This window comes from Brachyistius frenatus, unplaced genomic scaffold, assembly GCF_029030835.1.
Source record: "Brachyistius frenatus isolate BFR_SWC_R1_liver_20210118 unplaced genomic scaffold, ASM2903083v1 Contig_17, whole genome shotgun sequence".
Classification (NCBI taxonomy): domain Eukaryota; kingdom Metazoa; phylum Chordata; class Actinopteri; family Embiotocidae; genus Brachyistius; species Brachyistius frenatus.
Window position 1 is genome coordinate 587,335 of NW_027210616.1, and position 65,771 is coordinate 653,105.

At 37.9% G+C, this 65,771-nt stretch overlaps 1 protein-coding gene across 1 annotated transcript; it reads left to right on the plus strand.

Annotated features, from left to right (window-relative positions):
• The first annotated feature begins 274 nt into the window (after nt 1–274).
• gfra4b (GDNF family receptor alpha 4b) lies at nt 275–43,674 on the plus strand. Its single transcript, XM_069694202.1, has 8 exons — nt 275–629; nt 31,687–31,962; nt 32,248–32,328; nt 34,445–34,790; nt 35,579–35,688; nt 36,490–36,624; nt 38,659–38,819; nt 40,398–43,674. Exons 1-8 carry the CDS (start codon nt 587–589, stop codon nt 40,539–40,541), a joined length of 1,296 nt encoding a protein of 431 aa, XP_069550303.1. The 5' UTR covers nt 275–586; the 3' UTR covers nt 40,542–43,674.
• The last annotated feature ends 22,097 nt before the right edge of the window (nt 43,675–65,771 follow it).

The window sequence follows — 65,771 nt, forward strand, 5'->3', positions numbered from 1 at the left end:
ATAATAAAAAAATACTCCAGAGCAGTTTAAGATTACCATAAACAATCATACACACACAGTAAGTCCCTATTGTATTAGCATGATAATGTTTCTGTTGCAGGATTAGTATTGTGTAAGTCTATATTACCGCTAAACCCTGACCATCAAAGCAGGCTGTTTAATGTCCGTTCCTGCAGTTCTCCCTCTCCCTCCCTCTTGGCAGTGGTTCTTCCCGGTACTCAGCATCTCTCGAGCAGCAGACTCAAGGACTTGTGCTGACCACCTCGACGCGCAACAGAAGGCTCCCCCTCACAGCACAGGACCGTACAGCGCACAGGACAACTTTCACTCACAATATTACGCATGGCTCTGCCTTTGCGCAAAAGCGCGACTGTCTCTGCATCTTGGAAGAAACTGGTGGGATTCTAAGATCTAAAAGACAGCAACAACCAGATAAAAAGACGCTTTAAGGATTTTTCAAAAGAGAATTCTTTTTGCGCAAATAATGATCTCCAAATGCATAACAGGATATCCCGTTCTTACCGTGTAACTATCCCGCTGTAGGTGTAGCTCCGACGCATAACCTGAAATTCTGATTTGACACAGAATGGATCTGTGGGGAGTTTATCTGTTTCATCTCATAACTTTGGGTAAGTAAAAACTTGTCTTTTTTAAAAATCAAATTCACCAAATCGTATGTGTCTTTAGGAGGAAAAGAAAGTAATACAACCTGCTCATCTCGGTGTTTAAAAAAAAATAAAATCGGATCAAAGTACTCAATCAGAATGAGTTTACCGGTAGTTAGATTCTTCAGCGTCTTGAATACTCAGCGATTACTGCTGTTTTGAAATCTCACTGTAAGCATTTTTTTTTTTTAATTTGTGGAAAATGACTCAAGAACGCGCATGTGCCTAAGTGTGTGTGTGTGTGTGTGTGTGTGTGTGTGTGTGTGTGTGTGTGTGTGTGTGTGTGTGTGTGTGTGTGTGTGTGTGTTTGTGTGTGCACCTGAGCGCGAGTGCATGCACGCTTTGTGCATGTGGGCAGACGTGTTTTTTCGACAACACAAATCGGTGTAAAGATGATATTTTTGGGCTTCCTGGTTCTAAATGTTTATTAACAGCAGTGTATTGCATGTCCACATGCATTAAATACGTTTGACCGTTATATTCGCCCCGCAATGAATAATATCAGTCATAATTACTGTCTCTATGTGCATTCAAAGTTGGATTGCTTTTTTGTTTATTCTGGTGAATGCTTTCAAAGGTGGCCATATAGGCAGCAGTACATCAGTCATTGCAGAGAGTGTCACTGTATACCTGCTCGCTATGTAATTGAATGAAGCTGAGATATTGATTTTTGTGGCAGCAGTCCAGCCTTGAGAGAGGGAAGCTGCTATGTTGCTGGCTCTCAGTGTCTCTTTGTCACTACACACAAATGTGTCAATCTCAATCCTGCTGCCCCTGCCTTAACAGATATGATTAAATCCTCTGATGGACACAACACAATGAAAAGATAATTATCGTTTTAACTGGCACAGCTTTCATGCTCAGCAAAGACAGGAATATGCATTATATCTGACTGCTTTATTCATCATTTATATCTTCTTTGAAGATCTTCATTAGGTAAATAAATGGAGCTGCCAGTAAGCACTGCTGAATGGAAAACAATACAGTTTGCATTTTGAATCAGCGTTTCTCTGTGTATTGACCTTTGATGAGTGCTTGTTTTCTGGCATGATTTGGCTTGCAATGGATGACTAGAAATAGACACAAGCAGAGATGTTTATGCCTGAAAACTACTCCACCGTTTGTACTTCTTTCTGTTAACCTGGAGATCCATATTGAAAACGCATAGCTCTAATAAAGATACATCATTGATATGTGGCAATATATTTAAGTTGCGATTTTTTTTTGTTTTCAAGTTAAGATATCTGCTCAAATCATTTAGCCAAGATAAACTGCAAAAGGTCAGTAAATACAGCCTGTTTGGATGACTCAACCCATTCATGCAGCATTCTGGGCAATTTCTGTGACATCCATGGCTTATGTGGATGGAAAAATAGAATTACACATTATCCAGCTCTCTGAACTACTTCAGATACCTGGAAACGAACACAAAGGGATCTCAAAGTAACCACAATTTTCCAGAAGGAGCTTTTAAAGCAAACATCAGGAGCCGTATTTCTTAGCTGTGAACAGTGGCCGTTAGATGTGGGCACTGTTATATTATTTTGTTGCCTTTCTTTGTGAGGTTAAATATTTCTGTGTGCTTATTTATACTCATAAATGCCTTCACAGAAAAATAGAATCACACCATGTTGAAGTTTTATTTTTGTAAATGTCAGAAATAGTGAGACATTTTGAGGCCTTGTAATCCATGCAGACACCAAACACTACCATATAGTACAGTTTATGGGCACCATTTTCAATTCAAAATATTTACCTGTATGGTTTAACAACATAAAAATCAAAGTCATGAATTCTTAAGGGCTGAAACGATTAGTCAATTAATTAATTAGTTGATTAACAAGATAATTACCAATTTTTTTTTCCCCATGAAGAATCTAAATATTTACTGTTTCTACTTCTCTCAATGTGGGGATTTGTTGCCCGAAGTTCTTTGTTTTGTTCTCTGGCGCCTCTTGCAGATGCAGATGCAGCTGTGTTTTGAGACTTCACTTCCCAGAAATCCAAACAGCATCATCTGTGTGACATCACTCAGTTGACATCGACATTAAAGTTGTTCTGTATACTACAAGTGTTGACCTTAGTAGATTCTTTTATTTCTTGGTGCACCGTGTAGAGTCACAAACCCCTACCTGGCATCTGAATAGCGAGCCTGTTGTGTTATCGCCCCCTAGCCTCGAACTGTTCACCGCGAACTAGCGACCGGTAACGTCGCCAACTAACGTGTTCACTTCGTAATACTGCCAATGCAGGGCGCTTCATCAGTGGGCTACGGACTGAGTCACAATTATGTATCCTCACTCAGCAGTAGGTAGTGACCTAACAGATATTTATTTGTATTACTTTAAATAAATATCTTTGGATTTTAGTCAGTCGATCCAATAAACCTGACCCAACACTTGGAGATGTCAACTTGGTCTTGTGATTAAATCATGATGAGGAATCTTCACATTTTTTTTTTTTTATATATATTAATAGAACAAAAGGGTTTCACAGGTAATTGTAGTAAATGCAGCTGTCGCTTTAGAAAACGTATTGGTTAAACACAACATAACAGCTGAGGTTGTTGAAATGACCTGGAATTGTATAAACCTTGGTGGTTATAGCTTGCTGATTATTTAGCTACATCCCTGGCACGATCTGTTCGGTTGGTTGGTGCTGGTGATGTTCAGCGCAAACCTGCAGCTCTTGAGGAAGACATTGATCTAGAAAAGGGTCAGTTTATTAATTCAGAGGAGATGTGAAGTTAAAACTGAACCTCTGTTCCTTCCACTGTTAGAGAAAAATAAAAATGAATCCAAGGCAAGTCCTTGAATGTCCAAGCTTTGATCTTATCTGCATGATAAATGTGCACTGGGGCTCACTTTGACAGATCCACGCAGAAGCTCAAAATTATATAGAATTAAGCACAATTTTGCAGTGCAAGTCTTTTTTTTAAGATTAGATAAGCATTTTTCTGCAGTAATAACTTGAAATGGCAAAAGGTGCACCACAGTCACATCGCAAGCATTTCATATCAGGATACAAGTCCCAATTGTTGCACAAGATGATTACATTTCATATTAATAGGTCAAACTGAAAGCGTAAGGAGTGATCTCTGGCACTCAAACTAGTTGCGGTTGCATTGAAAAACACTAGCAGCCGACAAGGACATGCAAATTCATCATTACTCCCATAACAATTTACATTTTTCTGATTAAGGCCGATCAGTTTGTCATCAGATTAATTCAACTATTTTCAACCTCCTTCCTCATTCAAAACTGCATTAAAAAAATAAAAAATAAAACAGCAGCAGCACCCAGATACAGCCTAGCATCATGCTATATTCTGTGATTTAATGGTTTTGACATTGCGGGATATGACCTGTGTCTTTAATGGAGACAGATAAGTACTGCCAAGCATGCTATTACTGTACCTAGCATATTGGCTGGCCTCTTGTAGGGGGATTTGTCATGAATCTCATTTGAAGCAGGTACCCATGGCGAGCAGACAACTCATCACATGCTCATGCTTTCTTCATGTGGAATAGATAGGTCAGTTCTTGAATCCCAGTAAAATGGTGGGAGGAGATAGTGTCACCTTGGTCATGGGAGTGTCACTGTGACATTAATACCACTTTAACACAGAAAATCCATGCATGACACAAGATGAATTTGAACCTTTACACTCATCGTTGGTCAGGGTTAAATGCGTGGTCAGCCAAGTAAAGCTCCATTCCCATCAATGCTAAAACAATATTGCATAGCACCTTATATAATTGTATGTGCTTTATAGGGATGGTGTTTCACTGTAACCTCTACTCTGGAGATTCAACATACAGTAGTTGCCATTGTGTGCAAATGTAATGCAATTTTGTGGTATTTAAAAAAAATGTTTTGTCACCCTATAAAAAAATGTGTTAATTCTCAACTCACGCTCTACAGGCCTTTTTAAGTACTTCTGTGATTGAAAGGAACAAAACTTGTGTCGTAAAGGGATAAAAATCATTGTTTCATGGCAGTTTTGTTTTATTGGCCTCGTGGTATCCAAAATGGTTCCAAGCTTGAATAAGCTAATACATTTTCTTTATTTCTCGGAACACGTAATTTGATTTGAAGGAAAATGCAGCCTGGTTCCAGACCTCATCACCACCCAGATCTCTGATTGTTCAATGATTCACTTGACTTACAGTGAGACAAAATGGCAAGGCCAGGAAAAAAAAAAATCAAGTATGCTGTTGGTACTTCATTTTACATATCAGTCTGTTTCACTTAGTGGCTAGTTCAACTAGACACAAACAATACAAAACAAAGTATACAGTCGAAGTGACTGTATTTAAAGGTACATGTAGCGAAATCAACAAATAATAAACTTTCTGCCATTTCCATCTTATATCAGTGAAGATAAACTAAATACCAGAAACACCTCAACAGCTCAACAACGCCACAAACTACAGCCTAATTTTTTAGGTTGAATAAACATCAGGGCTGTTTAGAGGCAGACTGATGTTTATGTGTATTTATCATTTACACACTTCACCAGCTCATCCAGACCTTCATCATATCTCTGGGAATATATTCATCCTGTTTAAAACAAGCACAGTGTTTTTCCTTACAAATGCAGCAGTGAAGCCCCGTCTCATCACCTGCCCAAAACGCACCCAGGGACAAAAGCGCTAGCTCAATTTCTTTTCCTTGTTAGGGAAAGTGTGTGCTCAGTTTTCTAACAGGCTGTACGTTGCACAAACACAGTAGTTTACTGTGATGAAAAATCATGAAATGCAAGGTAAAACTAGCAAATAAAAGAGCAACTCACAAAAATTATACCTGTTCAGACTCACCTCAACCTCTGCACAGTGTGCTACAGAAGAGACGACTCCTGAATATGATGTATTGTGAATTTAAAAAAAAAAAGTGTTTTTAAGAGCACTACTGAAAATGTTACCTTTTTTCTGTCTGCCTTTATGTCTCAACTATAAAACTATAAAATTGTACATTTACTTTTCAAATGATCATTTCCAAGAGACATAAATTTAGTTAAAAATGTAAAACTGTAAATTGCTCTTAAATGCATCTGTCCTAAGGACAACTTTGCTGACCTTTTAACTCAACTGATTATGAGACCTCAAAAGTCAGTGTTGTATCTCTTGAACCTCATAGTTTACAGAATATGAAACTGTTAAGAATATGAGTTTTCCATCTAAACCCTATCAATTCAGAACAATTGAGTAACAGTCACTTGCTGGCAGAGCTGGGGGTTAAAAGCTTCAGAGACAGAATGGCTGTTACACTTTTTCTGTGGGCTGTCTGTTCTCCAGCCATTCTCAGAACCCACTGAATGCCTTTGTATTTAATTATTGAGGTTTTAAAAATCTACTGTTGAGTTAGCACATTGCCATTCATCTAATGTCAGTCAGTCTGATGGCTCTGAACTTTAATGGTGACATTATTCAATTTCTCACATAATCGTCAGCCTAAAATATAAAACTATGATAACTTGAAACAGTACATAAAGTTTGAGAGTGAATGTGCGGCTCCTAGTTGTTTAAAAGTCTGAGACAAGCTGTGACACTGTTGGAGGCTGCTGGAGGAGGGTTATAGCCAAAGGCATATCATTGATTAGGAGTGATGTATGTGGGTGAAAAAGAAATGAGTCTGAGTTTAAAGCCCTAATCCATTATTGTAGTCGAGTGCTTCCAGTTATATCGCTCTTAACTCATTACTGAATGTGTTTACATTTTGAGATTTATGTGATTGAAGACATTCTGTTAGGAGAAAATGACCAACCACAGGTGATATGGAGGAACAGTATAAGACTTCTGTCTAAATTCCACAGAAGCCCTTTTATTCTCATATTTCGACACTGCAGTTATCCATCATTTATTTCTATTTTTCCCAGTATATTAAAATTTGATTGGGTGGCTAAAGCTGCTGCAATCAATATTTTTATATTAACACTAGATCAAAAACAAATTACTTGTGTGTGTGAATTGTTTTGCTCATAGAAATGAACACAAAGATAATAGACAGACACAGTTTCTCAACTCTTTTTCTTTTCCATCCTGCAAACAAATGGCAGGTAGACAAAGTTAGCAACATAAAGGAGTGCAGCTGGAGAGCCAAATATTTCCCTCAGGAGATAGTGGAGACCAAAACAGTGCTAAAAGGAGATTTAACAGTGAAATTACATCCAGCAGATAGCCAGAAACATGTCTACGTTTAAGGGTAATGTTGTTCCATACCGGCTGGATGTATAGTATGTACGTTTTTCAATTTTTAGGTTCTACTATGTCAGTGTTGCATTTAAAGTTTGTTGTAGAGCTTTAAAATTAAAGCACATGGCTTGAAGGGGCAATTTTGAAGACTCCATAATCCTTTTCGTCATCCTATGGAAATCCTTCAGAAACTTATGGGTAACATCAGTGAATATACATATTTTTCAGCATTTTATGGAATAACCCTTCCACTGAACCTGTATATTATAATTTACTGTTTGAGAATAGCACTAACATTATTATTAAGCTGTGTTACTCAGAATGGTCACATTTTTTAAAAATTTATTATCAAAACAGATACAACAGAACCAGAAATATATATATATATATTTTTTATTTCACATCTTTGTCAAAACTTTATTTCTACATTACCCACAATGCAATGTGACCACCAAAAGACATGTTCTGCTACAGCTAGGTATCACGCCAACTTGTGTAATACACCCACGAGTCCACCAGAAGATACAGTGTCAGTGTAACATTTTGTCTCGCCCAGACATGAAAAGTACACGCATGTACCTGGGTTGAAGAAGGAGGTCATGTGACATAGGTCATGTGATGAACACAGGGCTTTCACTCGGGATACTGCAGGACAAGTGCATTTCAAAACAAAAGTTGTCATGGAGGTAACACAAGTAAAATACGCACATGATGTATTTAACTCACATAACGTATGAGATGTTATTTGCGTAAATATAGTGTTTTTAACTCGAACAGTGATCTTTTCCAAATGCTAACCATGTAGTTTTGGTGCTTAAAGTTAAATAAATTGTGATTGTGTCACTTTTAACCCAAACCATTATGTTTTCCTCAACTTAATATTGTGTTTTTTGTTACCTAAACCAAAGGCAGCTTCCTTTTCAAGCCTAGGCAAGACAAACGTGACACTGACACGACATCCTGTAGTGGACTCACAGGTGTACTACACACTTTGGCATTAAACTGGGAAGTTTGCAAGTAACCGTTAAGTTGTTGCCTCGAGATGAGGTGTGCCCTGTCCATTTCCAACGCCACATGCCCAGATTTCTTTCATTTTCAAACTTGTAGTTTTCAGTTCCAAATGATTAGATTACACATCCCTCTGTGGAGCACTAAATGTTTTATGTAACTTTCTTCCCACATGTAGTAGTAAACACTTGGCAAGACTTAAAAACAGACTTTGGTGCGTAAAATTATTAATTGCAATTACCAACTGCAGTCCCTACTAGTGCATTCATGCTCATAACCTGCATATCATGATAATACACACTACAGAGAATATATAACATGCATTATTACGGTTTACAGAAAGCTGCTTTCAAAACTCTGCACATGGTTTAATTAAGAACATATTTTACATACATCAACACCCCACAGTGGTCCAAAGTACAAAAATACCCCCCATTTCCTTTACAATTGGCTTTTCCTCTACACATAATTGAAACCTGAAATGCAGCAGCTGCTTTTAAAACAAAGACTTTACTTTGCTGGATCAGGATAAGGTCATGGAACATCAACCACTGACAACGGTTTTGGCATGAAAACCCAGTGCGGTTAAACTTGGAGGAACAGTGTAGCTCATGATTAAATGCCTTGTTTTTGGAGGAACAACAAACTCAATGCCAGGTGGTTGCAAATCAATCTTCTCAAAGGAACATTTTGTTTTATTTGATTTAAATATTTCTGTTTGATGTTGAGGAGACAGTTAGTCTTATTCTATGAAGTTGTATTACTGGATGAAATGTTGAGGGTTTAGTGAAAGAAAGCACATTGTAAGTAGTATCTGCTTTACCCAACTATCTTCCCCTTTTTTCCTTAGGCTGTCACAACATTGCTGTCAATTATCATCTTTTGGGTTGTGGACTGAAATTTCAAGTCTGACTAAAGAGATGCCCTCCATCACACTGGTAGTTAATGTCCAAAAGAGAGAGTGAGACAGTGAAGTTCTAAAAACAGACTGTTTATTCATTTAAGTGACAGAAAAAAAGCATCAGGGGTCATCTTTCAACTCAAGTGACAGCGTTACATTTACAAAATGAGTTTACTTCAACCTGGCTGGTAGACTTACTGAAAACTGCTGACAATAATAAAGTTCAGAGAAAGAAGGTGTAAATGATACAGTACTTAAATAAGTAAAACTAATCAGACTAAAAGCTGTCTCTCCTTCTCCATTAGACCTGTTAGAAAATTCAGAAAATGTTGCTGAGGTTATAGACATACAGTGGCCTCCAAGGGCCAAACAGAGGCTCATTAACTTTCTGTCAGTGGTTATCCAGACAAAAAGACTGTTCCAGACAAGCAGGCACAGTCCCATTGTGACACAGTTTCAAATGGAGAGCTAAAGCTGAACTTCCTGCCTTCTTCTTGTATTTCTAGGGCACTGTGAAATCTATTTGGGGTGAGTGAAGTTTCATGAAGACAGATGGAAGAAAATCTTGGAAGAATTCATGGGACAAAGGTCCAATGATTGACTTTGCCAGTTACTCAAATTTGAATTTTTCTTTAAGGATAATTCCTGTGTCACCACAAGTACATTCTGGTAAAAAATTTCAGAGACATGTACTCCTCTTAAAAATGATAAGATTATCAAACGTGGACTTCTTAACAACGGTGCTCTCTCATATTTCAATAAAATAACCTTTAGTGAATTTTGATTAATATAGTGAGTTTTCTCAGTTTCTTCTTTGACTTTCTGGCATTAATAACACAAAGAGTGCTGGCAGCAAAGTGACTTTTTGATGAACCACAATCATCTATCCTGTGTTTTTTCAGCCAAATAAAAAATACAGCTGCTGATATTCATTCCCTTATTTCCTCTTTTTAGTTTCCCTGCAGTAAAAAGCTACTATATCATACAGTGGTCATATTTGTGGTTGTGAAACAGTATATCCTACATTAGTAATACTAATTAATACCTAAATCAAAGTATTACAAGCCAAAGAAACTATTTTTGTCTTGGGTTTTTTGTATAGTTTCCCCTTTCCCTTTGCTTGACAATTTTTCCATAAACATTGGCTGACTATTTTATCCTATAAGTTTTCAAATGTGTGACAAAATCTGAAAGAAGTAAGAGAAAAGTTTAAGAAAAAAACAGAAAAGGGGCCTAGGCAACATTGCTTGCAAGTGATGGATGCAGCTGTCTTGTATCATTGTGGTCCCAAAACAGGTTTTATGGCAGGCAAGATGAATGAGCTCACTAACTGAAATATTTGATATCTGTAGCTGTGCATACTGTATTTACTATAAGCTATATGACTGCTATTATTCAATTAAAATAAGAGCAGCAGGATACTTTATAATATTTAATTACTGTTTCATTGTTTGTTTACATGCCCAGGCAAGTGAATTACACTGCAGTTCAGCCAGTAAATGGAATCGTGTCTTATCAGCGTTCCCAGATTAGACCATATACCAGCGGAGCTATGGCACCAAACAGTTTTTCACTGAAATTAATTCAGCATCTTTTATGCCTAAGAGGATCTCCTCAGTTAATCAAATCAGTGAATTCAGTTTGTGGCCTTATTGTAACCACAATAAAATGGAATGCCTGGAAATGTTCGTTCGCACAATATAAATTTAATTAATGTCTCGGCCGAGAGATATGAAATACAAGAAATGACAGAATAACAGTAACACTGTAATTTAGCAGCAATCCATGGACCGTCTCAGGTCAGGAGCCCCAACTCTGAACCATGTAACTCAAACTACATCCTTAGTAGTACCGTCGTTACTACTGTACAGCCCTCAAGGAGAAAAAACATCTGATCACATCTCAGAGGAAATTATACTGTCAAACTTCGATGTATCGGTACATCGTATATGAACCACAGACTTATTACGTGGCCAGTGTAACAGGAAAATTAGTCCAAAAAATATCTCCCACAACACAAGACTCAAATGTGTCATATTTTTGTAAACATGTCCATAACTTCAATGTAGCTACATTTCAGACTTGTTTTCTGAGGATAAAGAAAAACATCGGTATGCCAAGAAATGCCACAAGTATAAAAAAGGATAAGAGCAGTTGAAAAAAACTAAAATAGGAGGAAATTTACCAAATGATCTAACAATGTAAATATATATGTGCATATTTACATGTACATGTTAAGGCTTCCTAAGATGATAGGCACCTAAAAATATACCAACATATTACATTTGTATATCTTATGTAGGGCTGGGCACAATATTGATATTGTGATATGATTTTATCTTAGATTTTGGGTAGTGTAATATAGTGTAAGTGTTGTCTTTTCCTAGTTTTAATGGCTACATCACAGTAAAGTGATCTAATTTTCTGCACTTATCACACTGTTCTAGCTGTTCAAGTATTTGAGTTTAACCACTCAGTCATTATATCCACTGATGATTCTATTTGTCATATCTTATTATCCTTCAAATTACTCATTGTCCAAATATGTAGTGCAATAACTCACCTGTTAGCACTGCCAGGGTTCCCACTCTAAGTCAAATGTCAAATTCCCTGTTATTGCCTGACCCATCGGAACCCTTCACTGCCCTCTCACTGCAAGACGGTCCTGGTTTGTAATCTTTGTCCTGCTGCATTTGTTGTGAGGTTTGTATGTTCTTCACTTTTTTCTGTTTCTTCCCACAACCCAAAAACCTACAGAACAAGTGAACTGAAAACTAAATTTCCCTCGGGTGTGTATGCAAATATGTTTGCTCCACACCACCGTGACCTGACAAATAAGTAAGTGAGGAGACGACAGATGCTATGCTATGGATGGATGAACATCATCCATCCATAACATCCCCATTCTAAATAAAATTGTAGGTGTAGATGTAGGCTGACATGAAAAGGAGAGTGAGTCCAGGCTCAAATGTCGAAAATATAGTAGATCTTTTAAGTGAAGTTGCACGTAAACGAACAAACACCTTAAATCCAAAGTGTTCTCTTTGAACTATCTATCCATGTAATACTCACGTGGGAGTAAACAGTGAGTGTCCTTCACACGTGTCTTTGGATTTACTGGAATGTCCATTATTGCATGCAGTGGATTCATCTGATCAGTTAAAGGAACTCTACTGAGCATTTCAAGATCTGGACTGAGCTTTGGTCGGTATCTGTGTCACATATCTGTGTTCTAGACATTTTATTCCACACAGCACCCTCCATAGGTGATTTGTGAACCTCTGCTCTGGTGTATAGCCTTGTAATGTGGAGATGATCGAGGTGGACTGAGTGCTGCTCGATTCCTCCAGTGTTCCAGGAAAGGAAACGCGCCATTACCAAAGCAGCAGACAGGAACCAGCTTGAGGGCACCTGTCTGTGTGAGCTGCAGTGGATTTACAACATCTGCTCCATACAGGAGAGGACGCCACCTCCGTTCACCATTACTTGATTAATTATTTCAGGCGCAGGGAAGTAGACAGCCAACAAATTGAAAATTGAATGCCCAGAAGATCCCCATCTCACTTTGAGCTCAATACTTGGATCTCGCAGACATAAGTTATTTAATCTTTAGTTTTTCAGGTTTAGTTTTCTCCACATTTGTTTGAAATTAAAAATTGAATCTGAACAAAAATAATTTTGTTTTATGAGTGGTTGGTTTTTCTGCATGTTTGTAGGACATTATGTAGGTAGAAACCTAAATGAGGATGTTATTCATAACTTTCTTGAAAACAGAAGTTCTCCACATGTCTCATTAATGGCCAGCGAGTGTTGGCCTAATTTGTGGAGGCCTTTGACTCAGTCACCACCCTGTAGATCCAAATCCCTCCCTTCTCCATGCCTTATTAAGCCCTAATTAATTGGATCAAGAGAATGCCACTAAGCGTTTGACAGCTCTCTGTGAGTGATAAGTGTGAAACCCGAGCTTCGTTCCCATGTATATGCCCCTGGAGAAGAATCACTCCATATTAGGTCCATTGACTCTCTGCCACAGTCTTCCTAAAGGATTCGATCCTGCTGCTGTGATAAGGACCTGCTTTGAAAGCTGCAGTGGGTTTTTAAGTTATTTTCATGTGGTACCATGTCATGACAATTATATCTTCATAACAGCTAGCGGAAAAGATAAACTTTTAAACATTTACAACATGTGGTGAAAATATAAAAATAAAAGATGCGATAAAATGGTTGTTAAATGTCAATTTATACACATGATTTAAAATATTTATAAGTAATAAATCTTAATTTACATTTGATCGATCACCTTGTATTACCGATCGTTTCATTTAATTCCAAATCGTGAAGCATTTTGCTAAGACTTTGTAAATATGAGAGCTATACATTCATCTCCAAGAATCCTTTTGGCACATGGGAATCATGACTGAAATATCACCATGATGATAGTTTACAAAATGTAATAAATTAGTGGTAATGGGTTTATTAATAGCCACAGCTGTGTGTAATATTCATGAATAATGACAACTGTTCTGGTGCCGTTTGAAAACTCCCTGTTGCGTCAAAAGTGACCATATTTTTTCTTTGTTTTTCCTGTCATTGACATGTCTATTGAGTGGTGGAGTGGTCAAAAAGATGTTTAAGAGCATTTCTACATCTACTTATGGCCAACTGTTGAAGTGGAAATGAGGCTTGGGCACGTTCGTCCTTTTTCACAATAATTGAGTTCTATAGAACAGTGCAGCATAAATCTTATATCTTTAATCTTTTATTGATATATTAATTTACTGTGCATTAAGTGCATGGTCCCCGTCCGGTGACACCCAGTCCTGGCCCGTTACTTGGAACTTTAGCTTCTGGACGGCATCCTGTTGGCAGGAAAAGGAGGTTCAATGTCAATAACTGTTTCTAAAACAAGCCTATCTTGAGCAAAAAAACATGATGAGCCATATTGTAGAAGGGTAGGAATATGGGAGGCTCATTGATTGGGAAAGATTTGATATTATTAAGTTAGTAAGGGGCTGAGGTTGTGATCTCATGCGTGGAAGTTTCTTTGACCAAATGATCTGCTCATTAATGGTGCGAACCATGAAGCGGAGAATAAAGAAGCAGAGAGGTCTCAGCTCAAACATTTTCTGCAGCATTGTTACTGCTTTTTGGATGTTGATCCGTTGCACCACAGCACACACGATCTGCATCATTATGAGACGCAGCTTGATGTCTACTACAGAATCACAGAATCGTCTGGCCTATAGAACAGGAAGGGAGCTTTACAGTCGGGTTGGAGGGCTAAGGAGGAGGAGGAGGAGGAGGAAGGTGTCTGTATGGGTTTGCTGTATGGGTGCTTTTGTACATGCCCCCTGAACCTGGGAAGAACACCTGTTTGGAGTGACAGAAACAACATATGGCGATGTTGTGAAAAACAAAAGGTCATGTAAAAGCTGATGTTGCTCTCTTGAAGTTATTACAAGCCCACCAACCTGGCTTGAGAAAAGGGAGTTTCAGGATCAATATCCCATTCAAAGTATCACTTGAACTGTTCTAAGGTCATGCAAAGGGGCAAGACAAACAATCTCATTCTGAACTTGTTGAATAATTGCTATCAGATGCAATGCCAAAGTATATGTGCAAGTCTGTTATAAAAAATATTTAGGCATACAAAGCTACTTTATGGCATTTCATATCATTGAACTATAGCAGAGAAAACTTTACAGAAATGACACCTCTAAAGTCAGCTTGACATTTTCAGATATGGGTATTGCAAATTTAGAAAAACCCAATAACACTTCTTTTGTCATGTATTTTATTTGTGAATATTTTCTGGCCATATTGCCTCTAGTTTCAGTTCTGTCTTTACTAAACTTTCAGCTCTCTTCTAGCCTTCTTTGAATCTGACCTATCAAGATAATATAAGATAAGATTGCCTTTTTAATCCCATAATGGGGAAATTCGGTCGTCACAGCAGCAAGAAAAAAACAAAAAGTGCACACAATATGAAAAAAAATTACAAATACGTGTACGATATAAGAAATAAGATAGATAAAAAAAAAGTTATTTTAGAATAAATACACACACACACACACACACACACACACACACACACACACACACACACACACACACACACACACACACACACACACACACACACACACACACACACACACACACACACACAAAACAACAACAAATAAAACAAAATAAAAAAATAAATATATCCAGTTTGGGATGAATGGAAAAAAATGTCCGGTGCTATAAAATGAAATGAGATGAACAGTGCAACGATATTATTATAGGGTGGAGTTGTACAGTCTGACCGTCGGAACAAATGACCTGCGGCAGCGCTCTTTCCTGCACTGTGGGTGCAGCAGTCTGCTGCTGAAGGAGCTGCTTAAAGCTCCTGCAGTCTCATGGAGGGGGTGAGAGGTCTGGGTTTTTATCAAGTAGGCTAATCACTTTAATGTGACCCTATGTACAGCACATTCCATATGTACGTTAATTTATGAACACATTAATTCAGTGGGAGACTTTGTCAGAAATATTTTTCCTCACTCTGAATTCCCATTTCAAACTTTCCTGTCTTCAATGCTACTCAACATTAAAACATTGGAGTCTCAAGACAAATCTAATCTGCCTTTTGGAATACATCATGGCCACCTGCTTTTTTTGTTGTTGCTTTGCTTCTGAGAAAATATTTGTTTTGCTTCAGTTTGGCGCAGAAAATGCTAGAAATTTGACAATACCTATTAACCTGGACTGCTGTTGTAATATTAAGTGAGAGACAGTTAGAAGTGGGAGTCATAAGGTATTAGGAAAATGCCTATTTACTGCAGTTGGAAAATAAAACATGGCACCAAGGTTGCCGAATGAGTTGAAAATTTAGCCAGAATTTTAACCTGAATTGATTTTTGTTGCAGATTTTGTTAGCAGTGAGCATGACAGAATGTTAAACTCCCTGATTGTACGTTTCTTATCAAAACAACATTAGAACTAATTGAGAGCATCACACAGGCTTGTACCTTTGCTTTTTTTGTGCAAGAAACTGATATTTTCTGACGCAGTTGATGATCAAAAGATGAGAACTAATCATCCAAACAAGTGAGACTAAAATCCATCCAAGCCCTGCAGCATTTAAACTGTAAATTAGCTAACATTGTCTGTGGAAAAAAGGAATGTGACTTTTTCTTCTGAGACCAGAGGCATCGGAAATTTGCACTGCAACTCTATCCAGCTGGCCCACTGAGGCCTGTTTCAGTCTGAGTGGGGCATAAGACAGCAGGAGTACAACTCTGAAACAGGATCCCAGCTACAAAATATTTCAGTCAATAATGATGTGGTGGTTATGAGGAGATATTTGTTATGAAATTGCTCTTTGTAACCACCACTTAGAGGAGAAATCTGTTCAATGTCTGCCTTATTCTGAAAGTCCTTGCCATCCAAATTTTGAAACTTACTTTACATCGGTTGTTAAAAACTTCCAACCTGCCAGGAGCCATTTCCTCCAACTGACACATTAGTAACTACTGTTGGTGTCTCTTACTGTATCTTTTTTGAATCATTTTTTGTTGAGATGTAGGAGGCTGTGTTCAACCTGTCTGTATGTATTTTACAGCATTTATTGCAGACTGCAAGTGCATACAATCTCCAAAGTGAAGTGAAGATGGAATTTCGATTGCAGTCAACCTTTATAATGACAAAATGTGGAACAAGAACATGAAAAGCAATGAAAGCAATTGGAAAGATGCTGTAGTCAAATCACCAGTCATGTACTTGTCATATTTTGGGTTTTCTGCACTATTCTTGCCATTTAATAAATACACAGCTTATTAGTCTGTTTCTGAACATTTTTAGACTCTTTATCATTTCCTATCCAGAAACACAGCAAACATGGTTAATGAAGCCACTTATTCAATTATACTGTAGCTTCTGTTATGTTTGACCCTGCAAGCTATAATCCACACACACTGTTTGACTAACTATGAATTTCAGGACTGAAATTAATTAGGATATTGTTATGGTTTATTGCCAGTGGAAGTTAAATTGAAGTGACTAAAAAGGGAAATTGTAATAATCTCAAACAACGTGCTTTTGTTCTACAAACTGACAGAAATACCTAATGGGTTTTTGTTAAAATAATGGATAGCTGTTTCAGTCACTGTATGTGTCTAATACTAATTAGAACAATAATAATTATTTTGTTCCATGAGAAGAAAAACAGAACAATGTTCACAATATTTGAAACAAACTGTTAATATATCATTTTATATTATATAGAATGACAGAACAAATCAAAACTTTTGATAATACTGAAAAATAAACCCCAGAACATATTGTGCAATTAACACATGCAGTCATGATTAAATATACCTGGTTGATTAACAGTCTGTCAGAACTTCTTTACAAACATTCAAGGCTACATGGCACGTTAGGAATCACTCCTGTAACATGCTAATGAGCAGAGGAAAAGTGTTGAGGCTTTGCTGTCATCCTATCCTGTATTCCTAGTATTTTTAAAGACTTCAGCATCTGACTGTAAATTTCATTTATCACTAACAGTGGTGTTAACATGACTGACAGCTCTGAAGATGACAAATAGCTGCCCAGGTTTTAGATCCTTGAGGAATGACTTTCACATATCCTTTGCAATCATACTCCAGCTATAACAAACAGCCTTGTTACAACACTCACTGAAGCAGTGGTCTGCAGTGTCTTTATACTTAAACCTGTGTTGGCTGAGGGCTTATGCGCCTTTTGATCTTCAGCCTATACCTTTTGGTGTCTCACATCCCTCTGTGACCTTTCATTTAAAGCTTTAAACCGTGAATCACAAAGGCACATAAAGAAGTCATGTAACTAAGCTACTGAAGATCACTGTTGTCCTCCCATGGGTCGTGTATGATTGACAGAGTCCTCTGCCCCAGCATCTACCATAATAGGTTAACATCTGGTCATGTTGACCCACATTTCACTTTTTGTCATCATAATGTTGGCTCCAGGTGAATGATAATTTCCTGCTCTGAGTTTCTGTCACAGAGCTGTTTGAGTATAGTATGTGTGAAGACACCAATTACAGAGACACAAAATCAACCAATTGTTTCTGCTTGAAATCAAAGAAAATTGCCTCTTCCAAGTTATTGTGTCTCTTTTTTAATTTGTCATAAAACCAAAATGTGCTCACAGTGGTGCTGTGATGTTTGGCTTTGCAACTAAATCCATGATTTCACGGTCAACAGATGCTCATCAAAATGCTATCGGTCGAATATTAGAAGTGCCATGAGTCAAATGGTTGTGATAATTCTCCACTTAAACGCCATTAAACCATAATAAGAAGGGGGCACAACGAGATGATGTCGTTAAAAGAGCTCCAGTCAAAACTCAAATGGAAAACATATGGAAATGTCACGTTTCTGTTTGTTTCATCCTGCTGTTTTTTGACAAATGAATGGAAAAAAGTATGCAAAATTAATGCAGTCAGCTCAAATAATTACTACAGGGCAGTTATGTAATAATTATGAGAGGCCTAAATGCAGCGCTGCTTTGTAAGACAGATTGAAATAATTTATAAGTTCAACAGAATGTCTTTAGACCAAGCGGCAACCAATTATGACATCACCCATCGGTTTGTGAATGGCTATTTGAAAGCCTGAAGTTTGGCATTTTGGCCATCCCCATATTGTTTGTTTTGGAGCCAGAAGTGAACATATTTGTACAAGCTGGGGAGGAGCGAGTGGTGGAACTGGCTCAATCAGACTGAGAACCTGAGGACACTATGCCCACCCTCCTATTACATAAACCTGAATGCACCTCAGGCATGTCAATCAAACCAAACATGCCACCACATATATCCCTTTTTGAGGCCTAATATCTAATTAATCAAGGTATTCTCTTCAGAAGGGCTACCAGAAAACTAAACAGAAGGAACCAATTTAGCTAATGACATTATAATGACTAGTGGATAACAAATATTGACTTTGTATTTCAAGAAAAAAGTTGGATGGGAGTCAACGGAGGAAGAGCATTTATGGAGCCAGCCCCCAGTGGTTCTCAGTGGTATTGCACTTTATGGCATTTTTGCATTCGCTTCACTTTTCAGACTGGGAAGTTATGTCCATTTTGAAATATGGTCCAGTGTCTAGATCCATGTCATTGAAATACACAGTAAAAGTGTTTTGACTACCTAAAACACAACACATTATGAAAATTGCCATGTTGCAACTGATCTTTATCTTAGAAAAACAAGCAGAGGCAATCAGCTGAAAAGCCCTATCTCAAGATTCATGCGCGTCTCCTGCTGCATTATTACACCACATCCGTCAGGTCTCAAGGACTGGAGGCATGCTGGGAGTCTGAGCTACGCAGAGGACAGAGGGCTATTTAGCAGTCTCATCAGTAAAAGTGTCCATCAATCATTGTACCGGAATGCGTGGCCCCTCCTCCATCCTGTAATGACTCTTGAGTGACAGCCACAGCTGGCAGGTATTATTGCTATGCCACAACATCAGACCTGGCAGAAGGTTAACACTTCATCATTGTGTTAGGCAGCACTGATTGTTATGTAAATATTTTCCTCTGACTTACAGAAAAACATCTTTTTACTTCTCAAATCAGCATTTGATACATGGCGAAGAAGAAATGTTATTTAAAAAAAATTGTTAGCCAATTGACTGTTCTCAAAAGGTGATGGTGTAGTCATAGCTTAGCAACAGTAACTAGGCATGGCAGGCCTGTTGAGCTTTGGATTTCCACATGCCAAAGAGGTGTGCATAGAGCTGAAGGGAGCGTGATATTCCATGGGTCCACAATAGAGGACTTTACTAGTGTGGAAGTGGTTTGGTTAAAATAAAGCAAATGTACAAAAAAAAAGTTGGTTAACTGTATGTATATAATTGTAAGTTTCAAATCATCTCATCACGAACCTTTGGTCTAAAATAGTCCAAGACGCTTTTGGGTGTGGCAGTTGTCTATCAAGGCTCAAAAACACTGTTAAAACATTTGCATGATGTGTGTGTGTGTGTTCAAGCTAATACAGGGTGTTAATTGCGGTTTAAAATGCACTGTTTCTAAGTGATAAGTATTCAACTGTCATCTTGTCAAATTGTGGTCAGAGAATGTTTATAGATCAAGTGTTCTATCTGGAAAACAACGCAATAAGAATCAAATGACACAGTGGTAAGATAATGATCAGTAATGCTAACCAGGCTGGTGTCTGTTCATAAGGCATTCTGGTCTCATTATATAACCAAGATATGATTGGCAGCCATCTTGTATTGTGACAGACACATTTCTTTTAATGACTCAGATCAGTATTAGTATTGTGTTCTGCTCCCCATATTTGAGAAGACCCATCATTTGTATGCCTTGGTTGGCTGGCACAAGTCCTGCTGAGTGCTGCAGACAGCCAACACTTTCACACTGGGAGAAAAACATGATGCGTCACGCTCTGCCCCTCTGGGAGCAAAGGACAATATGCTGATCAATTAATTGCAACCATTACATACCAACAGTCAATCCACTCATTAAATCACCATTTCCAAGTGAAGATAAAACGGTCTTTGTTGTGTGACATTGAGACCGAACTCGACAAGGCTTCACATAAAAATTAGCACACACACATGAACATACACACACACGTTCACTTCTTCAGTTTAGCCCCTAAAGAATCACATCCTGTATTTTACTCACATCTGGGAAAATAAATTAAATTCAACTTTTCTAAGTCAGCCTGGTGGATACTGTTCTGCATATAAAAACAAAGCCTTTCAATTATTTCTCATTAACAGTAACGAGTTACATATCCTCCTTCCATGTAAATGTTGGAAGCTGCCTGTTTGGTTATGAATATAGTCTGTGCAGCATATAAAGGTATGAAGAAGTACTGTCTCTGTGTGACTTTCAGTGTAAATGCAATTTTGTGTTTATCTCCAATAGTAAAATATATTAGATATTACTATTATAAAACACAATTCAAATGTATTTCTTTCTAATATCAGCTTGCTGTTTTTGTTTTTCTCCAACCAATACAGAAAATTGTTATGTCGATAAGCCACAGGATGTCACCTCAGACCACCATTAAACTCATTAATCCATTTGTATTTTGGCCTTCCATTCACTCAAGACTGCATTTTCACACTTGAAATGTGAGCTTTCTGAAAAACCCAAGTGGACATTTTAGTGTGGACAACAGAAATGTGAAGCTTTTTGAAATTAAATAAACCAGCTGGAAGTATGATGACTGTGGTAGTACAGATGGATTCCAACTTTCTGTTCTCTAACCCTCTCTGGAGTGCTACTCAAGTCTTCTGTGACACACGTTTTTGCTGTTTTTCAGTCATTTTATAGTGTTAACAATTAATTAACAAAATAATCAGCAGTGTTAGTTGCAACACTATCCCTCTGTAAAAGCTTTAGAATAAGTGGCTCATTGCAAGAATAAAAGTAAGAGTTTGACTGCATTTAAGCACAGTATAACAGACATTCGTATATCGGCTTAAGAATAAAATGGAGAGGATATCTTGCTCTTTTCTGATTGTTTTGGTGTGGACAGAAACTATGAATTGCTCTCAGTCTTCCAGAGGTGGTCATAACTATTGTCATTTGGCATCCGTGTCTCTGTCCTTCTGTGTCTGCATGCTTTCTAGTCTTTTCCTCAGTTGGGGGAGAGAACTTAGATCTGAAACAAAAAACATGTTCATTGTTCCAAGTAGCACATTGTCTGCTACTATTTAAGTATCACAAGGGGTGTGAGGCTATTCCAACAGAGTCTTTGTCCGGTAGTCTTTCCTATGACTCAATAGGAACACAACAGGCTGTGGTTCTGTTGTTGTGTTTCTGTGTTATGATCCGCGGGTGGGTGTTGTTGCATTGGTTTGAAATTTGGCACGTAGCCCAGGGTGGTTCATAAAGCCTTTAGAAACTACCTGAGGAGGAGCAGTCAAGGCTTTTGCAGAACACACACACGACGTCGGTGGAGTGTGTCGCTCCTGTTTCACTTCAATAAAGAAAACAAAAGAGAAGCAAAACATTCCACTGCCAAGATTTTCAAGAAACTTCTGGTTAGGTGAAATTTCAGTGTTTGCACCAGTGCAACATCAGTTTTTCAGGCTTATCAATGAAACCTGATGATTTTGCCTGATCGCCTGACATCTGCATGTTCCTGCAGTTTTTAGAGCATCAGATAAAAAAAAAGAAAGAATCACAGTTTCTTTTCACAGTGGCACATGGCATACTAAGCATTAATTTATCATGCATGCACCTGTGAACCATCAGACAGTGATCATCATCAAAAATCAAAAAGGTAATGATGAGGATTTGACGATAATGATTTACTTTATGTCACTCATGTCGAAAGAAATACTTCACAAACAGGACAATAAAATGGCAATAAATTTAAGCACACAGGCAATTTATATATTTTTTCAAACTGTGAGAGTCTCTATGGAAACAACATTTTACATGTTAGAATATTTTTTTATATTCTCGTTTTATTTTTCATTTCCACCTTTCCTTATTATCATTATCCAGAACTAAAGAAAGTGTAGGTGCACATGCACTATGTACAGGAAAGAGCTCGGTATTTCTGGTCTTTGCCTGAGATTTGCTCATTGTCACAGTATCTTTTTTAGCCATGCTAGCAGTGTGTGGGTCTATCGATGGCAGATTGTTTGGTTGGTCCACCACTTTGTTCCAGCCTTCAATATTTTAGCACCATTGGATGGATTTTAGCCATTGGTCCCTTCCCTTGTTTTTACAGGTGCCTGATAGTAATGGGTTACTAGCACCACAAGGTGGCGGCAATGCACCTAAAAGCTGTTTGCCAACCGTCAGCAAACAACAAAAGAATGAGAAGTAGAACATGTTACTACCAGGCTTCGGTAAAACGCGTGTGGTGCATTGAGATGAGATGCCATGGTACAAACAGCAGAAACGTGCAAAGACTATCACAGCTGTAAAAAAAAAGTGCAGTGTGGAACTCCTTCAATAAATAAATAAAAATCAGGTGCAGGTAAGGCCAGCATATCATAAGTGTACTATAGATATGCACAATCATTTGAGGGAGAAGCAAAGAGCAGACAGTCCATCCACAACAATCAGTGGCTAGCTTTGTCACTATTAGAAGTTTGATATTTGGTGTGCAGAGAAAACAATGACACTCTTCTCAGAGATGATAGCCAGACATGCTTTGTGAAAGGTGACAGTTTTCCAACTTTGATGTTGTTTAGTGAGCCAGAGTTTACAGCATACACCAGCAGGTCAAAGATTTCCTTTATCCAGAAAAAAATATCTCAACATGATACTTGATGGATTGAAACTAATGAAATTACATTCATAGCTTTAACATGATGCATTATATTAACTTCAGTGATCCTACTGACTTTATCAAGTGCCACCGTGAGGTTCACATTTGAGGTCATGAGTAAAATGTGTCACCAACCATATTTGGTATAAATATTCACTCAGCAGTATTGATATACTTTTATAATCAAATATCTGCAAATAACTAATTTCATTGCCAACAGCCTAAAATTGATTTCATGTTAAGCGCTAATTGGCAAATATTAGCACGCTAACAAGTTCAAATAACATGCACCTGTCTCTTGTTGAACCCAATAGCCTGAACTGTTTCTCCTAGTCAGTCATAACTGGATGCAGGACTGAAGGCTCCAGTCCAGTCATTTAAGCAATAGACAGTGTACAGCGAGGACAAAATCACTGTTAAACAGATTGTGTCAAAATAAATTATCCTCACTAAATGTCGCCTGCATCAGTCTTCATTCTTACCCTGTGGCAATGAGCACACTTCATTGTGCCATTGATATGATCTCATGTGACTTTAACTGAATGCCACATAGCCTGAGTCGTGTCAAAGCTGCTGCTGATAGGGCTATAACATTAATTACTTAGTGTGCCTTTATTTCTGAACTCCTTGACCCCCCACCTTGCTGAAATCTTGTTCTTATTCAAAAACTAAAACTCGTACTTGTTCTCAAAAGGAAATTACATGAGGAACACACACATTCATGCCCACGTACAGAGTCAAGCTGTTACCAGTCAGGTCTCAGTCTGAAAAGCCAAACAAACTTTAATTCGAGGAGACCTTTGATACGGTGCCAGTCAGGTTTTACAGCATCTACCCCGCGGATCAAACTGACATGGATGCTCACTTGAAGCAGCGATTCGAATCATGAATAACAACCTCCATCTTTGGCGTGTTCAGATATAATCTTTTGTTTACGATTCGCTCCCTTTCACAGCAGCCCTTGCATTATGGGATCATTTTGTATGTTTGTTTTTTCAAACTCCACATTGGGAATGAGAAATTCTAAACGATAAATGTAATCTGAGAAAATCACGTTTGGAAAGAAAACATGCCTGTAACTACATGGGAAGAACATGGCAACATTATGCTACTACCACCATTGATTATGATGAATTAATAATAAGCGGGTTTGTCAATACAAGTGCCTTGGGCCAGAGTAATAAGATCATGTTGCATAATAAAGAAGAGGAGGCTGTTGTGTTTTATTTTATTTATTATAGTAGAGTAGGAAACACGGAAGATTAAGTGTTTTGAGAAGTTAAGGGCCTTGTGGTATTGCTCTGCACTGGCTGGGATTATGCATATCTCTATTTCATGCATATGTTTTTATGCAGTGTTTGTGTACATGTTTAAAGAAGTGAAAAGCAGAGCCAGTTCAGCTTGACTTCCTGTAGACAGACGGATCATCTCGTTTCTGGCGGAAACTCCTCTGAGGGAAAGCATCGATTAAAGACAGGGTTAATGGCGTTGGTGGAGGACATGAGATGGTTATCAGAGAACTAAATGGTTCCTATCCGGGACCTGATGCTATCTTCGAGACGATACTTCACTTCGAGGAATACAGGTTTTCAGTGCTTGAACAGACTTCTGTCACTCAGTCAAATTAGATACATATATCTATGTGTGAATATGTTTCTGAGGTGTTCTCTGAATGCAAGTTTACCATTGAATTCAAAGAGTAATCCTTAAGATTTCTGCCCTTGTTGATCTGGCATCATACTTTGACGGAAATACAGCCATATTACATTAACAGTTAATCATGAATAACTGGAACTGTGATCTGATTTAATTGTGCACATTGTGTGAAAAGTTTCACTGCACTTTGTTGTTCCATTACTCTCTGAAATATTTAAAATTGATACTTTTTTTTAAGGCCATAAAAGATGACAATTTTATTACTGCACTGGCTTTTTTTTGATGAATTGCAGTCAGTGTGAACTTTAGCGACTTTACAATGTGCATCCTGTGACTGTCACAATAAAAGCCAACTCATGCTTCACCTGTTGATGAATGTGTTTTTTGCAATAAACTGCTGCTGGAAATGTTCGGTTTAAATTATCACTACTTTAACAGAACGCTGTGGAAGAGTGAGAAGTAAACCATCAAGCTGACATCACTGAGACACAATTAAAAACTGAAATGCTGATTACATGCATGCCTTGAATCCCCTGAGCTTATGAAGATGATCTGAATCTAGCAAGGGAATGGCAGCCTCCACCACTACAGATGAAGCTTGCTGTGTGCAGTTATTACAGACAGAATGAATGTGGCAGAGAAAATAATTACCTTATATAATATCAAAACAAGGGTTTACATTTTGGAAAATCTTAAGCATTATCACTTTAATGTGACACCAGACTTGAAAACAGATGTTGGCAAATGATACAAGTGTTGTGTAAATGATCTGTTCTGCGTGGTCAAAAGATACTGTTCATAGTTCTTACCAAATGTCACCATTTTTGCCTTGGCTGAAACTTGGTTTGACCTATACAATATTCAAATGAATACCACTTAAATATGGAAAAAAAAAAATCTAAGTAATATAAAAGGAGGTTGGCTGTTGATAAGCTGCAGGAATCAAGATAAAAAGCAAAATCTCCTGTTTGTTTCAGGCAATCAGACGAATCAAATTAATTAAAGAACATTCAGCACAACATGTATGGTAATCACTGTAAGCTAATTCATCAGTTCAAACCAGTAAGTCAGGCAGTCTATATGACAACAAATTCTCAAACTTTAGGGCCTTAATGCTACTTCAGCTGTGAGCTGTTTACTTCCATCTTCCACTGCCCATCCCTCCATCACCAGATCATCCTCAGTTGCAATTTCTTACTACCTGCTTTTGTTGTTTTCTAGCCTCTGCCTTTGGTACTGTACATCACATACCTAAGTGATGTGTGTGCTATGTGGTTTTTTTTCTGAAAGAAGACATGCGCATATCTATTGATTGACAACAAAGTCCTTTAAGGTACGAGTTGGTTTTCCTGAGATTGTTTGCAAATATGAAAACTGTTTTTGTCTAAATCTCAGAGTATATCATTTTTCTACAGCAATCCTACAAGCAACGTTTTCGTCCGAAAAAGTTGAAAATAGCCACTGTTGGAAAAGGATCACATCAATGGATGTTTTTTTTACAAAGCTATTCTTAAACGTATTCTGTTGAAAGTGTGAATGCCTCTCTTTACAAACCTTTGAAGCTAAATTACGGGGCTTCATGCGCTATTTGTTTGATGTCTAACATGAAGTGTAAGTGGAGCTGACATTGCTTTATTCTGAATGTAGATGGATATTTTGCCGTCTAATTTTGCCAAATTCAATCTACTCTGCTTTGATGTCTGAAATTGCTAAATTTGTCGCATAAAAGCAAGTAATGTGGCCTCATAAAATGCTGAAAAATCTGACTCCAATAACTTGTGATAGGAAGACCCAGGCTGCATCTTTACCAAGATGATTTAAACACTGAAAGTTTTGTTCACTTACAGTATGCCAATATCTGAAATCTATGTGCCAGTACTGATAAGGCAATCAAGTTATATTAAGTTACATAAAGCCTTTCCTTACTTTTATGATATGTTGAGGTTCACGTTTCCCTCAAAGGCAAAGTGCTAAACTTATAAAGTTCAATGTGACGATCAGGAGATCAATACAGAGAATTTGACCAAATGTAATATTCCCTTGGATTTTATTAAAGTATACCACTACGAACCCTTTACATTTTAATAACTTTTGATGAATGAATTTAAATCCTAAAACACATTCATTGGTCTAAATGTCTGTGTCCTCTCAAAATATATAAGTTAATATTTCAAAACAATACAAATAAACTCGTTTTTTAATTTTTTTTTAAAAGAAATTACAGATTATTTTACAGCTGCCATTGTTTTGATAAGCAGGAAAATCACAAGTAAGGAGCAAGAGCTGTAAGAGGACTAGTAGCACTTCAAAACATAAAAAAAGGACTTAAGAGCAAACACATAATATTTGACTCAAGTGAGTGAAAACTTGTCTGAAGGAGTATGAGCTTCTGAAAGAATATTAAAATTATGAGTACAACTGAAAAAAGACAGAAGATAAGAAAGGATTTGTAGAAGAAGGGCCTCACGGTTGCAATGTGTTTTTACACACCCACAAAGTGCTGAGGAGAAATCTAAGCAGCTAATCAGGAGTGTATGTGTACATGCCGAGGCTGATGTTTTTAAGAATAAAACGATCCACTTGAGGTTGTTTTCTTTTATTATTTAAAGACAAACAACCTGAGCATTTATTTTTGAATATCAAATGTATGAAAGAAAAGTGAAGTTTCTGTGGTTCCAAAATTTTAAAAAAAATACGCAACACGCGTTAATATACTTTGCACAAACATGAATCGGCATGGCTGGTTATATTTGTTAGAACAATTAAAAAAGTCTAAGTAATAAATTTAAACTCAATGGCTCTTCTCTGAATAGACTAATTTATGTCTTTGAATTAGAACAAACACAACTATCAATCCTGTTTAACCCAATAGCTCTATAAGCCATTGTGTGCACAGTATCTTGCAAGCAAACTTTTTTTTGTCACACATGAAGCGCTGGACTTGTACAACACATCGTTCCTGTTAAACAAGGCAGGTACAGGTTTGCCCATGCAAGAGTCTGCTTTAGAAATGAACAAACAAAAGAACAACCTTCCATCCTTGAACTAACATCACTAACACGTTTTATTTTCCATGGGATATATGATGATTCTTTTTGTGGTGTTACTGATGATATGAGTGGGCTTCCATGTGAGGAAGCTACAGCGGCAACTTCTTACACTATCAGTCATTAATATTTACATGACTATGGAATATTAACTGATAGAGAGCGTGATTTACCTGGAGATTTAGACAATTACTGAAGTTGCTGCTTTGCCATCTCTGTAAATTAGCACAATATCTTTCTCAAATTATTGAATCTGGATGAAACACAGGAATCATTCCTGTTACTGTTCAACGACTAATTAACAGCCCAGGAAAGAGTGTTCTGGGCTGCTCACTTATCAAACACAACATCGGTGTTGACGCTTCTACTCGAGGTTGCTGGATTACAGAGATGTTAATATAGGGAAGAATCTTCTTCAGTCACGTAAACATTATTTATATATATATATATATATTAATCTGTAGTAGATGAAAAAAAAAAAAAAAAAAAAAAAAAAACATGAATAAAATGTATTCTGTGATTGTAAAGAAGTTGTGTCAGTGCATGCCTCGGAATCCACTACAGCCCAAAAAAATGACTGCACTGCCAATAGGTGGTTGCAAACGTACTGTACCAAAATGGCCACGAAAACTGCATTGTGGTGTCTAATCAGCATACCTACAGACTCAGCAGTGCCTCTCTCCTCACCTTGGCATAAAAAAAAATGTTTGTTCGGTACCAATAAATGAGCACAGATACACAAAACAAAAATCTGTTTTTGCACCCGCATGAAAATTTGGGCCCTAAGTGTGCCGGATTAGCTGCTACACTGCAAGGTCTCCATGTTGCCTAACACCTTTGGCTGAACAGTTGTAAACACACTTCAATGACTGTCCCAGATTATTTACAAATTTGAAGAGTGCTGGAACAAAGATACCCATTAAGCACACAAGTACATGGCCATTTCCCCTCCAGCTTCAAATCTTTGTAGGCATAGGAGTGAAGGTAACATTCCAGCTGTCTTCATTAAGTTTCATTTTCCATTTTATCTCTCTTGAAGTGGACCATTAAGTCGGGGCACAAGGGTAACTGATCAGATAATCTGCCTGTGATTTATGTGGCAGGGAAACTGAGTACTTAACTGAGCCTCAGAACACATTGATTACTGACGTGGTTAATTGGCTAAACCTACTGGTACAGAGACAGGCTTATTGGAAATATCAAATCAAGCGACTCATTTGCATTCATGATGTATGGTGTCTAGTCCAGCTTCTGCTCAGGCACAGCACAAACTGACATACATAGCCGTAGAGGAAGGGCCTGGGATTTTGGTCTTGAATTTGCAAATGACCATCTGGCCTTCCAAGGCGCTGCCCCCCGCCCCCTCAGCATCCAAACACATGTCTGTATTGGTTGTTTTATTACTTTTCTTGTTTGTTCCTGAGTATGCATGTAAGTGTTAAAGAGAATATTTCTCCAGAAATACCGACAGTGTAAGACGATGTAAGCTGCATAAAATTGAAAAATTCTGATAGAAGGAGACGGGGGAATTGACATTATGAGTAACAACAGAGGTGTTGTGAATTTACAGTGTTTGACTAAAAGGACCGACTTGATTTACAGCAGGTCATGCTTAGTTATATCTTCTCAGAATAACCCGAGAACACATAGCTTTCTTCAGAGAAGACACTTAGGAAACTGTGTGGACACACACTTAATATGTAACATCTATATTTTAAACAGTTTATGAGGTGTATAGATTTGTAAATATTTTACTGTATGCACTGTTATGGTCTGCTTTCATAATTTGGTTTTATCCATCCGTATGATTTTTGTGATCATCCATTCAAAACTTAAAAATGTTGCTCTCAAAGACCCAAAACATTGCATTTTTTTGTAAAATAAGATGTCTGTATATTGAGTTGGCTCAACTGCATGACAGCACTTACAGGCTCAATCATCAGTACAAAACATCAGAGAATATTTATATCTCTAAATCAAGAGACACGGCAGACATTTTAATTTATCTTCTAATATGCCTTCAGGTGCCTAGGAGCCATAACATCATATAATGGTTATCCAACTTCAGTGAATGTATGGCACCAACCAAATTTCTTTGATACTGTATTTCCAAAAGTTCATTGTCATTCGGCTCCAAAAACATGTTTTAAAATATAACTTTTGCTACATTAACGCAGTAGTAAATCTTATCAGAATCAATGAGCCAGTACAGCGTTTACAAAAGGCTCTACTTGGGGAGTCCATTAAATCATTCAGTCATCCAATCAATCATCAAATCGAGAAAGGTAAATCTTACATTAGAGCACCTTGTATACATTTTTGGCCACATACCTGTCTAAATTGAACGTGTTGCAGGTACTTGAGGCTCCTCTGTGCTCAACCGGCCAGCCAGCGTCTATCAAATGTGTGTGAGGCGGAAATTTGTAAATTGTAGAGAAAACAACCAGAGTTAAACTCCTCCCCTCTAAACTGGTTGAAATTAAAGATTTGTACCATAATGCGGAATTTTGCATTCAGGAACTAATATAAAAGTACATTTCTGAACACCTAGCATAACTACTATATACACGACTTACCTTGAATTTCACCTTTATTGTTCATCACTATCTTCACCAGAGCAACAGTGGAATATCTGTTTATTCTTTCCCTCAATAATGGTGTCAATATAGTCTGTACATGACGCATAGCCTACATCCAAGCTCCCTGGCTCACTGAATAGGCTTGAGTCACGCAGTACAACTGTAGGAGTCGAAGCTTCTCAGGACAAGGTTTGGTGGTGAATCATTAAGAGAATGGATTAGCATCTGTATAACTCTGCCACTCTTGATTTTTCAAACAGTAACTGAATAGCATATGCGTATTCAACATGCATAAAAAATACGGTATTTCATAACTTCAGCCTTGAAGTAGTTCAGTAAAGCAACAAATGCTGCAGCCTGTAGGGCCATTTCCAAGACTGACTTTATGGGAAAAGATATGTCGATATAACAGCATAGAGTTCAGATTTGATTTTGATTTTGAAAAGAAAATAAGTGTTTAATGTGTGTTGGATAACTAATTTACCAATTTGCCAACAAGGGCACATATGCACATTTCTAGATTCATTATTTTAGTCTGAGACCAATGTCAGACTTCAGGCAGCTCAAGAGGCTACCATAAATGTACCGTAGAAACAACATACAGGACTCAAAGATGAAGCCCACTCACTTGAACGGAAAATTTGCTTGCCGAGCATACGAGTCAAAAATGTTTCCTAGCTTCCGGGTATGCTTCAACATTGTGCGCCCCACTGCCCATGTGCTTTAATATTTCCCCTGCTGGCCCTTCCCTGGCATTCCTACTTGGCTCATAGACCTCACAGTGAGATGATGTCACGCAAATTAAACTCATTTTTCTAGGCTTTGGGAAAGCCTTACAATTAGGAAATCTCCACGCATTAAAGATTCATAATAGCGTTAACAATGACCTTATTTACAGTTGGAGGTGTCCTGTCAATAATTTTACAGACATTTCTTTTACAATGGTGGTGTATGGGGAAAATGCTTTTGGGGCTGCAAGAGATTTCTTCATTGTAATGCCATAGTGGGCATTGGTAAAAGCTCTCTTAACATATCACTAGAGGCAATGAAAACAAGTCAGATTTTACTTTTTTTTTCCCTCACTGTCAAACTGTCAATTTATAGGTTTTCACAATTTAACAATCAGCCTTGCAGCGGATTTAACTTCATGCTCAATATCTCCTTTCAATGTTCACCTTTTTCCTACAAAATGTAACTTTTTCTCATCCTTTATTCTTCCTGACAACTGGTCTGCTTTTAAACTCAGGTCTCCTTTATTTCCCATTTAATCTAATTATGTTGCACCCCAATGCTATTTCGAATCCTCTTATCTTTCTGCTTTCTGTTGTGCTTTTATTTCTTCCCACACAGCTCTGTTAGAGGTTATAATGGCCGGCAGAGACTGCCTAGTGGCTGGAGACTCATGCTCGAGTGATGAGACTTGTAGTCCACGTCTACGTACTTTGCGGCAGTGTGTGGCGGGAAACGGCAGCATGAAGCTGGGCCCCGGTGCCAGAAGCCAGTGTGCCAACGCGGTGTCTGCCCTACTGTCCAGCCCTTTACATGGCTGCCAGTGTAAAAGAGGAATGAAGAAGGAGAAGAACTGCCTGAGCATCTACTGGAGCCTTCACCAGTCTATCATACATGGTCTGTGCTTATGTGCTAAAAACTAAATTTTTCAATGAACTCTGTAAGTCAAAAATCCATTTTATTTTCATACAGTAGCAACGGTTCATTAAAAATAACACAGCAATACTGACAAATAAATAATAGGCAGACTGTAATGTGGGTAAAATGTATGATGTTGTCAATTGGAGCCTGTATGACTAAATGAAAATGACTACATGTAAGCATAATTTATGTTTCATCATTTAGATGAGCTGTGGCGTTTATTCAAGCCAATATCTCTATCTGTGTCTATTCTTCTTTCAGGACTAAACCTGGTGGAGAGTTATCCCTATGAGACAGTGCAGAGGGATTACGATTATGTCCGCCTGGCTTCTATAACAGCTGGCAAGTTCACTGACCTTCATTAACGTTCACAATTTTTTTGACTATTTCACCTTTTGAAGACGTTTTGTTCTTGCAAAAATAAGACTTCAGAATTTTCCCTGGAAACAAGCACAGGACAAACAGAGGTCCCTTATGTTCTTCAGACACCACTACTACACATGTATCCTATTCATCCGAGGTCATCTCCAGCATCCAAAATTGTATCTTTGTCTTCGTCATGTTACTGAATGGCAATGTCATTCACATCCAAGACTCAGCTGAAACAACATTGTCCATGAATGTCAATTCATTTTCATAATAGAGAGAATAATCCAAATCTCGCCTTGTTTCTTAAACCGTCAGGCTTCTTGAACAACTTGGTCATAAAAACATTACTAAAACAAGCCCAAACTCTGAAAAGCAGATTTCTGTATATCTTGTGGATACAAAAGATCCAAACACATTATGTATGTGAACCTATAAACCTTACAATTAGTGTAAGAAAATAAAATGTAGGCTAAGGTTGACATGGTCATGGTTAATTAACTCCACCATAGAGTTTACGTTTACGGTGCAATTTGTTTGCTGGTTTGTCAGCAAGATTACACGATAACTTATCTTTTAAACAACAACTTGGTTAAGTAACAAATCGCTAGTTACTTTATCAACCACTCCGACCAGAACACCTGTTGTTTACAAAACTATAAACACACTGCAGAAAACTGATGAGTCATCCCTGAGGCAAGCAGCTCAAAGAGATCAGCTGTTTGCTCAATTCCCAGGCAACATGTATACAAAAGCTTCATTCAGATGTTGCCACACAAAGTAGCAGGGTTCACTCTCACACCAAACATGACCATTCATGAACTCTGCAGCTTGTTTTGGTGTCCTTGGTCAAGATCACATAACACTTCAGGTCTAACACTGAAGAGAATGAAATATAAAATGTTCGGTGCATTTCCTGAATCTCATTTAAACCAGCATCTGCGGTTGTTTCTCTTGTTCAGTGCCTTCCACTGAACTGCTAGTTGCTAGGGCTGGCCCCTGAAAGTCAACGAGTCAAATCATCTGTTGGAGACCCAACAGTCAACTGAGATTCTTCAAGTCGAAGCGAGCAGTGTTCCGATCTGTTTCACACAGATATTGAACACAGACATCGAACGCAAAAGGGGGTCGCAGTAAGGCCAAGACTAGGGAATGCACGTGGGTGCAATGCGTATCTAGTAAGGGCAAGTAGCTCTACTAACTTTACTACAACACCTCTACTTGTTTTATTGTTGACTGAAATGTCTGAAATACTGTTCTCACTTACTCAGTTCAGAGACAAAGAAGAGACTAATCCATGACAATAAATGACTACAATAGCCCAAAATATCAATAACTCATCATACAGGCCAGTGCACCACACATTCAATCCTGATGGGCATTATTGAGATGCTTTTAGAATGCTGTCACATTGAAAACCTTAAAAATTATAAACTGCTTTTCAATAAGAACACGTTGTGACTGCTTGTTATTTTTTTGCACAACTGCACTGTTTCAGGATAAATGAGATTGAAACCTTATAGGTACCTTGACATAGCAAATGGAGGAACAGCCGTAATAATACAGCACTCATTCACATTTTACAGACAAGAGGACGGCAGAGGGGGATTTGCAACAGATGTCACATTCTGAATATCAAATTACAGACTATATTTTCATAACAGTTGATGTTACAAATGTGGGAGTACAATATGTCAGCCTATCATGCTTGAAAGCTGTCCCTGTGGGCCCTAATTTGTGCCAAAACGTTCAGTGTGTATTTACTTTTGATTTGGAGAAATTGTTCCATTTTCATTACATTGGAGTGCATACTTCTCTCCTAATACATGCTTCGTTATTCTGGTAATCAGGAAATAAGTCTGTCTCAATTGTTTATTTACAACCACTTCTGCTTTGAAGCGGATCTGTAATTGCAAACTATCTCAACTTTTAAGCTTCTAACAAGAGATTGCATCTCAGCATGATGAATAATTAAACTGAGTACATACCTCAGGTCGCATACACTGTTATTCACATAAAGACAAAACTTTGTTAATCTATTGCTATTTGTTTTCCACTGACATCTTGTCTTTGACCTTACCTCCATCCACAGACACCGATGTTGGCATGACAACTGTGAATCGCTGCCTGGATGCAGCCAAGGCTTGCAATGTGGACGACTTGTGCCAGAAGCTCCGCACAGAATATGTTTCAGCTTGCATCAAACCCACGCCCAAGTCAGGCTTGTGTAACCGGCCTAAATGCAATAAGGCCCTCCGCAGGTTCTTTGACCGCGTTCCTGCAGACTACACACACGAGCTGCTCTTCTGCCCATGTACGGACACAGCATGCGGAGAGCGACGACGGCAGACCATTGTACCCAGCTGCTCCTATGAAAGCATGGAAAAACCTAACTGCATGACACAGATGAGGATCTGCAACGCTGACTATGTGTGCAGGTTAGAACAGAGCTAAATGCATTGGAAGCTTTTAATAGTCTTCCCTTTATTTGAATATCAATCTTAGAACAGATATTAGGTTTATTACTCACTTCTCCATCTTATATGGATAAAATAACAATTTGCTTAAAAATATTTGGAATAACCAGTTTTGTTTTAGCTCAATGATCCAACTCTAAAGCTTATGTTTAATTATTCCGACTTTATTCAAGTACTCCCTGGATATCGTTTTTTTTTTTTTTTTTTTTTTTTTTTTTTTTTTTAAATCAATCATTTATTTGGGCCAGTGCTGTTCAGTATTTGGGCTCTTCGAAACCAAATAAACAGCCACTCAATCAACAAAATGGCCTGCTGTTTTACCCTAAAGCTTTCTACCACCATTGGTTAGAGCACCCCAGAGAGCCTGTAGAAATAACACATTAAATATTTAGCGCAGATAAAGAGCCAGATGGATCAGAGTTATCGCTCATTGCTATCTCTGGTCATGGCCATTATTTTTCCACAGCCCCATTACACTCAGAGGGCTTTACTAATGATCCCAGGTCTCGGGGATGAAATATATTACTCTTTCTATCACTTTCACATTACAGTCCAGTGCTTTCAGTCGTCACCATGGCCAACAATATTTCTTTATGTCAGAGGGGCAAAGTCTAAATTTAATGACCAAGTTATAGCAGGAAGAATTTATTAAAAAAAAAAAAAAAGGAAAAAAACAGCAAACCTTTTACATAAAACAATACAGAGTTCTCATGTTCTTGCTAACTGGTGCCCATTTTGTGCTTTTGCAGGTCACGTCTGGCTCAGTTTCAGTATGACTGCGAACCCTCCACAACATCTGCCAACGGTTGCAAGCAAGTGAACTATGGAGCCTGTCTCCTCGCCTACACAGGGCTCATAGGTAGGTGCAGACTTGAGATGCAACATAGAGAGAGAAAGCACATAAAGTTGTGGGGGAAAAAGGAAATGAACAGGTGGAGGAGGAAAGGGACAGGATGTGAATGAAGGTATGTACGATATGCTGCGTGACAGAAGGAAAGAGAAAATTCCACAGCGATAAAGACGCAGGAATGAGTGAAAGCTAGCTAGAAGGGAAATGAATAGGTTAAAAGAGAGTGGGAAAATGAAATGAAACTTATTCAAAACCAAATGACAAAGTTCAGGATGGTGTAAGATACAAACGCATAAAAATCTTGTCGAAAAAAAAACAGAGGCTGTTTGTACGTGAGCCTTAATCTGTTTTATAACAGTCCGTAAAAGAAAATGAACAGCCACTTCTTTTCCACACACTGGAAAGCAGAGCTAACCTAATGCATTTCAAGAACCTCAAATGGTGCCCCTCAGCACAAACACACTCTTGGCATTTTCATTCCCGTCTTGTATTTATTAAAGCACATGAAATACCACCATCCACTATATGAGAAGGGGAAAAAAACCAAGCACAGAAAAAAAAATCTCAATGTCAGAGATTTCTGTGACCTAAAAAAGACAATATTGGAGTATTTCTCAATTGCTCTGTGTTTTATCCTACCAGTCAAACCTGCAATCGAGTTTTATCATTCCTTTACATCAGGTCAGTGCAGAGAAAAATGCAGTGTCCATTAATGTTTCAAGAAAATAAATGAACTATGCACACAGTGCAACAATTCAAAGGCGAATGAATATTTTATATTGATAGAAGCCTGATGCCGTCTCTCTGCAGGAAGTACAATTACTCCCAACTATGTCGACAACTCCACATCCAGTGTGGCCCCATGGTGCTCCTGCTCAGCCAGTGGGAGCCGGAGAGAGGATTGTGAAAATTTCCTGGGATATTTCAACGACAACGTCTGTCTCAGTGAGTATCATCACTCTGTCTGCAACAAACTGGACGGTGCTGACTATAGAAAGCACTGGCTGCACATCACCTGACAGGAACATGTAAGCACATGGACACATTCAGGCTAATAAACAAGTATATAAAGAAAAAGATCATAACTGAAACAACTACCTTTTCATGAATATCTCGCTGACCCTTTTGAATGTCTATGGTTTCATATAATTCCACTCCACAACTGGTAGAGCAGTGTAATTTCATTCATTAAAGGAAAAACAAAATTTCCATAATTTGCACTGATAACCTGTAACTGGGGAGATTCAAACAGACTTGGTGTTGAAAGCAAAATTATCTCCATGGCAGAGATAGTGGCGGGATAGAGCTGTCGGGATTCAGTGAGACAGATGTTTCCCAGCATGCTCTAACAGCAGCAGAGCGAGATGTTTTTAAATAAGAGATCTGGTGCTTGTTGTAGAATTAACAGTGTGCTTTCTCTCACTCTCTCTTTCTCACACACATTTACATGCTTTACACTTCATCCTTTCTCATTATTAACACCCTCTCCACACGGGTGTCTTGGTAATTTCACCTGGGTGTTCAGACTGTCACTTTGTAGTGAATAACAAGTAAGCAGCCCTGTGATTGTGAGATAATTGTATTTTTATTAAGTCTCATCTGAACATCGGATGTACTTATTTCTTTTTTTAAATTTTTATAATGACTTAAAAATGACTCATGTAAACTTCCTTTAGAAAACTTTTCTGGAACTCGGACACTAATTTTATATTTTAAACCTTAAAGAGCAACTTGCAGGTTGGCGATCCAAGTGAAGTAATATGCAGAAATATGAAGCAAAAACTAGATTTAAAAAACAACAAAAAAATCTGTTTGTATCTGTATTACAATAACATTTAGAGTTGTATTTGTAATGGAGTTTCATACTCGCTTTAAATATCAACAAAGCTAGGAAAGGAAGGAAATATGAAATAACAGTAGTTTTGACACTGAAGACGGCACAGATGTATGGTGAGTGACTGTTGATACGATAGCTAACGTGTTCACTTCACAGTACTGCAAAGTCATGTCAGAATCTCTTAATTTACACATTCCTCCCATAAAATACCAAGCATCACTCAAAAACTGAGCTACATTCCAAGCTATGCATTTGGTGTACTGTAACAACCCATTGCAATGCTTGACTCACTAAAACCTGAATGTTTGGGGACAGCTGCAATGATGAGACTTCAAATGCAGAACAAAAATGAAAACACACCATACAGAAAAGTTAAAGCAACTCTGTGTGTCAGGTAGTACGCTTTACTGTATGGCGTTGATTGCAGATTCAAGATGATGAGCTGAGCAGTGGTAGAAAAAGCAGCAGCATGTCTTGTAATACAAATGGGAACAATAACATGGTTTAATAAGATTATTTCATATTAGGGCGCTCCATCAGCCTTTTTTTTTTTTAGAAGTCCTACACTGGTGTTTTGTAATTTATTGTGTCTTCTGTTCTGTTCTACTGTGCCTCCTCATTTCCATGCGAATTCTTACCCTAACACCTTTTCTTTTATATCCCTAATGACCTTTGCTCTTGAGTGTGAGTAATTAATGTCCTTATTATTGACCTCAGTGAGTATGTATCACAGAACCTGTACACATGGTGAATATCTTTGCGTGGTGTGTGGCGAGGTGAATCTTTGGCCAGTCTTTTCTTGGGCCCTCTGCCTAGAGAAGATACAGAGAGGTCTCAGAGTTATTTGGCCAGTGCAAATGGTTGGAGAGTTAATGAGGTCGATGTGGAGAGGCAGGTGCAGTCTGGATACTTGAAGAGAATACTGAGTATTTTCTTTTTTCTTTTCTCCTCTGCTGACCACATCCAAACTAGCTCTGGCCCTGCAAAAGCTCGTATGTAAAATTTACAATTCAGAACTGTCCCCCCAGTTCTGAATCTGTCATGATTCGGTTAGACATGAGTGTAAGTCAATGAAAGCATATCAATCCGATGTTCCTGGAGACGAGTAAAACTTTTTTTTCCTGCTATATCTCATCTTGCAGGAACTGCTCTCATGACATTTGGAAGCGAATCAGACCAGCAGCCGACTCTCAGCGAGTACAGCACACCCAGCCACGGCAGACGAGAAAACAGGAGCACTACTTCTCAACCAGAAACCATAGAAACTATGAGGAATATTCTGGATACAATAATACCAACACAGGTGTGCAATTTCATTGTCATGGCCAGTTCACTGCAGCAGCTTCACTTAGCCCGTCATTCTGAAGTGAACCTTCTGAATGAACCTTATTTTGCACTTCTGAGAAAAGAAAATTGCTCAGAAGTTCTGCAATATAGGCTTTTCAAATCATTTTGGCATGCAATTATATCTGCAGAAGAAAGACACAATTGTGCTGAAATTTGTTTCATTTTATTTCAGCCATTTATTCCCATTTGGTAAGACAAATTAATACAAATAGTGGGAATGTCTCAAATGTCCTGACAAACCACCAATCAGTATTTCAAACAAGTTAAATAAGGGGGTGCACTCTAACTTCTGTACACATATCCCGCACACTTTACAAATCCACCCTTTTCATGGGGATTGGCAAGGACAAGAAATAGAAGATCCCACCTTCAAGTGATGATCAGTCGTTCTGACGTTAACTGTTATTCATAAAAACATAAATTGCAAACTTAAATATTCAATTTGCTTCGTAGCACTTTACTATCTTTGTTTGTCTTGTAAACTGTGAAAAACAGAGCAATAACTGTTCAAGATCCAATTGAAACATGGCAGTTATCCATGTTTCTTGGGAAAGATATGGCAATCAGTTTTGACAGTGACCATTAAAAAAGGCAAACATATTGTGTAGGCTGAGGATGTTGTCACTATTATCTGCATTTCAGAGATTAAATTAGCCCTGGCCTCAACCTTAGCTGACTGGCAGTCCATAAAGTCACACTGAAACATAATTTAGAGTCCTTAACTGTAGTTATGTGACGTATCTATAAGTGGAACGGATTATGAAGGCAGGGTTTAGCTACAAGAGGGATTTAAAACAAATCCCACTGATGAGAATGAAGAACTCAAAAGTGTGTTTTTTGAATACCTTTCAGTCAGAGCTGTAAATAGATGCAAATGTAAGGAGCTGTAGCAGAAAACACAGAGTCCTTACTTGCATTATTCAACCAGGAGGTGCAGGATGTGTTACATGAACAAATGATGATATCAACCACATTTTTTGGAAATGTAAGTGAAGTTTTTTCCAGCTACAATGCACACGCACGCACGCACACACACACACACACACACACACACACACACACACACACACACACACACACACACACACACACACACACACACACACACACGATCCACTAACTACTCAACGTTCAAGTGTGGTTTTAGATGACAAGTGGGGTTAACTTGCCCCAAATCACATCGGTTTGGATACACGTATGTAGCTGACCAGGTGTTCAAGATAAATCATAAAAATAATTTTACATTGTACTGGAAGAGTAAAAAAACCAAAACATACCTATTTAGCATCTGAAACAGGATTAATGATTAACACAAGGACACAGGAGTAGAATTTGTAAGGGTTTTTTGCACTGACCTGGAGTTCTAAGGTGAATCCTGACACAGAATATCACTAACTTGCTTTTACACGAGCAGTGATGACCACCTGAAACTCAGGGGACTACTTGTAACAAAGTATTGTATTTAGAAGATAAGTAGTATTGAAAAGAGAGGACAAAAAAAGTGGTAAACTGATCTCTCTCTGTCTCCTCCCAGGTCCTGGGAAATGAACTACTGGTGGGTCACTCCACCCTGCCGTCCGACAGTCTCCCAAACTCTGCCTCCCGTCCCATCTCAATGCTTCAAGCTGCCTTCAGCCTTCTGTTGTCTCTCCTTTATGTCCCCAACAATGGACACTAAAGACTGCAGGGAAGCGTGCTGAGGACCCTCGGAGTACCAAGCAGATGGGAGGACAAGTGCAGTTCAGAGGAAAATGGACCATGTAGCATCACTCCTCCCTTGAAATATGTACAGCGATTCTGTTTTTCTATTTTTGTGTCTGAATAGTCAAGTTCCACCTGCCAGTGTTCTCACTCAGAGTGTGGGAGCCCTCTGCAGACAAATGCCAGTCTGTACATTTGTACATTGTTGTTGCGATCAAGCTGAAATGAAGTCAAAGTACTGCTTATGTGGACTAACTCAGTTTCAGCTGTATCTGTATTCAAAGTTACAATGAAAATATGAAGCAGATGTGTATGATACAAATATATGAAGTATGTACCTGTGAAGATTTGTATTATCAACAGAAGCTCTTGTTTGAAATACTGTAAGTAAAAATGATTGGAGTAAGCCAGTGTCTGCTCAGTCCTCAGAGCATAAAGTGTTCAGAAAGATGTTGGAGAAGATGGGGCGATGATACCGCTCTACTAAACTGACGGACAGAGGACAATTATTCCTGACCAATACTGGAATAGTGGAGCGACAGGGGGACAACAGAACTATATTTTGCTCAGACATTATGGACTAATGTACTGATTAAATAATGCCCAGCAGCTCCATCTAAAAGAGATGTTGCAAACCAGAGTACGCAAGAAAAATCGTGACATAATCCTCTCCATCAAGACTGTTGTTGTTTCTCAAACTCTCTCACATCACTTTATTTGTTATTGCTACAGTTGCGGAAGCTGTTAATAGACCATATAAGTCCTTGGTCATTATCATCAAAGAAAAATATATGGACTTGAAAGGAAATACCGAGAAAAGCAGGAACTTCATACCTGTATCTGCTGTGCTGTGTTTGTGAGTGTAAAATTCCTTTTCTTTCTCATTGTGCAAGTGAACATTGTTACACAGGGCTCTGAGTTTTTGTGCCACAGAAGGAAGTGAATGGTTTGAGAGTCACCAACACCAGTACGGAGCCTGTTAGAGATTTGACAGTAACGAATGATTCAGTATTTCCTGTTCTGGGAACATGCCAGTGAATTTTAAACACGTCCAGAGGTGCAGCAAATAAAAGTTCTCAAATCATTGATGTATACTCATTAGCATCTATGAACCTTTCTTTAAGTAAATGGCAAATTCTTAGTCTGGTGCTATTGAAGTGAACACTTTGGTTACATTTTCAGAAGCAACTAAAATTGTTTACCTTAACAGTCATATGACTCAGACTTCCAGGATTACTCTGTAGTGCATTATTTGAAGTGAGATTAGAACAAGATTTACAGTGTAATCCTGCCACTTGTGACCTCGTCTGATCTGTCTTAAAAAAACAAATGAGCTGCTTCCTTTTTGAGCTACCATGTTTATATTTTGCTTACTTGAGCCTCAAAGTCCTTTCGGGCCAATAGAAACACATTTTAACCCCTAAGGCCATTCAGAATACTTACAAGTACAGTGCATGTTAAGTTTAGGAGAGTCATAAAAAGGCAAGACAGATGTGCTGTAGAATACATTTTCTCATTACATAACAGGCCTAATGGTGTATACACTTCTCCAGGAAAGAAAGCTGCTGTTATACTCAGCAGGGGAAATGATGACTTTCCTTGAACATTCACCCACAACCCTCCCCTGTGTCACTGTCACATGTATCTGCTGTTAATTTGAGGTAAAATCAAACATTACAAAACACTGTCATCAACAAAAACATACTCTATTTTAAATTAGATCAGTAATTACCTGGGAATTATTTTAAGACAAAACTAAACCCTATTTTATGGATATTGGAAAAAAATATATTTCCTCATATTTTATTACCAAAAGTAAGAAAATTTAATGAAATGATCATAAATGGAAAATATGTATTAAGATGTTACTATTGTTAATATTCTAAAACTTTTGTCAACAAACTGGCCCCTTAAAAACATGTAGGTTTACTTGACCACACTGTAAAGTTAATTTGAAAGTCAATCCAGCCAAGAACAGTAAGAGAAGACAGGATCCAACTTTAGTACAGTAAAGCCATGGTGGAACTACATGCTTGCAATGACAGTGTTAACTTTTGACAAGTATAATGTTTACTATGTTCATTAGTTTCCTAATTAATAATGAACTCAAAGTACATTGTAGCTGATGGGAATGTAACTATGGATGCTCGCTATTGGATGAATTGCCGATACATTCCAATATTTCTTGAATCTTTAAGCTGATTGCAAATACCAGTATCGGTATGCATGCGTTTTTTCACCCAATTGCAGACAACATCAAATCTCTCCTGTACTGGAATTAATATATTATTATGCCTCGTCATATCGGGATTTCCTACTGGCAGATGCAGGTGAAAAAAAAGCATTGCTTTTCAACATGTGTACATACACTGGGCAAATTAAAAATACTGCTTCAACCTGGGGTATGTTAAATATGGCATAATTATTTTCATGTAACATTTCCTCTAAGATTCATCTTATTTAATCAGACGTGGATGTTGCTCCTACTTAGAAAAACATTAAAAACACCAAATTTCATATTTGTTTCGGACACTTTAAAACACCTCCACAATGCAGACATATGGTTGCTCGCTCGTTCAAGTTCGGCGCAACAGATGTGACGCTGCACTGCGTGCACATACTCATGCAGGGGACGGGGCATTGAATATTTATGTATAATTTAAGCGTAATTTTATCAGTCAGTAATGTTGGCAGAAATGGTTGCATCAGGCCATTGCTGATATTTCATTTTTTAAGGCTGTTTTTAAATCAACCAATACCAATTGCACCCCTAATTGTAAGTGTCAGTTTTGCAGGTATGAATGATGTCACTAATCAAATTCAAGTTAAAGTATCTCCAATTGTTACAATTCATCCCAAATCACCTTTGCAAACACAGATACCATGGCTGGTCATACCACACACTAATTATGGCAATGTTTATTATACTGTATATGCTTGACATACAGAACGCCTGATGGTTATTTTCAGGGTTTGACTAATGTTCCTCTTTGGTGATGTACATGTCTTTTTTTGGCATTTGTTGTCATGATTTTCAAGTGTACTTCTTGAAATATTTTTTTTTTCAGTTATTAAACTGGTATGCTAGCAGTTTGGGCTCACACAACATCCTTTTATTGTCTTGTGTTTAAAGAACACCTACCAATGTGCTGATTGCTACACATTTTTCCTTTCAAATAGATCTTTGTAACTGGAATCAAATACAAGCCACTTAGATCTGTAACTACTGGTTATATTTCATTACTGATTGATATGTCCAGTCTTGAATATGAAATAATTTAGTTACAAAATGTGAAAAATGCCCAACACAAGTTCAGGGATTCCAAACATCTTGCTCTGCCCAACAATCCAAAACCCGCTGAGATTCAATCTAGTATGATAAAAATAAAAAAAAACACCACTAAATCCTCTCAAATAAGAAGCTGGATAGTCACATTTTGTCCACACCTCTGGTCACCCCTTTCTAAATAATAATAATAATAATACTCTATCCATAGGAGTGTTGGGACCTAAAAGTACTGTATACTATGCAGCACTTCTCACTTACAGCAAAGATTAGAGAAAGACACACTGGAGAAGGCCGATATATAATCAACTGCTCTTTTAAGAGAGAAAGTGGTCAGGTAAATCCAAATTGTTTGAAGCTCAGCGTTACGACTCAAAAGGAGAGTCCCTACTAGCTACATAGGAAAAAGGCAGAGATGGTGCCTACGAAACACGGCATCCAAAGTGAGAGAAGAATGCACACAAGTTGTTTGCACCATGATGATATTTCACCATGACTATTGGTTGTGAAATCACCCAGAGCAAGAGCAGTGCTTTCTTATATCCAGTACAACAGGGAGGAACTATCCACATTTTACTTCAAGTGCAGATGAGAAACATATTACCGTGATGAATCTGAATGTTCAGAATATGATGTACTCAGCTGATTTATACCAGACTCATTACTGCATGACTGATGTATAATTTCACTGTGCAGCATTCTGAAAAAAAAAACAAGCATCGTTTACAATCATCTCTGATCTCCACCGACACACGATACGATTTGTCAAACTGGAGGTGTACTTGTACGAAATCAGTAACTCCAAATATAACTACAGTCTGTATGATTTTTTTTTTTTTTAAATCCCCCAAAGAAAGCTTCATGGAGCTCACCAAATATGCAAACTTCCTCAGGCAATTTGATTTGAAAATTAATTTCACAAATCCATCTATTGCATAATCTCATGTTCAGTTTAGTCACATCTCATCTTTGTTAATAATGTCATTGCATATAATATAGCTTGCTGGCTAATACAACCCTGAATCAAGACAGAACTTATTTAGTCAAGAGGATGACAGTTTACAAAATGTCTTACTTCTGAGTAAAATGGACCAGAACATTAAGAGTGACCGTTAAAGGTCCCCTGCACTCAAGCAAAAGTGTCTTGGTCAATGTTATTTTTCTTCAATGTTTGGCCTTTACGGTACAGAATAAGATTTTATATTCAAAGTTTAAAACTAAAAGCCTGTTTTTAAAGTTGATGATGTATACCTTCAAGCAGGATCTGTGACATCACAACTAGTGTGGAAACCAATCCTGGTCTAATAAGTAATTTACACAAATGTAATGTGGGGCTATATGCAGGCCCACACAAGAATATTGTTTTTTTAGTAAGGTAGGAGACACGCTGTGAACACAAATCATTCTTCAAAGTAAAAACATTTTTTTGTACAGCATCTTCAAACATGCCAGGACAGGCTTTTTAAGTACTACTGATACAAATATGAAGCTAAATTTGATCCAATGGCAATAAAACATGTCAAGGAGTAAATTGTATTTTTTCATTCTGCTGGTAAAGTAGTACTTGCCTGTATAGAACTAAGTCGCAAGCACACAAAGCATGGGTGAAATAGTTTTCTCCGAGGCAACCGCTGGAGGGCATAAACGCCCTCACACTTTAACTCTGCTCTCAAAGTTAAGTTCTGCTTGCAAAGAAATGACAAAAAGAAAACTGCTATTGACATTAAGTAAAAATAATACCAGCATTTCATGATACTGAAGAAAAAATACAGTGTTTGTTGTTGAGATGATGTACTATTACCTACACAAATACAAAAAAGGTTATTCTTTCAGGTATTTCAGATTAGAACTCAATCGAGCTTCAAAAAGATATTCAAAGAAAATCTGACAGACTAAAATCTTTAATATTTTACAGACACTACTTGCACTCGAGTAATTGAAAAGAATAGACTTTCTAAAGATAAATAATGCAAATACATGACAATAAGTCAGCAAATGAAAATGATAATCAATTTCTTGCAAACTAATTGTCATATTTAACAACTGCAGGATTAAAATCAAATTCTGAAGGACTGGTGGGAGGATTTTTCAGAACTCTACATTTATGTATTCATTGTTAGCTGATATATATTTATCTTATTTTCTATGACCACACACTAATTTTTTAAAGCCACTGAGTGAACTCCACCACTCGCATGATACTTTAATATTCAGAACAACAATGTAAAAGTTTTGTTTCAGAATTACTATCAGGACTGCAGACTAACCTTTTACATTGGTAGTACTGGTGCACTTAACTTTTTAATTTAGGTGCACGTGGCTAATGGCTAATTTAAAGTGAACCAAACAATACAGACATATTTGGAACTGTGACCAGCAAACTGACAGGTTGGATTTTCAACTTGAACCATTCCACCTGTAGTGCACCAGCACATATTTTAGATGCATTTTTCTGCACCCTTTTGGCACTTTTTTGTGCATTGCAATAAGTATTAGTAATTTATTAAGCCTCTGTATAAATAATTGAAGATGTCCCATCTCATCCTCCATTGCTGTTTGAAAAGCTCAGACTATTTTACTGCTCCTTGGAATAAATTGCAGCTCATGCATGTCACAACAATCAGCAAAGTGTATCTACATGACCAGGTGATAATATCGAGGGGCCAGAATAAACTGGAACCGAGACTGATGTAGACCAACATGTGAGCTTTATTCATTTATAAAAAATAAAACGTATCTCCAGTTGACTGGATAATCCAACTAAAACACAGTGAAAGATGAAGGGGTTGAAATAACTATGTTTAATACAAAACAAAACAAAACAAAACAAAAAAATCACATTAACCACAAATGAACAACCAAAGAAATAAAGAATGCGAGTCGAAACTGCACTGACAGGGAGACTGGTGGAAAGTAAGGTATACAACAAATAAACACCACTGCAAAACAAACTAATTGGAGCTTAAACAAACTATTCCACAGCACTACAATATGCTGAAACTTAAAAGAACTCGAACAAAACAAGCATGAAGACTGCCACCATTTTGTTCTCCCTGGCAGAAATGAAACAACAAATGGCCCAAACAATTTTGTATTTAAAACCAACTAAAACCTAACAAATGGTGGAAAAAAGAACAGTGGCTGGCTTCTCAGAAGTGTCTGGTAAAAGAACTAAGGAAACAAACAAACAAATTAACATACAAAAGAAACTTTACAATCACATTTTATAAACAAAAGCAAATACCTTCCAGGCCTGAAACAAAGCCCTTCCCCTCGTTTGGAAGCATGCAGGTGCCTGAAGACAAAATTACCGCCGAGGCGGGCCTCACCTTGAGCTCAGGTGTGCAGGAAAGAGGCCCAGGTGAGCTTCCTGTCTCCCTTTATAGCCTATCCTCCCTTCCTCCCTGGGTCCTAGTGTTCGACTGGTACCTGCCCGGCCACATTCACAAATACTCAGGAACTCTGCTTTGCTCAAAAGAGCCGTCCACAAGAGCCGTCCATGAGGCTAATTCCACAACAGTACATCAACAATCAGTAGTAGTACTCATTCACTGAAATTGAAGCTGATATGGCAGGTTTTGAGCAAATCGTATAAGCCACTGATGTTTTAGTGCATCCAGAAGATTCAGACAGTATTATATATATTATAGGCAGTAGCCTACACATTAGCAATATATGTTTGCTATTTGCTGTGCAAGTCCCTTGCACTTTTTTGTAGGTGAACTTGTATTTAGGAATTCAAAACATGCAACAAATAAGTGTCACATAAGATGACACACTGCAGACAAAAACGCTTGTGTCTAAAACTGTTAAAACCCCTAGAACGACAAAGTCCTTGCTTTTCAATAAAAGTTTCTGTCCTTAACTTAGTTACTAAACACGTTTATTTACACTGTCTCATCCTCCTACAGACTACTCAGCTACCAAAATGGTGGCACTCGGGAGCCTTGAATATGATTTAGTGTTTGGGTTTGTCTGTGACCTAATTTGAGTTAACAACTAATGTGGTTTAAATGAGAGATGGCTCACTGCTTATTTGGGTTATTTGCACTAGATGGAAGAACTGCCAGGTAAAATTTCTTGAAACACAAAACAAAGGAAGAAATATGACTAGGATTTATGCAACCCCACTGACCTTGCCCCTCCATTCCCAGTGGCAATCAATAGTAACAATCAAATGCGGCTCTGGGTTGTTCAAACCTCTTGCCATTTACCAATGGATCAGTTTACCTGTAACATATCAACAAACATTTTCCCTGCTTGTATTTTCAGACTCCATGTGGTTCCTGTGTTTTTCTTTCCATGCCGTCTGTTTTCAGAGGCAGAAGTGACATTGATTTCTCCCACTAATTGCTGAAAATAAAGCATAAAAGTACCGCCAGCGCTCATGACATGTGGCATTTCAATTTTGTCACAGCATTCCTCACCGACAAAATAACTTGTTACTAGCTGGGACATCATTTTACATCCAGCCTGAATAAAGCTCACTGCATTCACAATCTACTCACTGTTTCCAGCTGGAATACGACTAATGACTAAATGACTAATAATGACAAATTAGCAGAGCGACATAAGGGTTTGAATTATTAACTGCAAGTTTACTGCTGAAGCAAACAAAACAAAAACAAACAAAAAAAAGATTTTATAGATGTGAATGTATCGGTACACAAAGTTCTGTTTGGTACATACTTCAGTTTTGGGGTCAAAGTAGATAGTAAGTTTTCAGCATAGAAGAGTAAACAAAACAAATGTCATTTATTTTTTAAAATGTAAACTTTTAACATTCAACAATGCTAGCAAATGGTTCAAATGTGGATATAGATAACTGATGTCTGTTATGCTGCCATTAAAGCCAGCAGTGCGATTTCTACTCTAAATTTGCACAAAGTAATGCTGCTCGTCTCTCTGTTGCTCACACTGAGGACACAGCTGTCATTATTGGAAGTATTATTCGGCCAAAGTGGCTGAAATTCATGTATAGGCTCAATGTGAGCTCCACATGTCGGCCGGTCCATTAACCCATAAAGCCTGACAAGTCACAGGAATCTGCAGGAATGTTGATTTGAATGTATAGTGTGAATTAACATATCATACAATATTAATTAAAATTGCACAAAGTTGCTCTAAGATTTACGTTCTGGGAGTGTGAGTACATAGACCTTATGGACTATTCTGCCAGTAATTGGACCGGACAGAAGGCCGATACCAAACAAAACACCCCACACTGAATAGTTTGGGGAGAATACACATACCATTACGCCCCTACTTGTAACAAGACCTCTTATTCGAATGTTAGTGTTTCCGTGAGTGTGTTTTTATGTAGGGGGGGTTTCCATAAAAGTGACTTGGATCTTTTTACTGTCAAAACAGCAAGGCAAACTTAATGCATAGTCACTATTCCACTATAACATTTGGAATCCTTTCTGCAAAAATGTATATCCTAGTTTAAACTTTGAAGGAAAGAAATTGTGCTTTGTATAAATTAGATGCCTACTTTGCAACAGGGTAATGTGTAATTGTGTCAGGACATTTTGTCTTGCTTGATATGATCATAAAACCTCCTTGCCTACATTTTTTTTTTTACAACTCTCTCCCCATTAATGGATTATTCTGTTGGCTCAGTACGGTGCAGTAGCAAATCTTTGCAAAACTGTGACGATATTTGACAAGTGCCTCCATGAGTTGAAAACAGTGTTGCATATGTTGTTGTAGATTCACTCCTCCAGCTGTACGCGTGTGTTCATGTTTGTCTGCTCACATCTGTGTTTGTATGCAAGTCTGCGTGTTCATGCGTACGTGTGTGAAGCATGTAGGCGTATGTCTGCAGACATCTGTTTTTGTGTCCGTAATCAGTGTTTGTCCATGCATATCTGTTTCTTTATGAGTATGCATGAACGGACAAGTACAAATCTGGCCTGTAAAGGTGATTTCTTGCTTCTCTTCCTGTACCTTTGTTTTCTGACAGGAAGAGGTCTCTGTGTACCTAGGCATGTCTGGATGTGTCTTATCGGTTTACAATTGTACGTGAGCATGTGAGCATTTAGGCTCAAAATTCACTGTTTTTAATTTGCCACAGTTGCCGGCAGCTGCACTGTGGAAGATGTACTCGTGTTCCTGAGTAGGACAGCGTCGGAGGGGGAGCAGCTGGACAGTAATGACTGCCCACTATTCACCAATCCTTCCATGGCCTTTACCCTTATGGGCTGCAACTGGGGTCTCATGGGAGCTCACTCGATTCCTCCATACTTGAAATTCTGCCTGTCGAGGCCATTTTGTGCATAAACACCCCTCCTCCAGAGGCACTTTCGCAATTATTGCCACAGTATTTCATGTTGACCTGGTAGAAATGTTGTACAGTATACAGTATTTTATTTTGTCTGCCTCGTTTACAATGAGTATGGGCTAACAGAAACACATCCTTGTAATGCAGTGCAGTTTTAACAAAATTTAAACATAGAATCTTAATGAAGGAAGGGTTTATTTTAGGACTGTCACATTAGACTGCAATGTGGCTGCTGTGCCTAATAAGCTGGCAACCAAGTGTAAACCCAGCGTCACTGCAGAAAGCAGTATGGTCTTCATACTATGTAGCAAAGAAAGTAAAGGTGTGGAGTTTGGGATGATGGTGGACATTGGAAATTTTACCTTCATTTATTGATTTGTTGGCCACCCGGAGACAACTACACATAACCTTATAAAGGTGACATGGCAAACCTGTGAGCAATTCACTTGAAGTTGTGTTTCTGGCCACTTGATTAATTTAAATCCATTATTCACTGCTCTAACTCTGTTTTGGTCTGCACCAACCAATATTTTTTTATTTGTTTAATACTACACTTTGCCTCACCAAGTAAGATGGTAACTTTGTCCTTCTGCTCTATGGTGCTGAGCAGGTAATGTACAATGGGTTAATCTGAGCTGCTTTGCTTAAAACAGCCAGAAACAGACCATCAAGCCAAACAATGAGCTGGAAAACACTAAAATGCTCCACAGAGCTGAGGGAAGCCACAGAGTCCGGTGGTATTTTTCTGGGTTTATCACTACAAGCAACACCTTTCAAATTATATGTAGTCCTGTGATCTTTTGTACATATAAAAAGATTTAGTTGCGCAGTTCTCTATACTGTATTGTGCAGACACTATACACCAAAAAAAAAAATGTAGGACTGTCCTCAAAATGTCTACAAAATAAAGGATCGAATAATGTCAGTTTAAAACTCAAGAGGATGGGAAGATTTCAGATTGTGTACTTCTTGTTAATAGCCATGGTGAGAATGACAGATTATCAATAATATATCGATGGAATATAATAACATAAAATGCAGAAAAGAATCTCAAAATATTAGGTGGGTTTTGGATTAACACTGACCTCAACTCACTCCTGCCTACCCTTCTGCCATACACTGCAGTGTTTCCCCTACAGTGTATTACACCAATTAAACAATATTTTATTCATACAATAGGTATATTTACCTGATATTAGATCATAACAATGAAGCAAGCACAGGTGAAAACATTTTCAGGATTATCATCTCCTGAAAAGGAAAACAGACCTGCAACTTTGAGTATTGCACAGTAACATTACAAATTTGATAGGAATACACAAGGGAACACATATCTTTGATATGAAAAACATTTGGAAGCGCAGTTTGATACGAAGAAAGTGGATATTCCACATACACTGATTTTCTTCTTCCTCGAGGCAAGCTTTAGTACGTGTGAAGGCCACCGTGACTTGGAAAAACTAGATATTGACAATAAATATTATTTGGTGAGAATTCTCTTCAAGAAACATCAAAATATATGTTACTGTATGTACAGTAGGTTAGACAGACATTCCTCCTGCTCATTACTGTGCACAAATGTTAAGAATATACTTAGGCCTCAAGAACCCTTCTGTTGCCTGCAGATACTATACTATGGTCCCAGCAGAGCACACTTTGGAGCACAAAAAGTTCAAAGTAAAGAAATGAAACATTTTCGCAACACACGTGCAACACATATCAACTACGGCTCAATCCTCAGGAAAAGCCTGCATTGAACAAAAAATATTGCCACTTGTATACGTTTTTTCCCATCTGTTCTATTACAGGTCCAACAATGGCTCAGTCTGTGATATTCTCTCTTGTCTCAGCAGTAGGAAGAACCCACCCACCATCCCCTAACGCAACCCCGCCGTGAAATGAAATCTATACCCCTGATAGTGTGATGCTAGAGTGCAGGGACAAACTACAGATAAGCCAACTGGCAGCTCCTCACTTCTCACCCTTTTTGACATTTCAAAAATGCCATCCCCAATCATCCCTTGGCCTAAATCATATCCCACCACCATGAAGACACTACCGCCCTATAATCTCTACAGGACAGCTGTTTTACATAAGGACATTATTGTGTAATAACTGAATTTTAAACATGTGTAAAAATGGATAAAAGGGCACCTCGGTGTAAAAAATATACATACATACAGATAAAATAAGTAAAATAAATTAGAATGTGGATGACCATTTAAAATACACTAGGAAGAAACTGTCAGGACGCCATAAAAAGAATCAGATATCTAATGATAGTAACGGTGAGACCTCCTAAGGTGACTCCCTCTAAGGGTAAGCCACACAGTATGTTTGTATGTGCAGTCATACTAATACCAAACCAAAGGTCAACAACAATACAAAACTCAAACAAAACAAAAAGTCCAAGAGAGACTTTTTGTGCACAAATGCATGATAAAAAGTGAGACAAAATTCATTTTTGTATAGAGTATATAGTTTATAGTATAGAGTATAGAGTACAGAGCATAGCCAGGGCGATGCGGCTAAGTTTGATGTTTCCCCGTGACACAGGAAGTTGATGTTTAAGGTCAAACGATGCTCCAAACCTCACAAAACTTTGCACATGTGTCAGGCTCCAAGTTTCATGAGTTTTTGAAGATGTTAAAGCCGCCCAAAAAAGGCATTTAAAAAAAAAAAAAAAGAATAAAGAACGAGATCGAGAAAAAAATTAAAAAACTGCAAGCGGGAATATGCGGACCCTCGCATGCTGCACGTTGGGGAGCCGGCGGCCCCGACCTGCTGGATCCCTGACGTGCGAGGGCCCACATATCACTGCTTGCAGTTTTAATTTATCTTGTAGATGTAATCTCTGAAGTCTAACAACTTCTACAGTATTTGCTCCTCTCTGTCCTGCTGTTGTTTCAAACATGCCAGAACTAAATGCAATTCCCCCAATTCACTCAGACTCGCCTCCTGTGTCGAGCTGAGCTTTAAAATACAGACAAAGTGCCATAATATTGCAGTACAACACCGCAAGGGACCACTGACTCAATGTTACTACCTGTCATCACCGATCAAATGTGTCTCTAACTCACAGGAAGCTATGCTAGCGCTACCTTAATATGACTACCCACATTGCTCATATATCCAAGACACGAGTAAAAAGCCTCAGTAACAAGGTGAGAGTGTGCACTCACTGGGGTTAGTAAGTGGGCACTGTTGTTTCATCAAGTTAGGCGAACTGATGCTTAGTGTGCAATCATTGAGGCCCCTATGGAAGATGGTATTACGTAGATGCTGGTAAAACCATAGATATTAAATTAAAAAGAACAGTACATTGTTATTCTTATCAAAACAAATTAAGCAACACATGTACCACTAAAAAAGGTGCTGTTGCAAGGCTGTATTTTTAGCTATTTTCAAAGTTATAAATATTAACGAGATTTTGAATGGGGTTTTCTTACTTATGGAAGTTCTGATTTTACTTAATGTATATGTGACAGGAACATTCTGATTTTTTTCCCCCTTTAAACTGTAATGAAGAAAATGAAGAAGTGGCCTATAAATAGATAACCCAAGTCAAGTTAAAGTGAAATAATTAAAGGAAACTCCTCAGCCATAGCTATGTCTATTCCCATAGGATTTAATTGCCAGGTACTATGTTTTCAGTTAGAAAGAAAGCAGAGGCAACAGATGCACAGCCTCTGGTGCAAGTAATTGGATGACCTGGTAGTAAAAAGGCCCCCTACATTTAGGTAAAATGACTCAAGTGGCAAAGTGAGGATTTCCTGGTTAACAGCCATCACAGGCCTTTACAACAAAGTTTGGGCACAGTGTTTGAAATTAATTAATTGTCCAACATGGTATATATTCCACCACAAACTTGTTCAAACACTTAATTACACAATGTACTGCAACACAATTATTCACATTATGTGTTAGTTAAGTTGCATATACATAAGCATTCAAATTTTGCCTAAAAACACATTCCTGATGATTCAAACTCTTGACCTTGGACCAAATCACTGACAGTAATCTTTAAGAGCATTTCTGTCTGCATTTCTGCTCTACTGCCAAATGAGACATTCTAAAGGCAACAGGCTGGTGGGTTGAGTGTATGGAGATGTCAGTTTACATCCACTTCTGATACCAGCCATGCCCTCACTCAGTCACTGTTATTGTAGTGAAGCCATTCAGACTAGACCGAGCAATAATTTGGCCTCAAGAAAAGTGTCTGCCTGGGCAATGATATGGGCTAGAGGTTGGCATGTTCTCTGACTGTCTCTTTCTTTCCCTGCAGAAATCCACCAACTGCTGAACAACTTTTCCACAGTTTTAATTTCCAGATGTAAGTCAAGTCAACACCTGCCCAGTGGTAGCATATCACCTGAACTAGCCAGCCTTGATGAAACCACCTTTGCGTTCTTCACGTTTGCCCGAAATAAGACGGTGAGTGAATATCATCACAGCGTTTCATGTTCCTTTTATTTTTAAGCACCTTACAGGGAAAGTAATATTCCAAGAAAGATATCAGTTTCATGCTTGAAATGACTATAACACCATTTTTTTCCCATTTATTTATTCTTACACTTTTATTCTTTATTAATATATATTTACAGTTTTGCCACAAAATGTCAGAAAAGCTGCTTCATGAAAATCAACAAATCAAATAATCATTTGGAGACCCCTCGGTTGACTGAGGGATGAGATAAGGGAAGAGCTCGGAGGGCAACTAAGGGCCAGTATGGGCTGTTACCGTGGACAGGGACTCTATACTGGCGTCCGCCAGTATGGAAACCAGTGAGAAGGGAGAAATTGGCAATCAAAACACAAAGCATGGCAATCAGTCACACTTACAGGTAATTAATTATGTGCTTAGCAAAACATTCAGAACCACCTCAGCCATTTGGCCGTCATGAGTGCAGTCTCACTCAAAGTAATATATATATATATATATATTTATTATTATTATTTTAATATATATACCAATATTTGTTCAAAATATTACTGAACTCCTAATATCAAACGTGAAGAGTGTAGATTCTGTAGTTTTGAGTAACAGGCTGTTTGTAGGGACTCTGGTCTCTCAACACATCAGCTGGGGTTATACTGCCCTCTAATGCTTTTTGACAAGCATTACAGTTCTCCCTTCCCCAGAGTTCAAAAACACACAAAACCCATCACTCTCACCGTTTACAGTACAGACAAATCTAATTATTGCTCTAAGTGCACTGTGTAATCCAAATTAACTTTTGCACTGACATTCTCAGTTGTCTCTAGTGGAGGTCTGATATTCAGACATGCAGTAACTGAGGCTCTCTGGAGTCGTGGCAACATACAGGAACACATACAGTGAGGCTACACAGGTGCTTAAACATACTTATAAAGAAAACTCTAGTTTCAAACAGACCCAGAAGGAATGCCATTTGAAAATAGCAAATGTAAATGCCATTTAATAAGTTATCGTAACACAGACTGAAAAGAGAGAGAAACAGATATCACAAAGACACTTTCATGAGGAGTAACGAACTACAGCTCAGTGGCATTTCTGTCATACAATACTCTATATTGTGTTATACTTGGCAATTATGCAATGATGTGTGAATTATTTTTTTAAATTTAAAACAATAAAAGCTGTTTTCTGAATATTGCCACATTCTTTGAAAACTTATTTTTTAAGCTTTTGTGAATCTTAGGAATTTAAATGCTTTAAAAGCAGGTTTTCTGTTTTTCCTTCCCACTGTCAGTCATGTTGGAATTGTTGATAAGTTGAATTTCTTTCTATTGTGTTTTAAGGTCTCAGCTTTAGTATGTTAACTGCCCTGGGATTACTTATGTTATGATTTGGCAGTATATTAAATACATTTAATCAAATGAAATTAACATATTTTGGAGCTTATAACTGGAAGGTTTTTGTCAAAAATCATCAATAATTTTGACATGAACTGCTCAGTTATCAATCAAAATTTCAAACCATTATCATTTTCTATATTGTCAAACGTGAGGATTTAATTAATAAATCCAATTGAATATATCATTTAAACTGTTGATTGGAGACATGAAGATATTTTTTAATGTTTTTATAGAATAAATTATCAATCGATTCTTTCAGTGCAGTTTGCAGTTAATTATTTAATAATTTTAAGTGGTTTTAAATAATCAAAGTATTTAATTATTATATACTAAACTTATTAGTACACACGTTTTTCCGTGCAATCTGTGTTTTCTACTTCCGGAGAATTCTCATGAAAGACCAACACCTTAATACAAAGCTGTTATTAAAATGTTTAGAGGGAAAGGATGATATATTTTCTTTTATACGTTATGGACAAAATATTCTCGTTACAAAGCTGGCGGAAGTTCTTCTCAAACTTCCTGGGCCACAGAGCAGTCCATCACAGAGCCATGCTACTTTGATTCAAGTTCTCCCTTCACCTTATTAGTGCTGCCTCGCTACCTTAGACCCGTCTAAACCAGAAAATGTGTCACCTATCTGCTTTATTACGCCCTATTTTTGTTAAGTTCGCAGTTCACGTCTCTGTAGTTTATTATCTTGTTTAGACTAAGCTGATGGAGACAGAGCAGCAACATCTCTGGCAGCGTCAGAGATGGGTCACTTATTACGTAATTGTTGCTCATTAACTCCAAAGCACCTGCAACCTCTTTTTAACACTCATCCTTATCACAATGCCAACATTTAACTGCAACCAAACAGCCATGAAAATGTGTTTTGGCAGTACATTTAGAAATGGTGGTTGTGCATTTCAAACTAATGGTGACTGCTGCCATGCTCTATCAGCTATTAGTACTCATTAAGTGGATACAGTGCAGAGACTTCAAAAAAAGGCTTTCGCATTTTTAGGTCTGATTCAGCTCTGTCATACGTCTTGAACTCACTGATCTGAGCAGCATGGCAACACACTGTTTTATCAACTAATCAGCAGGATTATCAACTCCAGAGGATCAGCCTCACTGTTAAAAAAACAACAACCCAGTGACCTTAAATAAAACCACAAACCCTCATGGACAAGGCAAGAAGAGACACTGCTGATAAATTATAGCTTATGGTCCAAACATGGGTTGTGTTAAAACAAACTCACTGAGACCAAAAAAAAAAAGTACATAAAGATGCACAATAGATAACAAATTTACTTGCTTTAAAGGGAGTAATGACAGTCCACTGGCAGCAGAGATATTTAGTCCTCGAAGTGAAACTGCCGAGTTGATTGTAGCTTCCCTCCAAACTCCTGCCATCTTCGTCTACGTAGAGCTACTGCATTAGGACACGTTTTTCCGTCTTGCTGCGTAGCAAGAGTCAGCCAGGCTACCTTATCTGCCACCAATGTTAGCACAGGTCCCCTAAACAGCTGCTGGTTATTTGCTGCTGGCCTCAGAGGCTGAAGTGTTTTCATAGATGAAAAAGTAGTGAATTCCCCGCACATCCTGAGCCCTGACCACCACGTGTGGTGCAAATAAAAGTTCCTTATCGGACAAAGCTTAAAAATACAAACCCGCCGAAGGACTAGTGAACAGTGACAGACAATTTTTGTATTTCTCACCTGTAAGAGGATGTATGTGGAGTGAAGACCCTTAAACTAGTGCATTCTGCTAGCTGCAACAAAAGAACTAGTTTTGGCCAATGATGGTCTGCTCAGAAGGGAATATATTCTTATTTGAACATGCATTTGATTCAATATGGTTGATTCAATATGGTTGCTCATTTATTCAGAGGATGCAAGCTGAAGTCATTCTATCCATTTATCTTTAAAATATTTATACTGTTGTTGCAGAAATTGGAAATGTTTGCTGAAATTCATTGCTATGCTTTCATCTACAATAAGCCGACATAATACACCAAAAGAGTCCACCAGCATGCAACAAGAATCATCCCACCTTGCAAAACATTATATAAAACCAGCTTGGTGCAAATAATAATAAGGCCATAGAGACCTCTTCTCTTTGACCTCTCTATTGTTTCATGTTAGATGTTGTTTGTGAATTTATGATACTGAGAGTCGAAGGAAACAGTTTGTAGACGAATCCTGAGCTTATCTTGGAACGGTCCGCAACAGATTAACTATTTTTAGGGACCTGGTTTGCACTGATGGCAGCTTTTCAACTCTGTCAAAGTTGTTTGTAAGATGACCGTGAACACTGACAAGTGGATGAATTTAATGTTGGATGTCTCCACCATCAAATATACAAAATTCAACATGTGAAATTTATGGGATATTTTATCAGGCTTCACCTATAAATTAAGACTTTGCCATGGCCTAAAATGTATTATATGATATGTCTGCCTTCCTGCAGAACAAGCTAGTTCTTTTATAGAGTTTATCTTATCAATTAGATGATTTTTAAAATCCAGAGACCCACCAGAGATGAAGGAATAAAAGGCAGACACAATATACAGTATATACTGGCCTTACCCCTCTGCATGCACCTCTGTCAGATGCTTTCTCTTTATCTGGACTGCCCTGGTAGCCATTGAAATCTTATCTGGACAGGCAAACTATGAAGCCAGGTCATTTCAATTCTTAAAACAGATTAAATCTGGCCAAATGAATAAATCTGATTCCCTCACATCCAAAGTGCTTTGAGAAAAAGCAAGCAGACATTGAAAGTTTGAGATGTATGTTCTGAATGAGATGAGTGTAATGCTCCACACTGACAGATTGAAGCCTTGGAGGAAGGAGCAAATGCACAAAATGGTCTATGTTAAAACTGCTATACAATCGTTTCATGTCACATCATGTAACAATGCATGACATACTGGCATTGAGTAGTCATTTAAATTAGTAATGCTCTCAAGTCTTGTCATCTTATGTAACGCCAACTGTCAGTGAAAATTACAACCATGGGTTTGCAAATTTATATCGCTAATGAGTGCCTGCATTTAATTTATTTCACATTTAGATACTATAATTTGTGATAGACATTAGACACATACTGTATAATGAGGTAACAAATGAACTGAGGAAATTAATGACAAGCATATTTTCTGAAAAGTGTGATTTATTAATGAAGTGACAGTGTTTGTACTTGGGATCTCCTCTGTGTAATCATATGGAGTAAGAAAATGCAGTGGCAACTTCCAACAGCAATAATCACATAAGGTAAGGTTCAGGTACACGTATACCCACCCACAAAAATTCAGATGACGTTGTTGGTCGAGGCTTATGTCTGTACTGCATTCTTGTGGGTGTGGTGTTTCTACATTGATAATAAATTATCTCTTACCGAGCTACATTCACATTTTGTGAGCCCGTATTGAGAGGACTAGTGCGTAAACATTGTTTTCAATCTTTATATACTATGTCCATAAATAAAGACATGTTACACTTTTTGACCTGTGTTTTCTTCTCAGGTGTGTATATATGCAAGTACAAATATAGCATTCATGCAGTCATGCATCATTAGACATACATCTTTATACTTCCTTTTCTTTGTTTAGTCAGGCTAGTGCCGAAGTCCTTGGACTGGAAATATCAATTATTACCATGTTGTTGTTTTTTTTAAGTCCGTCGATCCACCCCTTTAATCCACAGATACCTGAGCAGTTATGGGCATGACATTTTGTACAGATAATCACAGGATGAATTAGGGCATCAGTGTTATGGTGTTGATGGTGATATCATGGGGGGACTGCACAAATCATAGCTGCTTACATTTTTTCATACACGTTTTTGGAGCTGGTGGAGATTGATGAGAGGGATGACATTAGGGAAGCTAAGTAGTCATCATCCTTTCAGTAACAAACACGGAACAAAGAGACCACACTGAAAACCCTGTGCTCCCCATGGTTGTCACTGTGTTAATGAATGAATGAATGAATGTGAACAAAGCAACTGCACAGTAGTTGTCTATTACTCAGTAACAAGACCTTGAGGAGTAACATTAAAATTTGCCAAAATGCAATTTCAGTACTATCAATCCTTGTGTGTGTAACCTACTGCACACACAATGTAAATGAAAGAAAGCAAATACTACTGTACTCTGAAGAATATCATCATAGATAACACATGGGTACAGCATTGGTGATATCGACAAGGGAAATCTGACTGTCAACTATAAATCAAACCCTATGCTGTAGGTGCCAAGGGTGGGACTCCTTTAACTCATTGTGCTGATTATACATAAATTGTTATTAAATGGGCACCAAATTGAAAAAAAAAAACAAAAAAAACATCTCTGTGGTCTAAATGTTAATTTTCTTTTTTGTGACAATTTCATTCTCTGCAGTGTTTGCCTTGAACTGAAATCTCCCCTCTAAGGTTACAACTCAATCACTTAGCAGGGCCCATTTTGAGGTCTTTTACATTTAAGATCTCTTGAATATCAAATTATTGGTCATGTCCTCAGATTTGCACAATGAGAGTGAACACTCAAGGACCAGAACAAGAATTTGATGACTTAAAAGACATTGTTTCTGTCTGGTTGAGATGTTTTTAAGACAAAACGTGAGGTCCTCTTTTCACATAATAATGTTGCCCTTTTCTATTTCAGTAAGTTCGAGTAATCACTACAGCAATATTTAATTGTGTTGGTTAACTCTTTTGTCACCTGTGTTTTTTACCTGTGTTCCCACACTATAAGGTGAAAGCAGGGAAATAACAGGTACGGGACAAAACTGAGAATCGGGTGGAAAACAAAGTGATAATTGGAATAAATTTGACTTTAAAACAACTGCAAGGATTGCAAATGAGTGGAAAAGAGTCATTGAGTCATGGGAATTCATTCACTTTTATGCATGTGATGTTTGTCTGAGGGAGCTGACACAATAAGTGACAAATTAAACATGAAGGCAGATGATTGCTATAAATTTAGCATATTTCTTCATCTAGTGCTTCAGCTTTGACTGATCTTTTTTTTTTTTTTTTTTTAACTTAATTGTCTCTCACAAGCCCACCAGTATTAATGGGAATGCAGTACCTCTTCAGGGTAATGGATTGTGAGGCAGGGTTGCCTTAGGGCTGGGTTACTGCTTTGGAAACATAAGATGTGCTGTCCTACCATGTCAACATCGACAAGGGTAACAGTACTTCAAACATCCCTCCAATTGAAAAATGAAAATGCCAAAAAGCGCTACCAAGACACAGCTGACCATTGATTGAAGTTGGTGTGAATATTACAGCTTCTGTTTGGGTTACAGTTACTGAGCTATTCTGACACTCCCTAATTTACGTCTTAAAAATGTCCATCAGACTTGCATTTCAGACAGACCATAAATCCAACTTTAGGGCACCAGTATTCTTCATTTGATGTGCTTGTCAAAAACTCCCCTCCTCCACAATTTTCTATCATCTGAAATGGGGGACTGTACATGAAAAATACTTGAACTTTCAGAAACTAATGATGCAACAGTCACAACCAATGTCCAGGAGGAAAGAAAAGTTTGTACTCCTCCTTTAGTTCTGCTTACATTTTTCATTTCACTTTTCATGTGCATATACAACTGCAATATAAATGCCTTCCAGGAGAGACTTTATCAAAATGTATGCAGTTATCTCAATATTCAAATGAGGATTATTGTACCTTGTTCCTCTTTATGACTCCCTGCTTTCAACGATGGCCCACATGTGGCCAACTATACATCTATAAACAGTTAGGCTATCTAAGAAAACTGGTGACTCACACATTCTTTACCTGCTTGAATGAGTTCACAAGAACTTCTTGAGTAACTTGTGACAGCAGTATAGCAGTGTGTATATAGACACTGTACATTCACTTTGTTGTTGTCTCTAGACTGCAAAAGTGATTAATCACAGGAAAAACAGCAATTAAGTGTCTAGGCATTGACAGTAAGAGCAGAGTAGAGGTAACGCATGCCTATTTAGAGAGATCCTTGGATTAAGCTGCATTAATACTGCAGGGAATAATACATGTAAAAACTTCCCTGAAAGACTCTGGCATCACTCATGGTTTAGCATAACAGTAAAGTGGTAAACAGCTTGCAGGACAGCCACATTAAAAAAAAAAAAAACCTCCCAGCATGTGTTAAAAGTTGCTTCCGTACACCTTCCTCCCCAATCTCTTATCCTCCCCCTTCCCTTTATCCAAAGCCTACCTTCGCCTTCCACATTACCTTTAGCATTTAAAGTCAGCTCCTCTGTGATTGGCAGAAAGGACATCAAGGTGTTATTCATTTGTAGTGACCCCAGTCCCTTCCACCCATGTGCCTGCCAGCAAGGCCATTCATGCTGCAGCTTTCACACAGGATCCACACGGTCCTCTGAGCTCTTTTTATCACCACACCCAAAAATATCACAGATTTCTTTCTGCCTGCATTGTAAGAACCCCAGCTTGATGAAGACCAAAAAGGAAGCCGAGGAGACGCCGGGAGTCACTTTGAATCATTTCGCTGAAGGTAAGGGTCATTAAGCTACATTGCAGTCTAAATATTGTCTGCGAATAATCATTAGTGTTTGTTCTTTGCTTTGTTGGAGCATTGGATGGCAGGATTGCATCATGACAGGAGAAGTTTGCCCTTTTTTCACACATAAAATTACAATAAAGCAACATTCAAACAGTGTTGTCATCATGCACTACAAAATCTACCCATCTAAAACCCAGCCTGAGCAACACCACTTTTAAGTCTTATTCATATTTTTTTTTAAACCAAATATGATTACTGGAAAATAAAATCAGACAAAATGTGTGATGGAATGCTGCACCTTAAATCTATGATGCATGCATTTTTATTTTGCTTTTTTTGGAGGCAATTAAAAATGCACGGTTTTGATGTCATGACCTTCATGGAGAGGGTTCAAAGTGTGAAAAGAATTAGCAGCAGATGAATGTAAGCAAATGTGGCATGCATCTTCCTACCACCGGTGGGTTTTCCCAGCATGAATGACGACAGTCGGCTGAAGTCAGGTTTCCAAGGTGTTTTATTCCACCACAAACATACATTGCATTCATACACACTTTCTGTGTCCTTTGTCGGTCTCGCAGCCACCCTGCTACTCCGTGTCCTTCCTCGTGTCCTGCTGCTCCCTTTTATCAAGCCAGAGAGGGACAATCAGGGATCAGTTTCAACTGGGCCCAATTAAGCCTCTCCCAGGCACCTTTCCCTGAGCCACTCCCCCAATCAGCCCCTCCTGCAGCTGAGCCAAACCACGCCCCGCCACCACAGCATATTTTACATTCAGGGTTTAAGCAAAGCATTTCTGTTGAACTTAAAGTTGAATGGTTGCATCAGACAAATGCCTAGTGTGACATGTCAAACAGATTGACCATGACAATATTTCCTAAACAAAACCCATTTTACACTATTAAAATCACAGCTATTGATTTAGAATGAAAATTGACATAAACAATCTGAATCAGCATCTTAAGTTCTATATGTGAAAGAAACTCTTCTGTGTGGTAGTTATCACTGAATCGGCAGACATGAAATGTCTACACGCGTCTCACTGTGTCTCAATAATCGCACTGCAAAGTTTGTTTAGGTGGGTGTATATTTAATGTCTGACTGCAATGAGGATGACTGTAAGCTTTGACATGCACTCTGTTACACATTTATAGCTTTTAGTCAGTAAAATATTGTCAACAAATTCCTTCGGTAGCTCTTAAATGTCATCTAGTACTGAAATATGAAGCTACTGAATTTTATGTTGATAATTCTTCTGTTGATAAATGGGCCCTTCAGCAGCTGTTAATTGAATGTTTATCGTAAACAAGTATAATTTATTTCTGCTATAACCAACAATGCAAAAAAAGATTTATGTTTTATGTTTTCCTCTGAATACGCCCTGCAGATAGGCGTATGTGAGTGCTTCCACCAGTTTTGGCCCTCAGGTGCTTTTGGAGTTTGATTAATGTTTCACAGTAGACTAAACCAAGTGTACAAACCCCTTGACCACAGAACATTAGTTTATTAATGCAATATTTCATTGTTTTTCTGGCCTCTTTGTTAGTGATTGTTGAACTGGGGATGAAAGTCCACAATACAGATGCAGGATTAGTTATTTGAGGATAATATGTGGATTCCTGCAGTAAACCTTGCTTTAAATTGAAAACTAGCTTACTGAGCTCCGAGCTGAACGGTTAACTTTGGTAGTTTTTTGGTGTCCAGCTGTGGATCCTTACTCTAAATTGATACAATCTCTTAAGATGTGTGTGTGTGTGTGTGTGTGTGTGTGTGTGTGTGTGTGTGTGTGTGTGTGTGTGTGTGTGTGTGTGTGTGTGTGTGTGTGTGTGTGTGTGTGTTTCATATTTGAGATCAGTAGCTTTTCTATACTTATATCTTATTCTCCAAATACATATTTTAAAAGTATAGTACAACAGATTATGTATTTCTAGTGTTTAATTATTCAAATATGGTATGTGTGGCCATTTTAGTTTGGTGCATGGTTTTATCCTGCCTGTTACAAAATAACTTGCAGTTTTCTGCAAAACACTAAAATATTGAGGAAATGAGCACAGTGGACAGGCACTGCAGAATGAAAGAACAACAACAACAACAACAAAAATCTTTTATCTACAGTGTCAATGTCAAGCTTTTAACTGGTCTCTTTCAAGTTCTTCTATCCTGCGACTCAGAGGTGTGTGATGTTTAAAAAAAAAGTAAACAACATTAGAAATATCATTCATTTCTAGTAGAGTCACATTGTGGTTATTGCCATGTTGCTTTTGAACGACAGACTCTGCTGCCATCTTATGGTAAACAAGGGGATGTCTACTCCTGCCCTGAGACTTCTTTTCATACTTTTCTTTTAAGCTTTTCTTTTTAAATGCCAAGTTACAATTACTTCTTTGCCAAGTTAGGCCAAGGGGTAAATGTCCTTAAGGCTGCCAGCTAACCTAGAGTCCCAATTCACTCTCAGTCATCATTACATAAAATAACTTTTCCTATCAGGAGACGTAGGTGAATTTTGTTTGCATCAACCCACTCATCAAAGCTCAAGCTGCCCTGTATGAAATAAAACGTTTAATATGCACCTGAGGTGTTCCCCCAACTACCTTTGATGTCAATTATAAAGAACCTGTAAAGTTTTACAAGGCTTGTAACTTAAAAATAAATAAATAACAAGCAGATATAATATGAGTAGTTACATCATGCAATTAGGAATTCAATGGAAGGAATCCACAGGACAAAAGTTGCCAACTTATACGAGGATTGTTTGTTTTGGATGCAAAATGTCTCCCTGCTGAAAGGCACCTAAATTTAGGATAAGTCACCTCTTTCTTATATTTGTCTGCTTCATTCCATCCTGGCAACAAAATTCTTCAACCCAAAAGTCAGATAAAAACATAAAGAATTACTTGGGGTATTTTCCTTTCGGCTAAACTGAGCATTCCTCTGAAACCAAATTCAATAAAGAAATGAATGACTTGCAGACACAAATGATAGTTATGCAACACTTTCTCAATCACCCCAGCTTTATTCAGTTAAATGAGATTTTACAGTTACTCAATCTGCTGTTTGTCACTTCTACTTCTTAGGTGCGTGAGAAAGACAGAGGACAAATAGTATTTTCAACGTCTTTTTTAAAAACAATTTATTTTAACATGTTGCTGTTTTATGTTTTTGTTATTATTTCTATAGCACTTTAGGGCATGTGCCCTGTGTTGTCAAGGTATTTTAGTTCCCTTTGTTCTTTATTCTGTGATATTCTTCCTCTTGTTTAACTGTGAAGTACACATTTTCC

Coding starts and splice junctions, on each gene's coding strand:
- gfra4b (XM_069694202.1), top strand. CDS start 587: ATGGATCTGTGGGGAGTTTATCTGTTTCATCTCATAACTTTGG. Junction 630..31,686: donor GTTTCATCTCATAACTTTGG/GTAAGTAAAAAC, acceptor CTTCCCACACAG/CTCTGTTAGAGGTTATAATG. Junction 31,963..32,247: donor TCACCAGTCTATCATACATG/GTCTGTGCTTAT, acceptor TTCTTCTTTCAG/GACTAAACCTGGTGGAGAGT.